Genomic DNA, 72,089 nt, shown 5'->3' with positions numbered 1-72,089 from the left:
TGTTGAAAAAATAAGGTGGAGCCAATTATGATAATAAGATTCTGAATAGTGTAACCTCAAGAGGTTAGCTTAGTTGGCAAAAGGCAAACGTCTTATAATATGAGGTCAAGATTTCAAATCTCCTTGGACCAGGTGAGAAGCCCCGCTATATAATTAAATTATATATAAAAGCTATGCTGAGGACGTCGTCGAAGTGCACTTAAGCTGGTGGGGATGAACATCAGCTCCCCCCCCCCAAAAAAAAAAAAAAAAAAAAAAACAGATTCTGAACAGTGTAGCCAACAATGGTATACATGAGAGATTTACCGTCGTTTGAAGGCTTTATAAGGACAAAGAAAAGTTCATTGGAAATATCAACTAGGTACTGAAGATAAGTTCGGACATCAAGACTTTCACAAAAGAAAGGGTTCATGTAGCAAACAGCTGTAATAACTAATAAGACACAACATAACAATAATTAATAATTCATTCAGCTACCATTTCATAACCCACCTGGAAGAGGGAAAAAAGGAAATGAGAAATCTGTAAATGAAATGGAATAATAATAACAACATACTTGAACTATGGAATTAAGAAACTAATAATGAAGACAAAACCAAATCTCTAAAGAATAAAAATAAAAACAAAACTTTCAACTTCATAAATAGGACAGTTGTGGCAGGATGAAATAAAACAGGAATATAATCTTACAGGATCGAAGACCCAGAGGCATACCTTGAGAGGAGGGTTATCAGGAGCCAAAGCCTCTGCAACAAACTGCGGTCCCAGTGCTGAACCTCCAATTCCGACGCAAAGGATTTGAGTAAAGCGGCCCTCTGGAGACGATGGGGTCTTTATCTGAATGTCAGATTGAATGATTAAGCATATTATCGGATGGAAGCATAATTATCACCACTAAAATGCAGAATTTTTGTCTACAAGAAGAGAAGTATACAATTAAGTAGAACTTGATTACTTTTTAACTAATAAGCCATTTCCATTGATTGAAAACTCAGCTACGAAATATGTAATATCTCGTTTTCTGAACTGCCACTCTTTTTGCTTTGATTGTTTAAGATTGGTGGAGGTCAAGTATTGTATAATCTGTTGAGCACAACTGGTAGAGACTGTGGTCATAATTAACTCAAATTTTCCATTCCCCACCCCGCCCCCGCCTCAAAAATGAAGGCTTTATATGTGTTTATGCTGCTGATTATCAAATAAATGGACTTCAATGGTACAAGCTCCGCAACGTTTTTGTTCCCCCAACTTGGAAATTTAACTCACTTAAACTGGGTGTGATTCTCCCTCACGAGGGTGCCATGGACATTCTATGGAAATTGTCGAGAAGTAATAATAAACAATTTTGAATAAATAGAGGAAGACAAGGAAGATGACCAACCTTACCACCGATGACATCATCGGCGAAACTGCAGATAGCATTCAGCGTGTTCTCAATCTGCGAACCGAGATAGGAATTAGGAGCAATCTGAGAATTGCGAAGCCAATAATGTCCAACCATCCGAGCCTCATCAGGATTGGCAATAGCGCCCTTCTCGAGCTCCTGCATCGCCTTAAAAGCAGCCTGCAACTTCGGCTCCATCTCCTTAAAGAACTCATCCGTAAATCCAATCCGGCTCACATCAAGGAACAATCCCAACTCCTTGTGCTGGTACAGCCATTCAAGATACCGATGCCACAAAGCATTGGCATCCTTCTCTAATCCCTGACTCTGCTTTGTGACGATATCAATATTAGACAAATTTGCAGGGACTTCCCGAGCGACGGATTTGAGCGGCTTTGGGTTCAAATTCCGATCAGAAGATCGAATAACCAGATTCAAACGTTTTGCAGATAACACAGGATCCTTACGAAGTGATCGAAGAGAAGAAGCGAGAAATGCTGAATTGGTAGTTCTTCCTTCAAGGCGTTCGGGCTTGAAAGTTGAAGAAGAGGAAGTACAGACGCCCGAAACGGTCGTCGCCATTGGAAGAGATGCTCTCAGAATGAATTCAACGATGAAAACGAGAGAGAGAAAGCCACAACTGTGTACATCCGTACTTCAGGACTGAAATGGACTGGTGGAGCCAGTGGCTGGCCTATTTATATATGGCTCTCTTCGATCTCTCGACACGTGTAATCTGTCTGTGTTTCAACGGGAATGTTGCCAATAAACAAAACTTCTCAACTGAAGTGACGTGGATTTTCCTTATTAATTTAATTACGACTTACGAGTTACGAGACTACCCTTACAGAATATTCGATTGTCACTGTCCACCTGAAGGCCTACCTCACCTAACCTGATGTGTCGAAACTGAACCGGACGGAAGTTAATGATTTTATCATCGTTCTTCCCCACCCACGTCAACCGGTTCGATCGGTTTTGGTCGAACGTTCTTCCCCACCCACGTCAACCGGTTCGATCGGTTTTGGTCGAACGTCCACCCATTTAAATTCTCATAAATAGAGATGAATGAGGATCAATGACCCTTGAGATAGTGGAAATCCTCTCCATCCAACCTCTTCTTCACTCATACAGCTCTACACTCATATGAGTGTATAACTGCATTGCTTCTGCGTAATATAAACAAACTCTATGCAAATGGGTCATGTTATAAACTCGTTTAAACCTTTGGACCTGAGTAGAGACAAACTCTTTAGTTTAGAGTTTGAATTATATTTCACTTGATTACTTAATAGTTCGTATTTTATTTAACTTTGTTTCCCTGCATATCTCAACTTCCTATTCATGTAATTGATTAAACTTAAATACAATACCCAAGCTAACATGAGTGCTTGAGCATTCAAACCAAATATCAGAATTCTTTCATGGACCACGCAGACCAATGCGTTTAGCTAAGTCTCGGTTCAATGGGTTCATAAGGCACTTCTCAATAGAATAATTGCTGAGAATGGCGCTTCATGGTGATAGCCAACTGTCATGATTGACTTTCAAATGGCTTTTTACTAAGTGTCCGACAAATTATATCTCAAAGAAAAGTGACGTTGCAAGGGCCAAGGGGATTCGACGTATCTTCTCCCAGATGTCAATCAACGCATTAATTTTAATATTGAACGTACTGAGATTCATTAAATGCTCAATGCTTACAAGGAAGTTTCTCATTCGCTTAGGCCTCCCTCTAGTATTGCACCCCTACGTTTTGTCTTCTAAAGTAAGGGGTTGCAATCACATCTACATCTGCATCATTCTGATCACCAGATCCAGCAGTGATAAAGTATAGTTGTCCTGAGGCCTCTTTAGGAAGATTGGGTTCTTAACTTGATGATCAAGGAACCTTCAGTGAGTCATTATACATCTAGAATTAAAAGATCTGAGGGCTACGATGCATCTTCACCACCTCATAGGTATAAACTTTATATATAAGCCAATACTCTACATGAATTAAGGTAAGTTCAGTAACATTAACTCTGGTCATTTACTCTCCTCCAACTACCCAAAAAGACATTCCTTCTTCGCCTTCTTGGAGTATCTACTTTTCTTTACGAGGATTCATATTCACTAGATTCTGACTTAATCATTAGAGGTGGCTCCCCATCTTTAAAGACGGCTCACACTCACTCTTTTTGTTTCTCAGGAATCAAGTTTGATCTTGCAATGAGCCAGTTGGCCCACAATAAGATTTTAAGCAATAGGTCCCACACTCATATAATTGTAGCTGTATGAATGGAAGGACAAACTAGATGAAAATGATTTGAACTCCCCTTGAAAATAATGTTATATGTTATTTTCATATTTCCCTCATCATACATTTAAGAAGTAAGACGGACGTCTAAATAAATACCCAAAAAAAACAAAGCTCCTCAGCGTGTAGGAGGTTGGTGTGATTTATTTAACATTCAATAACCTCTGCATATTATTAAATTTGAGGTAACCGAGTATAAGTGATCCTTCATTGGCCTTAAACAAGCAATGATCACGCTTGGTGATCTTAAACAAGGCTCATGATCAATTGGGTTTTCGGAGCAATCCATTATATTGCATCAGAACACTTGATTATTAATAATGTCAACACCCAACAATTAAATACTGAAGCTTAATTAATAGCAAAGAATCAAATAAAATCTACGATTGAATTAATAATTTTAAAAAATACATGAAATATGTTAATAATTAAACTATAATACTAAGGGATTGTCAATATTTATTCCTACATATTTATATGTTTTTTAGGCACAATTTTAATTTTCAACCATACAATCTTATTTTTTTCTAATAAAAAAAGACACCCTACTTCTAAGTTCTAACAACTTCGAAAGTGATGTGTCAATGAGACCTCAACTAAACCGGATCTTTTTTATGTGGTGCATCTAACGTGGTTGTGCTTGTGGTGTCCACCATTGGATGCACACTACATGAATTCTATTCAATCCCAACCACTCAAAACATGTTTCAATTCATTTAAAAAAACAATAGTTCAGTTTCACCTTAAATTAACTAAATATGCATATGGTATTTTGAACAGCTGGATTCAATGAAATTCATGTGGTGTACATCTAACAATAGGCATCACAAGTATTACTACATCAATGCAGGGTTGGTAGAATGGTAACATCCATACTTCTTAATGGAGAGGTCCTAGGTTCGACCCTTGCGGGCTACTAGCATCCTCCTGAGGGCATAATCAAGGTGCGCGCAAGCTGGCCCCGATGAACCTCAAATTCCAAAAAAAATAAAATATTACCACATCATATATCATTTTTTATTTCTCTTCTGCGGCATTGATTCTAGTATTTTTAGAACTATTTTTTTAAATAAGAGAAAAAATTGTAATAGATTCTGTTTTGTATATGTATTTTTCACTTACTCCCATAACTAAGCCATCTTAATATAGTTTTTGCACGTATTTAGGAAATTGTTTACATCTCCTTAGATACATAAAGTAGGATGTTGAAGTCCAAAAAAAAAAAAAAAAAAAAAAAAAGCAAGCCCAACTAGATACAAACCATTATTATATATATATATTTGGGTAGAAACCATTATTATTGATGACTTAAATTGCATTTAACAAAAGTTCAATTATTAATTTATACATACCCAGAAGGGTTTACTTCTGTGGCAGCTGATAGACATGGACTCCTAATTAGCCATGGCATGGGAAAGGCCATAAGTTTAGAGTAGAAAATGCATAATAATGAACCTTGACTATATACCATGCATTACTTTGGACTTTCTTATTATTATACTTTTGACGACTTTTCTTCCCCTAATGGAATTGGACACGTGTTCAATTCAATGACACATTTGGGATATAAATTGGAATTTTTTCATGCTCATATACCGGTTTTTTCTTTTTTAAGATTTGAGGTTCATTTGGGCCAATTTACAAGTAGCACGATGGAATAGCTTTTTATATAAATTTAAGTATATAATAGAGTTTCATCTCTAATCTTAAAGATATTTAAACTCTTGACTTCATACTATAAGTTGTTAGTGTTTTTTCGATCATTGAATAAGATAAAAAAAACATTTTACCTATAGGTTTATCACAACATTACATCATTGGTAAATGATTTTTACCTTTTTTCTTTAATTGTATTATCATTTTTTAAACAGAAAAATAATTTTATATATTAGAGATGAAAGCATTACATAATATAAGGTGAGACTTTGCCCTTGGTTTTAGCCTCTAGAGGATTTAAACCTTGATCTCCTACTCGAAAGTAATGATTTTTTTCTTTTACCACTTGCCCCCATTGGGTCTGATTGCTCTCTCTCTGGATGTTCTTCACCTCTAAGCATAGACCATCTTTTCAGAAAATATTTAACTTGCAGCTTGCTTGGTTATGCCACCCTCCTTTTTTGTTCTTTCCCCCCTCATGCCTGGAACCTTAACCCCCTTCTCCCCCTTCCCACCAAGCTTTTTGCCCTTGCCAACCTTCTTCAGTCTTGGATAAAAGAGTGTTTGGAGATATTCAGTCTCTCAAAGAAGAAATTCTTGGAGCCGCCTCTTCCTTCGACTCTGATGCTAATAGTGACCCCATTAACTTAAGCCACTTTGCTGGCCAATTTCATTGGATCTGCAAAGCTGAAATTTTTTTCTAATTCCAAAAATCTCATAGTAATTTCATTTTGCATGGTGATTTGAACTCTAGATTTTTTTCACACCACTTGTTAAAGTGTGTAGAGCAAGAACCTAAATAGACCATATCTTGTTACTGTCAGGTGAGATGGTAATCTCCTTTCCTCAGATTGTGGGAGTCATTACTGGTCACTTTCAAAACATTTTCTCTGCTACCAATGCCCTTGATCCCTCCTTCATCTAGGACCTTTTCCTCCTTCCCTGAACTCAGACGATATCTCCTCTTGTTCTATCCCTTCTATCAATGAGGAAGTTTGTAATGCGATCTAGGCTCTCTTGGGCCCCGACAGTTTCCCAACGTTTTTTATAAGCATTTTTGGGATCTTATTAAAATCGAAGTTTTTCAGTTTGTTAATTCTTTTTTTCAAATGGCAGTTTTACCACATGGCTCTAACCATTCTCTTTCATTGATCTAGAAAAAAGAAAATGTCTGCAATGTTTTGGATTTTTGTCCCATTAGTCTTTGTAATATTTCCTATAAAATTATTGCAAAAAATTTGGCTTTTCGTCTTAGAAAGTTCCTTTTGCTTTTCATATCCCCATAGTAGGGGGTGTTTGTGTGGCCGGCCGACAAATTGCATACAATCCATCCATAGCCCATGAGATTTTCATTTTCTCAAAAATAGAAGGAAGGGAAAAACGGGTTTTGCCACCACAAAAATTGATTTGTCTGAAGCCTACGATAAGACGGATTGGCACTTTATTTTCGCTATCTTTCGTTTTCTTGGGTTGGACGAACAATGGAATAATATCATCTTTGGGCTGATTTCCTCTTAAATTGGAAGGTTCCCCTTTTGGCTTTTTGCAACCTCCTCATGGTCTTCGACAAGGATGTCCACTCAGCTCTTACCCTTTTTCGTGTGCTATGGAGGCCCTGTCTCATATCCTTGGTGTCTATTGAGACCTGGATACTTTTGGAGGTATCAAGGTGGTCTAATACACCTGAAATTGCCCACTTTTTTTTTGCAGATGAAGTGTTTATTTTTGTTGTAGAGCGAAGGAAGATGATTTTGATTCAGTTAAGGCTGCTCTAGATCTCTTTTTGGACCTCACAGGGCAATAGATAAATTATCGTATCGGAACATCTTAGTAACCATAGGTATTCCCACTATGGACACAACCAGTAGGTATCTCAGAACCCTCCTATTTCATTCGAGATCTAGGACTAGGGATTTTGATTTTTTTAAATCTAACGAGTTGCATCTATACTCCCAAATTGGAAGGCTAACAACCTTAGTTTTGTAGGAAGGCGAGTGCTAATTCAGCCTGTGTTTGCTTCAACACCCTCGTACTATATGATAGTGTTTCGGATTCCCAAAGAAGAAATCTGCAACAATCTTGATTCTATTGCTAGCAAATTTTGGAACAGAACCACCGAGAAATAGATGAACCTGTCCCTAATCAGTTGGAATAAGAGTTGTTGCCCCCACATCACAAGGAGGCCTTGGATTCCGAAGTGCAGAGGTTCAAAACAAAGCTCTATTGTCTAAGCAAGTATGGAGACTTTTAATTGAGCCTCAGTCTCTGTAGGCCCAAAGTTATCAAAGCCAAATATTTTCCTAAGCTATCTTTTTTTTTAATCCCAAAACACAAAAGCTAAGGGGCTCAAGAGTTTGGAATGCTCTAACGTCGGTCTCCCTTATCCTTAAAGACCATATTAAGAGAATAATTGGCAATGGGAGAGGCACTTTTTTATTAACTGATCCATGGGTTATAGGTGTGAAATCCCCCAAGATCCTAACCTGAAAATTCATATTATAGGTCCAAGAACCTGGATTGCGGGTAGAAGGCGACTGGGGGCCATCTAGGTAGAGACCATTGGATTGGAATTCGAACCAATGGAAGTGAATGGAGATGATGTTAAGTTGGGAGTTCTGTAAGAGTTTGGAAGGAGATCTAACTTGGACGTTGACTGATTTAGTAGATGGATCAAGTGTTCCTTGATGACACATGAGGAAGGTCCCAAAAATCAGGTAAAACCTTTTTGTAGTATAAAATAGGAACTAGGGTAGAGCATGAGCTTTCAAGGCCTTGATTTAGCCTCTGGAACAAAAGTTTCAGATGCTGGTTGATTGACCTGCTCGCCCTAGGTGACCAGCCTGATTTAATGAAAAAGGGCAAATTTGGAATTTTAGTTTTTAAAGCCTTATTTAAGGTGTGTTTGTACTAAAACGTGTCACTATAATCCAAAGTCGTCATAGAACGTTAGAGCTTGCCAGAGAACTTTTTGTGAAGGTGAAGGACATTGTGGAAGTCATCCGAAATAGTTTTCGAATGAAGATTTACTTTCTTGAAGGTTAGTAATCATATTCTTCTTTCTAATTCTCTTCTATGATTGATTTCTCCTACTATCTAGACCTAGTTTGAAGCCTCCTAGTTACTGTATCAACCTAATTCTTCTATCATCTTTACTCTAAAGTGAATCCCCATTCATTTTGTCTTATCTATGAATAGCTGATAACCAATCAGCCTACACAAGCAAGTAGATTAGTTCCCTCATTCTCTTATTGTGCTGGCAGACCTGGGCGAGCGAGGTAGGGTTAGATTAGAGGGAGGGCAAAATTACGTGAGAGAAAGAACCTCTTGGTGGAGTCCCCGGAGGAACAGAATAGCACTACTTAGTGAGACGGAGCGGAGAGCCTTTGGAGAAGACCTAATATAGGATTTGTTAGGTTTTCGTTCCTTTTGCTTTGATTGATTTCTAAACTATGATAAATCATGTTCTAGTATTACTTAATAGTTTTTTAGGTAATTTCGGAATTGTTTAGAACCCAATCTGGAAGCCTTTTGTCAATTTGAGTCAATGTTGTCCATACCATAGGGTGGTTGATTGGCCTGGTCACCTCAGGCGACCAACCCCCTGGTTGATTGCCTTGGTTGCCTCAAGCAACCACCTTGACCAACCACCCCTTGCAATGTTGGTCTTTTGTTTCTCTTTTCGATGTAGGACTTCTAGGGTTATTTCTATCTTTGAACCAACATTTTAATAAGACTTTTTGGGAAGCGTGAACATATTCTTTGACTTACTTTTCAAAGTTACAAATCAATAGCAAGGTGAGGATGTTCACTAACACATAACCATTGTCGCTTTCTTATTTGATATGAAATTTGCATATTGATAAACATGCTACTATTCTAAGGTTTAGGAATGATGTTTATATTCTGAAATTACAGAATACAAATTTATTATTTATGATATTGATGTATAGATTAAACTTGAAGCATTGTGGACTTGAATTGGATTGTGAATTTTGAATATTGCTTAGAACCTTTTGCTTCTTGTGGGAAGTTCTTGTATGTTGTGATTTTGAATTGCGGAATGCTTATTTGGGTGCTCTTGGCTTGGGAGATCAGAGCAGGTGGTATGCAACACTATCCTTTAATGCCCTCAACACTTTTAACAGTTACTGTTTGCCATGACTAGGTGGTCTAAAAGAGTTTGGCTATGTACCTGTCATATCATTACTCTATTGGCAGGGGTATTGATGCTGAGTGACTTGTCACTACAACAAAAACCCCTTATAGTTACAGATAATTAACTACACTTTTTTTAACCGAAGCTATTAGTCTCTTCTAACTACAGTTTTTCTATGTGTAGTAATATTAGATAGTTATTCTGCAACATGTAGCACCTACACTAACAAATATATTTATAGATGTGCTTGTAAAATTATAACTAAAAGTGTAGTAATATAACAACCTTTTACTACGTATTCAAAAGCATTAATATATTACCTTTAATTGCAAAAATATAACTACGTTATCTATTGTAGTAATTTAAAATATTTTTAACTACGATATTCAATACCATAGTAATAAAAAACCTACTACGAACAAAACTAAACTAAAAGTGTAGTTATTGAAACTTATTACTATGGTTAAAGTGTAACAATGTCAACTTTTTTGGCTACTAAAATACAACTATAATTATGTATTGTATATTTAAAATATTTTTAACTACGATATTTAAAACCATAGTAATAAAAAACATTGTACTCAACAAAACTACAACTAAGTGTAGTATATGGAACTTATTACTACGGTTAAAAGTGTAACAATGTCAACTTTTTTGGCTACTAAATAGAGCGCAATTTGGATTGTAGTAATACAATTTATATAATAGCTGTAATATTTAAAAATGTAGTAACAATTTCTTTTTAGTTGCGGAACAACTTGGTTAAAAATGGTAGTAAACATATTCCCTCTAACTTTAGAAATATTATTAGTTATGTATTGTTGTATTTAAGATATTTTAGATTATAGTATTAAACCACAACAATTAAATAAAATAATAATAACTACGAAACAACACTATTAGGAATTCTAATAATATGAGAACATATTGATATGGTAATTAATAATGTAGCAACATTGAGTTTTTTAACTTTATACTAGAATAAAGCTGAGGCTCGAGGGTGGACCCAAGCCCAACGCCCTACCAAGGTCAAGTATTTTGTAATAGACCTGTAAATGGATAGCTAAATTTTGCCATCGAATTCAAATTCATATTCGTTTAAGGGTGTCCGTATTTGAAATTTTCTTACCGGAATATCCATATTCATCCGTTAGCAACCAGTTGATTCAAATAATTGCTTAACGATCGGATAATATTCGGATAATAAATAGTATTAACATTTTTTCTCGAATGGATGATAATCGGATTTGGACCGATAATTAGTAATCGGATATCGATCTTATCTTCGGTGTATTTAGCAATTTTCTCTAAAGGGTTGATAATCGATTGTGTAGATAAAACAAATAAAAGAACAATCACATATCAATATCATGTTTATCGGATCGTTATTATCGAATATTCAATAGTTGGTTTGTTGTGCCTTCTCTAAATTTCGTCGGTTATTCGGTTGGATGGGTTTTGCTAACGGATTCGGATACTTGTATATCAATCCATTTCGATCTATTTTCTAACCCTAACTCGCCCTTCGGTTGACTCTGCGAGCTCGGGGTGGTTAGGGTTGGGCATCGCGGCTTTATTGACACCCCTATTTTCATACATGGAGAGGGTCAGGGAAAATTTTAAATTTTTATAAGGGACGGAGGAATATTATTCAAAACATTGGGTTTTTTTTTTTTTTGGGGGGGGGGGGATGGTCCTCTTCCCCATGTAGCTTCACCCATGGGAGATATAGATTTCTCTTTTCCTAGACCTGTAATGGATGCCGAAATCCGCCTCCGATCGCATTCATATTTGTTTAGGGTTCGTTCCGAAATATCGGTGTCCGTCTGCTAAGCAACCGGATTCGGATTCGGATAATTGCTTATCGGATTGGATAATATCCGGATAGAGTAAATATACAACATTCTTTTTCTCGAAATGGATGATAATCAATTCGAAAATTAGAGTTTATAAGTATTGAGAGTCTCCTTTCTTTCTACATCAACTTATATTTTTTTTGAATTATGGAATTGTATTAAATTAAAATTTTTATAATGACATATGAAAGGAGAAAAACCATGAAACATCAAACGAATTAAACAAAAAAATAAACAATAATTTTCTAGAAACAATGTTTCCCCTAAAATGAAAATATTTGATGATTTAAATTATTTAACAAAAACCCCAAAATATTTAAACTTAAATCTTGCTAGTCGAAAGAAATTATAATAAAGAAACAAAATATATTTATAAGGAAAAATTATTGAAACATAAGGAAAGAAGAAAAACTTGGATTTTATGTAATATTTTGGATTTAAAGTGGTATATTTGGATTCTTCTACCCAATAAAAATGGAAGAAGTTATATTTGGATTCGGTTTCTAACCGATTTTTTTGGGGAGAAATGTTTTCTTTGAAAAGATCAACATTTTCACACCCAAAAACCCACGTTTCTCTCCTACAAAAAAGAAAAAAAAACCCCACGTCCTAGCAAACCCATTCCCTCCTAATATTCCCGCCATCTCTTCTCTTTGTGAATAGAATGGCGCAATGAGACAAGTAAACAATAGTTCGGGAAACATAGGTTTGATGTGGACAGAGGAGCAAGATCGGTCTGAGGTGCTTTCTTTTGATCCCTTTCTGCATTGTTTTTGGTAAATTGATCCTTCTCTACATGTATTAAAATGAAACAATGTGTTCTAGATTTTTTTCGATTATTCTGGCTACCAAGAAAGGTTGGAAATGGGGAGGTCGTGATTGTGACTTCCAAAGGTGAGAGAGTGAGACGAAGAAGAGGAAGAGAATAACCTCTCCTTCCCCCTCCTCTATCTCACAATTTGCACACTTGCCCTCTCCAGTCCCTCTCTCTCTCTCTCTCTCTCTCTCTCTCTCTTTGTCTCTGTCTCCCTTTGTCTCTGTCTCCCTGTCTGTGTCTCTGCTTAAATCCTATCTTCATGCTTGTTCCAAATAGGGGGTTTAATCTGAGGTTTGGGTAAAACCCACAAAAGGAACAGGTTTTTTTTTAATATGTATAAATATAATATTGTTTTCCTGTTTTTACTTTGCCTTTATTATATTCTTTTTTGAGAGAACATGGAGGTGTATGTATAATATGTTCTTAATCCCATTGAATCTCGACAAAATTCACTACATTGCTCACTTTCCAAGACCATTTATTTGCATTTACAAACTTTCTTAAATACGGTGATATTTAAGGTAAAATGGTCACTTTTTTGTTTTGGTTTTTGTTAGTGTTTCATTTCATGGAGTCTCAACCATACAATGTTTTCTATTTCTAATCATTGGTATATGTGTCTGATTGCACCCACTTTTCATTTTCATTTCTTTCATTTGTCATGGTAAGTAGTACCGTGCTTGTTTTTGTATGTGTCTGATTACACCACATACTGCAGGTCGAAGAGGTTTTGCACGAATTCGCCATGAAAAGGTAATATTTGAAAACGCTAACTATAGAACTCTTACATTTTATATATTTATAAATGTTATAGTATCAAATATTTAACTATGATATTTACAATGTTAAAACAGTTGAAAGAAGCTGGAGTACAACTAGACCGTCTTGGTTTGTACATAATCACTCATGAACATGCGGATGGCGTTCAATTGGTGAGATTGCACAAAAAACAATTGTATGTTTTCCTTTATTTTTTATTTATTTTTGAATCAAAATACCGATCACTACTTTTTTGTTTCTAAATAAAATTAAGCATAATAAATATGTATGATATGTATATTTTATATGTTAATTGCGGGAAAAAATCAAGGAAAAGAAAGCAAATTGATGCCTCTCAAGGTAATGGCGAGAGTAATAATTGGGACACCGACATCTTTTCTCAAGTGTTAAAGAAAGATAAACGTGACGCGTTCAAGGGCTATGATTGGGAGCTAGGCTTGCCTCTAAGGAAAGCAAAGAAGATGATCCTGAACAAGTTGCTTTCTGAAAAATAAAGTTAATATGTTAGAAGCTCAAGTCACCAAGATTTTCTCGATTGTTAAGCAATCAAATCCAGTTGTCGGATAGAAGATTTTTCAACCGAGGACGGTAATGTTACTAAATTTTATCAATCTCTAAAGCTTATTCTATTCCTAAATTTTATGATTCTTCTTGTTATTAATTTTGCAAATATTGTATCCCGAGATAGGGGCTTAATCAATTTAATAGTCATGAAGGAAATCACTCTTCTAGGAGCAATGATGCATCTTGTTCTCATGAAGGTAATGTGATACTCTAAGCTATGGGCTTCTTATGAAATTTTGTTATAACATTGTTAATTGTTATTTATTTATTTAATTTTATATTGATTGCGGGATAATTTATTAAGAAGGTGATTCAAGCGTCCCCGTTCCACATAACATAAAGCACGGAGGCTTGGATCGACTAGTTGATTCTAGTGTTTTTTTCAGTACACTTGGAACTTTAGCATAGACCCTTTATCTAAAATTAAGTTTTAATTTGCAATTATTCTAGTTTGAGTCAGTTGGATGACAAGTAACTTTCTTTTATTTTTAATTGATGTGTATGGATTTGGTAATCATGATTCGGAAATATATATTTTGTTCCTATATATGTTGCGAAGAAATGTATATCCAATAGATGACCCGTGAATACATTTGTAGAATAAAATCGTAGCCACATCTTCATTGTGGATGAAATACCTACAAATAAATTTCCACACCTAAAGCATTATAGCGAAACATTCGTAGTTAATATATCGTAGCTATAGATTAGCCACGGAAATATCGTCGCTACAATGTGTATACCAAAAAGTGAGATGCAAAAACATCCGACTAAAAGATATATAGCCACGAAACATCGGCGCTACAATATGTGTAGTTAGAGTTAGCCTGAGAATATCCACAATTATAGTTTTCGTAGCTATAGGGTAGCCGCGGTAACTTATGTAGTTATACTTTCCCGGTAGAAGATTTATAACCATGGAATTATCGTCGTTACTATATGTGTGGTAGAGTTAAATGCGGAAATATCCACGGTTATATTTTTCGTAGCTATAGGGTAGTCGCGGAAACATCCGTAGCTAGATGATATATAACCACAAAAATATCCATCGCTTCAATATGTGTGGCTAGAGTTGGATGTGGAAACATCGAACTAACAATCCGTAGCTATAGATATAGCTACGAAATACCGAACTAAAAACCATAGCTATGGACAACCTTGTACATGCGTATTTTATGTGTAGCTCTCGTTTGCGCGGGCTGTTGCGCGATAATAAACCGCATGTATCCGTGCTATAAGCTATACTACGGTTTCGGTACATTTTACTACGGAAATTCCGCGGTTATGATGCCCTTTTTGGGGGGTGGGGGGGGGTGTGGGGAGGGGGGGGGCCCCGGGGGGGGGGGGGGGGGGGGGGGACACAGCGCCGGGGGGGGGGCCCCGCGGGGGGGGGGGGTGAGATGGGGGGGGGGGGGCGCGGGGGGCCGGGGGGGGGGAGGGCGGGCCGAAACACACGCGCCCCCCCTCTTTTTGGAGGAACCACAAGGGGTTTGGGGGGGCGGTCCGAGTAAGAAACGTTGACCTTAGATATGGAAGATACTGAATCAAGAAGATGAGAAGCATGAGGGGAGGTGTTTGGACTTAGAATGATGTGATTAAGTAGATGACTTGCATTGGGTTAGGTATATGCATACATGCTTCAGTACTCATGCCAATGGTGGTGAGAGAGCGGTGACCTAAACCTCAACCATGGTGATAGTTTGAGATGGTTTCCTTTATCCCTTACCCGGGATCTTAAGATCGGTAACCAACCTGTGAGAGATCAAAGTGACAAGACCTACCCAAAGGAGGCCGGTGTCCTATCTTAATGCGTGTCTACCATATAGAGACTTACATCAGTTAGAGTATAGTAGCATTGTTGCATTTCACTTCATGTTATGTTGCATTATATGATGTATTGATTTAAACTGTGATATTGGTTATATGTTTGTGAACTACTTCCTGAGTTCTTTTGAGCTCACCCTTCTAGAAAATTGTTGTTTTAGATTTTGTTGCAGATCCAGATGTCACAACAATTCAAGAATATGAGACACCGACGATCGGTTTGTACAGTGTACAGGCATTTTGGGGACTATGATTGTGAAGAATGCTCGTCACGACTGTGCGTAACAGAATTAGTGCAACTCATGAATTGATGTATACCATTTTTGATATGGAGATTTTTGAGTTTCGAAATTATATTTTACTTAAAGACGCGTACTTGATGTAACTTTTAGGAATTTTGATTATACTTTTCCCTTTTTAGTAGTTTGATTAAGTTTTGACATCACTTCTGCACTTTGATTTTGTTTTGAGATCCTTTTGAGATCCGTGTTGCTTGATTTATTTCTTAATTAATATATAACATTGATTTATTCTTCCTCTTGATTGGTCTATTGTGTGGAATGGTTTGTGATTGTTTGGAACCTGTTTTATTAGGTTGTGGATCACTCACTCGGATATTTGGGTAAATAGATACTGGCTGGGTGGATGTGACAACAAGTATCCCTGGTTTTTCAATCCCTGAAGGTCTTCAGGTTTGTCAATCTTCAACTCTTGTTTCTTCTTGTATAACAAATTCGGCCTGGGACACTCAGTCGCTAGAAAGATTGCTACCGATGCATTGTGTCACTCAAATTAGTCCGCAGTTGTGCTCTGTGTCTTCTCGCTTTCTTTTCCCCCTCCTTATTTCCTTGATCATATGTTAATTTTATATTCCATTAATAATCTCAACTTCAATTACTGACTAGAAAAATGCAAATTCTAAATTCCAAAATCTTAAAAAAAAATAAAAAAAATAATAAAATTTAGGGATAATTACTGTTGCCCCCTTGTACTTTGATTTTATTACTATTAAAACCCTGTTCTTTACGAAATTACTGTTGCCCCCTTCCTTATAACGGTGTTAAGTAGCCGTTAAGTTTGATTATGTAATGTATACTTTGTCCTTCATTAAAATTAAGAAATCAAAAAACGATACTACTCTATTTATAAAAACCAGATTAAATGTCAATGTTACCCTAACTTCATTTATTTTGAATTAAAAAAATGTTGGTTTCCCACCTTCACTAAACTTATTTATTTTGAATTAAAGAAATGGGCAAAATTCAAATCCGATTGGTTTCCCACCTTCACTAAACTTCATTTATTTTGAATAAAAGAAACGGGCAAAATCCAAACTCGATTTGGTTTCCCACCTTCACTAAACACATTTATTTTGAATTAAAGAAATGGGCAAAAGAAAATCCAGAAGAAGGTTAATGAAGATTCTACCCACTTCATCAAGGTAGAGAAATTAATTTCAGAGACTAATTAAGTTTCAAATGGTAATGGACGTTACACTTATTCCAGAGCTTTATGAACTAAAATATCTTCAATAAAACTCACCTTTACCACCATTGTTGCAGTATATAACTAGTAAAGAAGAAAGAACAGGGGAGGAGAGAAGATTGAGTTAGCTTACCCACATGAATGAGTTGAAACTTTGAGGTCTGATTTCCAACACAATCCTTCCCAAAACAATATTCTCCTCTGTTTTTTTTCTCCTAAAGTAATTCAGCATAAAATGTTAATATTTCAAATGCAGAAATCTTGGCTTCACTGAACTTAGATACTGCAGTAAATTTTCACATCTGATGTTACTTTGCTCCTCTTAGAGTTGTAGGTTGTTGCAGTCCTGCGAGAGATGGAATTGCGAGAGAAGGAATTAACGAAGTAGGTGATATTCACTTTCCAAATTTGAGTTGAACTCTATCTTCCCTCCTCTTCGGTTTCTATTTCAATTTTATTCAATCATTATTTCTTTATTTGGTAATTTTTTTATTTAGAGTAAAACAGATTATGATTATTTTTTTCTCTACGATTAATTAAGGGTACTACTGTAACTTGACAAAAGGGTAAATAAGTAAAGAGATAAGTAAAAGGGTATTTTGGAGTTTTTAAAAATATAGAGATGCCACATCATCGGGAACTAACGGACTTACGGGGGGGACATTAGTAATTGTAGACAAAGTTAAAGGTTGGATTAGTAATTTTGAAAAATACAGGGGATACATTAGTAATAAAATCAAAGTACAGGGGGACAATAGTAATTATCCCTAAAATTTATCTTTCAAACCTTCAACTTTTTAACATAATAAGACAATAAAAATGAAAAGAAATAACGAGTTAAATGATACACTTACAACAACAACAAACAACAAAAACAGCATCAACAACAAAAAACTAAAAAAAATGGTACAAGCACATTACACATCCTAGCTTCAAAGAAACATAACTCTGCAAATATGCTCCCATGCACCCACCCCAGTTATTCATTTCATTGGTTTCTTCTAGCATATATGTCTGTATAGTTATCTAGAAAGCACCATGGCTTTCCCATGGTCTTGTGAAATTTGAAACAACTGGGCAATACCAAGATGCGCCATTAGAAGCCATACGTGAGAGATGAATTCCCCACCTCGTCCAAGTTGGTGAGAATGGATGGGACCTCCACATTGATCTGCACCATAACACAGCATCTCGATCCAAACACTGCTTATAATCTCCCATTTATCCAACACGTCCCCCTCAAAGGATTGCAGGATTTTTGCAAGCCTACAAGCATCGAATAGTATAGATTTGCATTTATCTCCTTTAATTTCAATCGGCAGAATATCTGTGTTCACTTTAATCAACTCCTCACATGCTTTAATCTTCTTGAATTTTGTTTTCGTGACATTCAAAAAATGATCCATTTCTGCACAAGTATCTAGGGAGATGCGCCGGCCATCCGTTCGCGCAACATAAAAGGACACATCTTGAGGAGATACAACATATAATCTGATAAAAATTTGCTTGTTTCACGATGTAATTCTGAGAAAGAAGAAACGGTGTCATCACTCATCACATTGGTAACAGAGATCTGTAGCAATGTGCCATAATAGAATGCTGTGATCAAACTCAATATCACTCAGACTCCATTGAAGCTTATTCCTGAGATGACCATTTCTTTCAAAAATACCTTCACCTCTACTCGTGCAGAAGCTCCTGACATCCTCAATCGTCTCAACTTCTCTTGCACTTCTGTGGCGCTCTTTGAAGATGAATTCTTTTGACTTGAACGGGATTTCCTTTGAGGATTGGTAGAACCAATTCTCAATTAATGTGTCAATCTGGAGCTTTTTCAATACCTTCTTAAAAAATCCAGGTAGAAATCTGGGAGGTCTGGGTCGTTTGTCCTTCACACAAACACTTATGAAGTTATACTGTGCCGCTATGTTAGACCACCTTTTCCTGGAAGCCACTCTTTTCTTCATCCATTTGAATACTTGCCCCAGAATCCTCTGTTTCTGGTGTTTCTGTAGCCAAAGGAATGCCCAGTCAGAGGAAATCAGAATACAAAACGCATAAATCTCCAGAACAAGTGCTCCGATGAACAAAAGGTAAACTATGGATCTGTCCACATGCCGGTAGTGATGGTCGTCACCCATCACGAAGACGACGAACAGGATGATTATGGATGATGAGCTGATGCAACGTAGAACGAGGCCATCACGGGAATAAATCAAGGGAGCTTTTGAGTAAAGTAAATCATATAAGAACCCAAGTTCGGCCTCAATCATTTTGAAAGCTGTTCTTGGTGATTTATTTTGGAAGAATTCTTTGGTTTCCGTCCAGTCATCCGCACTTAGGATGATATCCGCAAAGAGACGCTTGAATTTCTCAAAGAATCGTCTAGCTTCAACCAAGATTTCTTCTTCTGAGAGCTCAGATTCGTCCCCTGCATCTTGTGCAGTACTTGGACTCGTCATTTCCAATGTATAATCTTCAAACCTTCCAATTTTGACTCGGTAACCTTCGGCCTGCTTAGCATCATAATCCGCCATGAAGTTGTAATACTCGGGCCCTGGATCTGCTTTACCAAACATGGAGTCTTTGAAATGTGTCTTGCTTGACATCCTGAGAACGCATGTTCTTTCCCCATAGTTGACAAGTGCGGGGATAAACATGAAAACGGTAAGAATCGAGATTCTGGTATAAGCCCAGGATCTGACCATGACATAAATTGCAATACCAAGTTCTTGCACAAGTCCAAGAAAGTGCCTCTGCCACAATTCGTTGTCTTCTAAGGAATAAGCAGTAATGCTGTCTGGACCACCAAGGTGCAACAGAAGAAATGGTGCCCAGATAGCCGTTATTTCACTGCTTCCGGTCTGGTCTTGACTATGGAAGAGGGCACCAAGGGCAGTGATCGCCACTGCATCTGCACACAGGTAAGATAACCAAAGGATGGTCTGCACCCAACTACTGGCATTGTACTTTCTATGGCTGCCGAAGTAGATGAGGATGACTTGTAATATGAGGCTCAAAACGACTAGAACTCTGACTTCCCATTCGTTCCAGAGCTTCTGAACAGCTTCTGAGAAAACCTCCACAATCCCACTCCTCTTCACTATAACGAGCAAACTAGTAATGTCTGAAACGACCCACACATTTTAGTTGCAGGTGGAATAATACAACAATTGACTGACTTATGATTAATCAATATATTAAGTTCAGATAATCTTTAGTTATATTAATTTTCATTCTCTATTTTAACTATTTAAAAAAGTTAGTATAGAATCAAATGATTTAGCAACTGTAAAAAGAATTGATTTTAAAATGCAAAATAGGAGTCGTAGCTGAATATAGTTTTATAATAACTAGTAATGACGCTGGCGTAATGTGTTATTAAATATGATTTTTTATTTTTAATGTAATTTATGCTTTCAAAATATTTATATTTCTCTTCGAGTTAAATTTTAATTTAATACTTATATTTTTGGGATGCCTAGAAATAAAGAGGTAAATGACATTCCTAAACCACAAAATGAAATGAAAAGTGAAAAAATGAGCATTAATTAATTCAAAATTTTAATTTTACCATTTTATACATCATTTATTACTTAATTCAAAGGTCTAATTGATTGAATATAAAAAAATATTAAAAAAAAATAAAATATAGTCATGCCCCTTGAGTTCATACTTATATAATAATTAATATGATATAGTATTATGATTTCTATAAGGGTAAAAGTGGGGGAGTGGAATCCGTTCAACCATCTTCTCATCTCAATTCTTCTCTTTCACTGTTTAGAATTCTCATTCACGATGAAAAGTTCCCACAAAATTCAAAGGCCTTGGATTTACTTCATTAATTAGAATACGACCTCTATATTTGCTCAAGCAACGATTGCCCTTGAAATGCTTAGATAATTCCAGGATTCCTCATCCTGATTCTTGATTCCCTAGTTACAGAAAACATTCCATTGATTCCTTCCGCCTCATCTTCTTCTTGCTACCAAAACCAAATCGCATCAAAACTTGCCATAGACGAAATGCCTTTGTTTTTTGGGTGAAGAAAAAATCAGTGAAGCTTTTGGGGTCCAGCTGAGGCCCTAATCCTTGAGAAGATTCTGAGTCCTCCAGTTAAGATGCGGAAGAGGTGTGGTAGTAGCAAGGCAAAGGAAGCTAGAAACTGGGTAGCGCGGTTAGCTGAGAATTCGGATCATCACCCCCCGACTCGGGAGCACTCTCCCCGACGGGTTTTCCACCACAAAAAAGGTGGGCCCCACCACTGAAAATGTAAAAAAAAAAAAAAAAACCCCCCCATATATCACCACCCTAGGCCCCCCTTTTTTTGTGGTGGCAAGTTGTCGGGGGAGCACTTTCCGGACAGGTCGCAGATCCGGACTCGTTAGCTGAGAGCCTCTTTCTTTCTTCTAATTCCTTTTTATTATTATTATTATTATTATTATTTTTAGTGAAAAGATTAGAAGTGATGGTAAAATAATAAATAAATAAAATTGTATTTACACTTAAGCCTCGTGTTTTTTTCATGGTGGTTATGCATGTTTTTGTACACGTGGCGTGATCATAGCAGTTGTGGCTGGCAGCTGTTGCTACCATTAATAAAAGTCTATGTACCATTTTCAGTAGCAGGAACCGTACGCAGAGTTGTGAAAAAAGATCGTTAAGATTTGGTGGAAAAAATGAGAAACAATATGATCAAGGGTGGAATCAAGATTTTAAATTGAGGAGGGGCTAAGTGCTAATCTCTTGCACATGGAAAGGAAAGAATGTTAGACGGGAAATTTTAAAAAATGAGGATGGAAAGGGAGGAAATTTGAAAATTTTGGAAAGGCAAAAATGCTAATATTTCACACATGGAAAGAGGACTAAAAAAAAATTTTCAAAAAATTAGGAAAGGCAAGAGAAAGTTTATAAAAATGGAGGCTATAGCCCCCTAGCCATGGGTAGCTCTTATATTCACATCCTTTACAATTCCGGTAGCGGCCCTCCTCCCCCCCAACCCCCACCGCCAATAGGTTTTTCATAAAAAGAAGGTAGGTTTAGTATTAATGTATTATATGCTCAGGATTTTAAGTGATTTGCACATAAATGAATACAAAGAGCTTTTGAACTTAGAACACATAATAGAGAAAAATCTATTATGAATTTTGGGGGGGGGGGGGGGTTTATATTTTTTTAAACAAACAATAAGATTTAAAATGAATACCACTTAAAAAAATGAAAAAGGTTAGGAAGTAAGAATGAGTTTAAATGCTAAAAAGGCCCTAAATGACGATTAAATAACAAAATTATTGCAAGAAAGAGGATAAGACATGCATAGAGACTCCATGGTAATTAAAAAAAAAAAACAGAAAAAGAAAAAGAAAGGATGATCCAATTCTGCAATTGGAAGTTACTTGTGAAAGTGTAATACTCCCTTTAATAGCACAAACTTGGAGCTATAGACGAGAAAATCAATAAAAGCAAGCTGAAGAAAAGACTGATCTCATATCTGAGAAGAAGAACGTGGTGAGTTCAATTAATAGCATTTTCATGTATGGGTGTCGGTGTTCCCCTACATTGCGTGTGGAGTTAAGCCTATAGATCCATTGTTGCCTTTAAGCTTCGATCTCTAAATTGAAAGTAGATAATAGAAAAAATCAATGAGAATACATTCCATCTTCCAACTGTTTAAAAGAAAAGAAAGGAAAAGCTAAGGAGAATAAACCTTTAAAAAAGAAAATGAGTTAAGGATCTATGATCCCTAACATGCCCTGGCAGTAACTCAAAGTCAGATCATTTCGAATCAACAAAGTGACAAACCGATCTTGCAAGATTGGTGCATCCTACATGTGATGCATATAATGGGTGCCGCTAGGACTGCACCAGTTAGATACAAATATCTCAGGGGTTAAAATAAAACACATGCAGATTTAAATAACTTAAGAAACACCATGTACAACAACACTAAACAATTTGATGAGCATTGATCGATCGTCAACGGTGCTTGTTTCGGGTTTCATCTTTGTAAAGCTTGCAACAACAAGAAAAACAACCCATCAGCATATAAAGCTTGGGTTTTTAATTTACATTTGTTAATTAACTACAGGAGAATGGTATATATATTCTTTACATATTCAAGTTCTGATAAAAACACGCCTGTGTTGGAGTCTCTTTCCATTTTGCTCTTGCTAGGAAACTGAAGAGATATTGTAGACACTCTTGGAGCCCATGGCGGGTAGGGTCTTAGCTGATTCATTTCTAGAGGTGGAGGCCTGATTTTAATATTAATAATACGCAGCCATTATTGAATTTAGTTGGCTTCGTGTAAGGGTAATTTGGTCTTTTCGGTTTGGGTTTAGCCAGTTCATTTGAACTGGCTTGGTTCACTTATGTTATATATGTATCTTGTTGGTCTGGTCATTTTATATGTATGCAATTGTATTTTTGAGGGTTTCTGATTCGAGAGAGAGCTCTGGCGATGGCGATGGCGATTCGTCTTTGTTCTTCAGCATTGGAATTTGTTCGACAAAGGGAGAAGAAGATCGATGACTGTTTGAGGATGATTCGGTGCCTATTTTGATTACTCTTGTATGCTTATTTCATCTCTGATTTTGTAAGTGTATTTCAAACCCATAGTAAGATCGGACTCACACCTGAGTCTTGGAGAGTAGGTCTGTTTGGACCGAACTCCGTCATCAAACTCTTGTGCCTTCTTGCTTCAATTGGTAAAATCATTTAGGTCGATCACCACCTGCGATTACACTTCGAGATCTCCCAATTGAGTATTGGCATGAGAAGGCAATCTTATCGATTACCAAACAGCGGGGTGCCTGTGGCTTTGGATAAAGGGATATCAAGCAGGGACGATTTGGCTTCTTTGCACGTATTCCGGTGGGGATGGTATGGCTGTAAGTGCAAAGCGGGTGGGAAAATTCAGATAGAGTGGGAGGAGTCAGACATGGAGACTGTGAATATATAGTTTCTCGAAACAAGTGTTGGAAATATGTTTATAACTTTATGTTTATTATTTTTTATTTTTATTTAAATATATGTTTTGATCATGTCTTTTATCTTATGATTTCTATACTGAAAATTTTAATTCTATATCGGGCAGAAATGAGCTGATTATCTCGTCTATATATAGTAACGACTTATATAAAGATCAAACCTTTTGGGACGTGAACCAAGCCTGAATCCTGGTGTGACACAATCATGGTTATATAGTTATATATTAATTAATATTAATAATTTGGTAATTTTCATATGGACCCCCTGAGGTTTGGTCTATGTCATTTTTAGTCAAAAAAAGTTGAGACTTTGCATATGCCTCCCTTGTACTATAGAAAAAGCCAATTTAAGGACAAATTATCGTTTCTATGACCAATTTGCCCTTATTCTTTTTCTTTTGGGCAAATTTCATTTGGACCCCCTGAGGTTTGATTTATGTCATTTTTAGTCAAAAAAAACTGAGACTTTGCATTTGCCTCCCTTGTACTATAGAAAAGATCAATTTAAGGATAAACTATTACTTTTATGACTAATTTACCCTTATTCTTTTTTTAATTTAATTTTTTAACATATACATCCTACCTTCCATGAAACTCATGACACCCCTTCTAGTCCAAAAATAGGGTTTAAGCTAAGGGGTACTTGAGTGATTTTAACATATAAAGGTATTTAGATCATATTTTAAAATTTATTAGAATTTTAGGATTAAAAGGGGAGTCACGAGTTTCATGGCAGGTAACATGTATATGTAAAAAATTTAAATTAAAAAAAAGGGGCAAATTGGTAATAAAAGTGATAATTTGTCCTTAAATTGACATTTTCTATAGTACATGGGAGACAAATGCAAAGTCTCAGTTTTTTGGACTAAAAATGACATAAACCAAACTTCAGGGGGTCCAAATGAAATTTGCCAAAAAAAAAAAAAGAAAGGGCAAATTGGTCATAGAAACGATCATTTGTCCTTAAATTGACTTTTTCTATAGTACAGGGGAGGCATATGCAAAGTCTCAACTTTTTTTGGACTAAAAATGACATAGACCAAACCTCAGGGGGTCCATATGAAAATTACCCTAATAATTTTATATGACTTGGGACTTAGGTCACATGCTTTAATTTGAAATATCCATTTTGTCATGGGCCCTAACTGAAAAACCACTGCTAGGTAGAAGTGTGGAGATGCCATTAGAGAAATACTTTCCCTTAGGAAGGTCAGTTAGGTTCATTAATGTAGGTAGTTAGACTAAATAGGTATCCTCACAAAGGGAGGTGACTTTACCCTTTCACCCACAGCCTTCGGGGCTCAATATAAACCTATTTTCGAGCTCATTTTTTATATGAACTTTCCCTTCCTCTTTCTCTCCCTGTTGTTATTCTGTTAAACAATGAACATAACCTGATTACACCTTAAGTAACCTTTATAGGGTGTAACATTAAAGATTTGGGCTAATTGATCTCGGGGTGAAGACACAATCGGTACCTGTATTGCACAAATCGGAGTGTCTAGATACCTTAAAAAAAGTTTCTCTGGTACGGGTGAAGACACATTTGGTACCTATATTGCACAAATCGGAGTGTCTAAATGTTTTAAAAGAAAGTTTCTCTAGTACATTTCAGCTCTGACAAATTGTTGTGACTACAACAACCTTTTAAGTTTTAAGTGTTTGTGCAGATTTTTCAACAAATTTCAACAAGAAATCATCTACGAAAATGAGGGAAACTGCCACGTGAAGGCTGCATTGGTGAATGATCAAGCATACTTTGCTTCTGTTGCTTTCTTTGGTGGAAGGATTGCTCCCAAAAGAACCATGGAGTGTACATTTTATTCTTTTCTTGATGAAATGAGTGCTTGAATTACCCCCACCATATCTTTACACGTTTGAGTAGCAAAATCTAAGTTAATTCAATTTAATTTTCTTCTTTTAACTACACGAACAAATAATAATGCCAAGGCATCTCTAGCAGTATGGTCTACTTTAATCCCTTTTTAAGGATAAAGCTTCAACAAGAGCTTGCCGTTGCTTAATTAACTTTATTCTTTAACCGGCTGCAATGCCTCTTTTCACTTGAGAAGCTGACCATATCGGGATGTCATAGCCTCATCCAGCTTCTGTAGAAATGCTACCAAACAGATTGGAGAATCTGCCATCACTTCAAGAGCTGGTTTATCTAGAAATGCCCCAAATTGAAGTCTTCAAATAACGTGATTCATCTGCTCCGTCAGAAGAGGTAGTTAAGAAAACTGGACATGAGAGGCTGCCCTTTGTTGGGGCCAGATATGGATTTTCGATGGCTAAGGCCTGATGTAATGGATGGGATCCACATCCTCTGTAATTCCTTTCCCTACAATTCCTCTGGCCTTGGGTTTGGTGCCATTTGGTAGGGCATTCAAATCAAGTTAGTTCACTCAAGACATTGTCTCTATACTCCACCTAAGGGTGTTCGCATACCAAGGTAAGTCTGAAACCTATACCAAAAGATTTAACATGAACTAGCATATCAACATGTGATGAACTAGAAAGAATGGTGAGAGAAATATTCATAGAACCTGATTTTCCTGGCCATTCTATAAATGTTAGCATCAACTTGTTTAGTTTCCATTAGCATGACGATGTTGGGCCCGCATTTCTCGCAAAGTTTCTGCAGACATTTTTGTGTCAAGAGGGGGGCCAAGCCCTTGACAGTTCCAGCTGAAGAGCTTCGTGGTAATTGGAGAGACTGGTTTAGGGCAGCCTGTCTCACCCCTTGAGAAGAAAAAAGACCCAAAGCATGGTATCTCATGATATCTCATGATAGCACGGAACCTAACCCCTGAACTTCTTGTTGCCTTGCGGGCCAAATCATGAATATGATTTTAGGTTCCCATTCTAACAATACTGTAGCTCTCCTGCTCTTTAATCGCATCTTTTTAAACACACAAGTAACTTGTTCTGTTTTAGATGATAAAGCCCTCTATTTGAGATTAGGAGGTACACTCTCCTAAGTATTTCCTCTGGAGGGTTAATTTCTTCAATCTGTAACCGAGAGAGATGCTTGGAAATTTAGAGATGTTGTCCTAATTATGATGCAATACTACCGTGAGTTCCTATCAAAGGAGGAAGTAGAAGATTTTGCTTAATCAATATTATCTTGGCTAACAATCGGCGAGTTTCTTCTCAGGGTCCAAATAAAAACTACCCAGAAAAATTAAGAAACAAAATTCAACATGGCATTATGTCATATTAGTTTGGTGTATAGTCATGATATCTTTAATGAGAAAATTTATACATAATCTTTTTAATATATTTTGGGTTGGAGAGAAAATTTCTAATTATAGAATATAAAAAACATACAAGCTTTTTTCTTTCTTTATTTTTTTTTTTTTACTTTTTTTTTGGGGAGGGGATCGTCACAAGTTATATTATAATTATTGAATATTTATAACATATAGAATATTTTTATTATAATATATTGAATATTTTTTTTAAAAGATGGAATATTATAAAATTGTGCTTTCCAGGTAAAGAATTTTGTTTGGCAACAAACTTGAGAGGAACATAAGATCTGTATAAAAGTAAATATATTTATTTTGCACCTGTCACTTTTAAGGGGTTAAAGGAGAAACAATTAAGGGCACATAATTAATGACCAAACAATTTCCTGTTTAATCATTTTTATTATCATAATTTCTATCCATTTTTTACGACCATAATGCCCTTAAGTCATTTCTACCAACTGAACAGGGATAACTTTTGTTGCCCTTTAACTCTAACAAGGACAAGATTTTTTCTTTAACTTAATCCCTTCCACTGAAACTTGGATAGCCATTTTTTTTGGGTAAAAACTTGTATAACCAATTAAATCACCCCTTTTTCCATTTTTATTTTCTTTTATTCTTATTGTGCCACATTTCTAGCAAAAACCTAAAGTAGTTTTTTGGCGTTCTAAGGTTTAATTGGTGATTTCTTTTAACTTAGAATTCGGATCACCTCCTTGGTAGAATGATAGGGGATAACACTTTTTAACCATACAAATAGGGGTGGGATCAACTCTGAAAATTAACTTTCAACTAAGTAGGAGGTCTCACAAAAAAATGGTAGAAGCTCAAACGTTTGAATCACATCGGGATCAGGGAGAGCTCCTCCTTATTATTAAATTATATGTAACAGTTACCCATTGCAAGACGATGTACTCAAGGTGACGTGAGTGGACCTCAGTTTCCAAAAAATTAAAAAATTACCCTTTTTTTTTTTCACTAAAATACTAATAGAAATACTAAGATATAACTACTGTTGCCCTTATGAAATTATTAATTGAACCTTAAACTATGTCTAATTTTAATATTGTTCCTTGCGCTTCAAATCATCTGTTGACTTTTTTTTTTTTTGCCAAAATCATCTGTTGACTGATGACATGGTATCTTTTCATTTTTTAAAAATACCCAAACTAAACTTGAGTAGTTATTAATTATTACTTTCACTTTGGTGTTTTTGACCTAATCCACTCATTTACCCACCGTATAGTTTTTATTCATTTATCTTTAGTTAAATTACAAGTGCATCCGAAGTATTAAGCAAGAGAGTGGTATGCATACGATTTTACCCCAATTCCATTGTCTTCTTCCTTATGACGAACTCATGTCATTTTCCTAATGCTCCAAAATTGAACCACGTTAATCCCTTTCATTGAAATCTGGATTACCAATTGTTGGATTTTGTTTTAAAAATATATAATATAATATAAATACTATTTAGATAAGTTTAAAAATCATTAAAACTCTATCTCCCTAGTTTTATTTTAGGACTCTTGTTTCTATAGGGCTTTTCTGAATGTATATTAGGTGATTTAGATCACCATATTTGTTTAGTCTCACAACTGAGGGAGCTAATGATTATATGATTATATAATCATATATAGCTCCTAAGTGGGGTTATGCGGGTAGAGAGCTATGTGTGGATCACGCGCATGCAACGAGCTCGATCAAATCGGGCGTGGTTGCGGTAGTGGTCCATAGACCCTAGTCTAACCAAGCCATAGGGTACTGTAATATTATATAAATAATATTAAGTTGTCTATGATGGACGTGGGTCATGGATCTAGAAAATCCGGTTTTGGGTTTTGTAGTAGGGAGGTGACTGATCATACAGTCACAACTCTCTGCAGGTGACCTTACGTACATATGCAGCCCTCTGAAGGTGTCCATACGGGTCAGTAAATAGATGTTAAGCTCTGAACAAGAATCTATTCCGTTTTTGGTGAATAACAGAAATTCGAAAATCTAGTGTTAGAAAATTCCATTTTTTTGTTTTCTTCTGTATATTACCTTCGGATCTCCTTTGCAAGTAGACTCTGTTGGAATGCTGCCTTCGGATCTAGGAGTTGTTGTATCTTGGAGGTAAGGACGTCAAGGTCAAACCCAACAGCATAAAGGGGGCATTCAAATACCTTAAAGAAAAATACGGTTCGTACACCTCAACTCACCATGTGAAAGTTCGTGCTGTTTTTCCTTTCGCTCATTGTACTACTTTTTCCTTTCGCTTATTGTACTACATTCGGGTAAGTGATTCTGACATAAAGAATACGTTATATATTTATTTCTCCTTGATTCTGTAATTGGTCTGTCTGTACTGTGCCTTTGGTCTTCTGTTTTTAACACCAATTAAATCATTCTTTTCATTTTCGTTTTCTTCCATTCGTATTGTGCCAGATTTCCAGCTGAATCCTAGAGTCAGTTTTGGTGTTCTACAGATTTAACTGGTGGTTTCTTTAACTTAAGAGTCTGGATCAGCTTCTTGTTGGAAAAAATGCTTCTCAACCACACAAATAGGGGTGGGACCACCAATGAAAATTATCTTGCAACTAAATAGGACGGTTTCAAAAGAGACCACCTCTGAAATTATCTTTCAACTAAGTAGGCCGGCAAAAGATACCACCTCTGAAAATTATATATCAACTAAGTAAGACAGTTTCAAAAAAAAAAAAAAAAAAAAAAAAAAGTTTATAGAACTCAAGAGTTTGAATCATTCTGAGGATAGGGGCAAAAGCTACACCTTATTATTAAATTATTTGTAATAATTACCATTGCAGAAAGATGAACTCAAGTGGCCCAAAAAATAATGAAAATTAACTTCAATTTGTTTCTAAAAAATACTAATTAAAATAGGAAGATACAATTTGGCAACTTGTTTTATTTTTCTCCCTTGTAAGGTTTAAAGTCAAACAGCCACAACGTTACTCTTAACACATTCAAGCTTCAGTTCCAAAACTCAACCAAAACCATGGTGCTCCTCTCGTCAGGGAATTGCAAATATCTCCAATTTCCAAAGCAGTATTGCATTCTATTTCAGGGCTCACTTTACTTCTTGCTTTTGGGGGTGAATATTGTCCCTCCTGCAACATCACTGAGCTTCAATTTTTCTAGTTTCAATGGATCAGAATCTCTAGGCATCGTCAAACAGGGAGATGCAATGTTCTCTGATCCATTAATCGACCTCACAATGAATAAACGGGATCAAGCTACTACTAATAGTGTGGGTGGGGTGTTTTATAATACTCCAGTTCAGCTCTGGGACAAGAAGACAGGAAACCAAACCAATTTCACTTCCCATTTCTCCTTCACCTTTGGAGATGCCGAAACAGGCTGCGAAACATGCTTTGGAGATGGGCTTGCTTTCTTCATTGCTCCCAATCATTCCGTAATCAATAAAGAATACGGGGGTAGTGGTATTGGTCTTTTCAATAAGACACCAGATAACAGTACTACTACGCTAACCACTAGTAATTCCTCCATTATTGCAGTGGAGTTCGACACTTATCAGAATACATGGGATCCAGATAGCAATCACATAGGCATCGACATCTCTTCCGTTGTATCTGTAAGTAATACCTCATGTGATTATGATCTCTGGTATCAAATGAGAAATGAAAGTCAACTTTGGGAGGCATGGGTTAGTTATGATTCAAGTTCCCAAAACCTGAGTGTGGTATTGACTTGTGCTAACAAATCTCTTTCTTGTGAGGCCTGTAGCGTCGATTATATTATTGATCTCAGGAAATATCTTCCAGAAAATGTAACAGTTGGGTTCTCTGCAAGCACAGGGTCTTCCTCTGAGCTACATCAGCTCAACTCCTGGGAATTCAGTTCGAGTTTGATGATTGATAATTCCAATAATACTACGAGACCATCTATAATGGCAAAGGGACCCAATAATACGACGTCACCAGCAAAAGAAACTGGAAAAGGAAAAACAAGGATGGAAGTGTTAGTGGGATTGGCCGTGGGCGGAGGTGTTGTTGTTGTTATTACCAGCTTGGGTTTGTTTTTGTTTATTAGGCGAAGAAAGAGTCAAGAAAGCAAAGCAGATGATGATGATGTGATAGTAGAGGTGCCCATGGGACCTAGGGAGTTTAGTTTTTCTGAGTTGGCTCAAGCAACTAGGGACTTCGATGAGGAGCAAAAGCTTGGAGAGGGAGGATTTGGAGGGGTTTACAGAGGCTTCTTGAGTGATCTCAACAAGGATATTGCTGTGAAGAGGATCTCTAAAGGGTCTAAACAGGGGACAAAGGAATACGCATCAGAAGTGAAGATCATTAGTCAATTGCGGCATAGGAAGCTTGTGCAACTTATTGGTTGGTGCCACCAAAAGAAGGAGCTACTTCTTGTGTATGAGTTCCTGCCCAATGGAAGCCTTGATACCCATCTATTTCGAAACAAGGGTTCCTTGATATGGGATTTGAGGTACAAAATAGCTCTTGATTTGGCCTCTGCGATACAATATTTGCATAACTTGTGTGACCAATGCATTCTCCATAGGGATATCAAATCCAGCAATATAATTTTGGATACCCATTTCAATGCTAAACTTGGGGATTTCGGTCTGGCTAGGCTTGTGAAACATGAAGAAGAATACATGCAAGAAACCATCAATGTAGATGGTACTTTAGGTGACAATATTGAAGCCACACAAACCCAAACAACCAACATAGCTGGTACCATGGGATACATGGCTCCTGAATATGTATTTTATGGTAAAGCTACCAAAGAATCTGATATTTATAGCTTTGGCATTGTCCTCTTAGAGATTGCTTGTGGGAGAAAGTCAGTTGAGATTAGAGCCGACCCTAATGAAGTAAGCTTGGTAAATTGGGTTTGGGAGCTCTATGGAACACAAAGACATTTGGAAGCTGTAGACCCAAGTCAAGGTATGGATTTTGACAAGAGAAAAGTGGAGTGCTTGATGATTGTTGGGCTTTGGTGTGCTCACCCAGATTATAAACTCAGACCTTCCATTGAAAAAGCTATTCATGTTCTTCAATTTGATGTTGCATTGCCCATTCTCCCACGTAAGATGCCTGTGCTCAACAATATACCTTCTCTTCTACTCAATATGTCTACATTCTCGATTGTATCATCTCAACCTTCGTCTAGCAGCTGCACCACCAATGCATCCAAGTTAAGCAAGTCATCAGCTGATTCATCTTCTCCTTCTATATCACTCTTGAGTAATCCACGTTAAGTAGCTATCTAGTGGTTGAAGCTCAGAGTATTGCAGCCTCTCCTCTCCCGCTTTGTCCACAACCACTTTTTTTTTTTTTTTGGTTGTCAACCCCGTTTCCAAGGCTTTGCCCCCTAATCCGTTGTTGCCTGTGCGCACGGCTGTGGGTGGTCTCCCAGTGTTTTTTGAATTGTGTATCTTGTTTATGTTTCTTTTTTTGAACCTAGCATATATATCCTTGCATTAGAAGGATACTCTAATAGTTGCAATGTTGTGATCTTCTGGATTCTGTACTATCCCATGTATTGAGTTTCCTTGTGTAGGTATCCCATAATAAATGACATTCTTGATATATATAGCATAACATAATCCTGTGACATTGCATGATCATTAATATGATGTCTCATCGCAACAATATAACATGATTCTTCTACCAATGTCACATTTTTACTTCTTATCCATTTCTTGGTGCAATTGACTCCACTTACGAGTTGGATTCATTACCAAATCATTGTCAATACAAGACCACCTATATCATATTATTATCGACATGGTACTAGACATCGTATGTTGTTGTGATGATCATGCGATACTGTGATATAGCTAGCTTGACCCGATGATAGGGATGATCAATGATGTGAAATAACAATGGTAATAAGGCATATCCATCTATTGGTTGAAGGAAAAAATTTTTATGTTTCATTTGTACTTGCTCTCTATTTACTCTTATTTCACTCTCAAAAGTTTTACCTTCTATTCCCCAAAAAAGGTGAACTTTTACCTTTCTTTTTCCCTGATATTTTAAAATGATCAAACTACCCTTTGTTTTTACCTCTTTAATAAGCTATCTTAATGATTTTTTTACGATTTTTCTTATTTTCTTCTTCCTTTTCTACCTCTTTGTAGAACCAAACGTGGATGTATTACTTAATGCTTGATATTCTTTCTTTTAATTTTTCTTTCTCCATTTTTATTTATAGGAATCCATTAATTGTGATGCGTTTATTTTTCTTCTCCCTCCGTCTTTTATGAGAATCCATTAGACATGATAATAATTTTTCTTTTTTTAAATTGCTCCCTCTTTTATAGGAATCCTTCATGAAAATCTAAATAAAAAGGGATAATTACTATTGCCCCCTTATACTTTGGTTTTATTACTAATCTCTTTGTGAAATTACTATTGCCCCCTCACTTCTAAAGGTGTTAAGTAGCTGTTAACATCAAATATGAAATGTCTATTTTGCCTTTAAAATTAAGAAGTAAAAAATATGGCATTACCCTCATTTATAGAAAATATATTGCATATCAATTATATCCTTAAAATCTTATATTTTAGAATTAATTTTGGATTTGGTTGGACCACATACTTATAATTGTTGAAACTTTTACATTCCACTTAAATTTTTCATAATCACCATGATGGAAGTTTTACAAACAAATTAACATATAAGATCTAATTGATAGAAAATTTGGTAATATACATAATGGTAAGCATATATTAGGTGATTTTCAATTTTCAGCTTTGAATTAAATTTGATATTTCTTAATATTTTAGTTTCTATTTAATTACATCTTTCCTTTATTTGGTGATTTATTTTTATAGAAAAAAATCACATCTTTCCTTTATTTGGTGGTTTTTTTTTTTTTAAAAGAAAAGTGAAATTAAAGTTAATTTTTTCCTATTAAGGGTAGTAATTATAACTTGAAAAAAAGCAAATAAGTAAAAAGATAATTGCATGATTATTTTTGGGATTTTGAAAAAATATATAAATGCCACATCATCAGTAAACTGACGGAGCTTAACGGTAGGGGGCATTAGTAATTGTTGACAAAGTTAAAGGTTGGAATAGTAATTTTAAAAAGTACAGGGGATTAAATAGTAATAAAATCATAGTAAAGGGGGCAACAGTAATTATCCCAAATAAAAAACTTTTAGAAAAGTAGGAAAAAGGGAAAAAAAGAAAAAAAAGAAATTCACCAATCAAATATAACAGATTCTTATTGGAGAAAAGAGAAAAGGAAGAAAAAATTGATCATAAAACAAAAAATTGCATTAATCAACCAAAGGGACTTTTTTATTTTTATTTTTATTTTTTTGCCTTAATTGACTATTCGGTAAATGTAGCCATTTGAAAGAGTATTATGTTAAGGATTCATTGGAAAGAAAAGGGATTTCAACGAGAGAGTTGAAATTATAAATTTGAAAGATAAAATCTTGGACTATAAAATAAAAAAAAATTATTTTTACATATCTACGTTGCGTTTTTAATCCCTAATGTTAGATTGACTTATTAATAGAAGAAAAATATTTAAGGATGGTCACAAGGGTATTTTGGTTATAAAAAGATGATATGTCCTTAATTGTTTTTTTTGTCCTAAGAATAAATTTTGGTTTTTTTAATGCCACAAGAAAAGAAAATGCTAAGTGTAAAACTATAATTTTGATAAGTACGGTTGCTTTTACCTTGATGGGTAAGTTTTATGTATTTATAAATAAACATGGTTGTCGTACAAGATTCGTTTACAATATTCAAATTTGAATTCAAATTTAAAAACTTGAATTCAAATTTAAAAACTTGAATTCAAAAATTGAATTCAAAAATCAAATTCAAACCATAACAGATTCGTTATGGTCTTTCAGAATTGGACCAAACCTCGGTCCAATTGAAAACTACCCCCCTTCCACCAAATTTTCTTTTTCTATTGTTATCCTCTTTTTATAGATTTTGAATAAGGAGTGGGGAAGGGTAGGAGAGAGATAGTAACTTTCTTTATTCAATTGATTATTCAGAAATCAAGCCCATTAATGAGAATGTGAATACGATCCATCTCTTCGATTATGATTTTATTGAGGAGCAGATTTTCACTCTTACAGACATTCTGACTCTTGTTAAGTTTTTGGTAGTTTCTAATACAACAAAATGGTATCTTGATTTTATTGAGTCCTCAAAAATTATAAATCTTAATGAAGGGCTTCTAATAAGGGTAAGGAAATATTGGGACAATCCAGTGGGTCTAGAGAGGAGGTGGAAAATCCTGTTGTGGAAGGTGTTTTGCTCTCAAAGCATGCAGAAACATCTTTAGTTTTGGATAACCTAGTTTCTTCCAAAGCTTGAACAAGACCATCCCCTATCATTATTAGAATAATTGAGCCCTCTATTATACTGGCTACTATAGCTTCACATGTGCTGATTGAGGAGCTACCCAATTTTCATTCAATACAAAGACTTCCTAAAGAAAGGAAAAGGCCTTCATCCCCTTACTTGATCTGTGCAACTGAAAAAAATTAAAATTGGAAGTTGCAGAAAAGAGTAGATGGGAAATTGCAAGAGGATGTTTTAGCCCTAGATGTTTCATATATGGTGCAAATAGGGGTAGGGGTTCTTGGCAGCGATACAAATATCGTCTGAAAACCTTTTACTTATCGTTTGAAAAGGTGTGGTCGGCTGCCATCAACTAGCCGCCAAGTGAGACATGAATCTACTATGGTGGAACTATCAAAGAAGTGGTCATCCCTGACATAGCATTACTTGCAGCATCTCTGCAGGAGGACTAAATCAAGTTTGGTGTTTCCTTTGGAGACTTAGCAACCAAATGATGAGGCAAACAGACTCTCAAGAAGATTGGGTTTTATGGATAGTTTTCTTTTGTCTCTTGAAGGTAGGCCCGATGGAACTACAATTTTTTGGAACGGTAATACATCTCTTTTTTTAATTTCTTCGGACCCTCATATGTCTGATGTAATCATTCATGTAAATTCTTTTGTTGTAGAGTTTCGACTTTTTTTATTTATTTATGGGCCTCCACAGGTAGAGTATAGAAGACAATTTTAGACTAAATTGATTCATCTTAGAAGTACTATAAGTAACTATTGGATTATCATTAGTGATTTTAATGAAACTTTACATCATGTGGATAAGTTTGGAGGTATTCTTAAACCTCAAGTTCAAATGGATAGATTCAGGGAGGCCATAGATAGGTGTCATTTGCATGAGATTCAATGTTCTGGGTCAAAATTTTATTGGTCTAATAAGAGATGGGGCAAAACACTTGTAAAAGGGTGTTTGGATAGAGCATTGGCAAACAATGACCTTTTGCATCTTTTTTGGGTATCTCAAGCCACAGACATGCAATGGTGGGCTCTGATTATGCCTTGGTGGAAATTATTTTACAAGACATCACAATCCCTTGTGGGAAAAGAAAATCATTTGTTGAGACGGAAATAAGGATATTAGATTCCTACCAAGATAATTGGAAGTTCCGACCAATAAGAACCCCAATGAACCTAAAAAAAGGATAAAGGCCCAGCAGAAATTACTTGTTTTTCGAGACCCCGCTATAAGTTCTATCCATATACGTTCTGATCGCTAATTCACCATCTAGAAGTAAACCTGTTAGATTCTATTATGAGATGAAGTGGGAAGATCATCCTAATCTTTTCACACAGATCCAAAGAGAGCGGGATTTTTCTAGAACTAGCTTAGACCTTTTCAAACTCCAGTCAAAAATCAATAATTGTACAAAGGTTCTCAAACATTGCAGTAAGATCGAACACATTTATGTCTGCTACCAAGAAAATTGCTAGGATCTAATTGGACTTAGGGATTTTCCAACAATAGCCCCCTAGTGATTACAGGATGAATTGAGACTTAGACATCAACTAGAAGCTTCCTTAATTGTAGAAGAAAGATCTAGAACTAGTTGATAGAAAGAAGGGGACCAAAATATAAAATTTTTCCATGTTTCCACTGCCCAAAGAAGGCACAAGAACTCTATTCTCAAGCTTAAGGATAGAAATGGTCAGTAGATTAATGAAGAAAGTTTGATAAAATTTGAAATTTGGACTCATTTCTTTTATTTGTATAAATCCTATGATCCCCTTTCCCCTTACGATTTTCTTGAAAGTACCCCACAATGTATTAGCGGCCAGGTAAATGATTCTCTTTGTAGATCCTTCACAAATAAAGAAATAAAAAATGTTTTATTTCAAATAAAGGGCACTAAAACCCCTGACATTGATGATCTCCAAGTTTGATTTTTTTCATAGGAATTGAGAAACCATAGGCAATGACTTGACTCTAGGTATCCAACATTTTTTTTAAGGGTGGTCATATGCTTAGAGGCCTCAATAAGATTGTGATCACTCTGATGCCTAAGAGATCTAACCTTCAAAAAGTTTCTCTTCTGAGACTTATTAGTTTATGTACTGTTCCCAACAAGATAATTGCCAAGTGATTGGCTAATCATTTAAATCCATCTTATGGACCATTGTTAGCCAAACTCAGAGTGATTTTGTCCCAGCAAAGTCCATTTCTGATAATGTGTTTTTGGCCTATGAGTATTTGCATTTTGTGAGAAATCTAGGTTAAGAAAGGGGAATATGGCTCTTAAGCTAGAGCTTTGTAAAGCTTATGATAAGCTATAATGGTCTTTTATTGAGGCATCCCTGAGGAGGTTTGGTTTTGCTAAGAAGTGGATAAGGTAGGTGATGCAATGCTTCACCACTATTGAGTACTAGTTAAAAGGTTAATGGTGACTTGACTGAGAGGATTGTCCCTCAAAAGGGGATTGAGTAAGGTTGCCCCCTGAGTCATTACATCTTCATTATGTACTAGAAAACTTTTAGTCAAAGATTAACTTCTAATATTGGGATTCAAAAATTATCCAGGTTTAGAGTGGCTAGCTAGACAGGTTCCAGAGTTAAATCATTTATTTTTTGTCGATAATTCCACGCTTTTTTCTCCTTCCAATATTCAAAATGCATCATTAATAAATGTTGTATAGTAGGAATACGAATCAATATCAGGACTTCACATCAGTTCAAATTAGTCGAAGTGCTATTCAACTCTCACACTCTAACAAGTACTCAATCTGAGGTAATATCTACTTTGGATATCCAGGAGGTGCAATCACATAGCATCTATTTAGGTCTATCTACCACCTTTTGGTAAGTCAAAATCCTTTACTTTCTTTTTGAATAAACTTAGTGTTAAACTGGCTGGGTTACTGGGTAGAGGGAAAAATATCTTATATAGCCAGGTAAGGAAATTCTTATAGCTCATTAGCTGCATACTTAGCATGTCTTGCTTCTTAATACCTCAAGACTTCTATAATGAGATCCATTAGAAAATCAGACAATTATGGTGGAAGAACAACAAGGGATAAGGAATTAATTGAGTCAATTGGGAAACCTTGTGTAAGAGGAAAGTGGATGGTGGTTTGGGTTTTAGAAATTTAAAATCTTTTTAATAGGGCCTTGCTAGCTAAACAAAGTTGGAGACTCATCACCTATCTTTATACCCTTTGGTCAAGGATTATGTCTACAAAGTATCTTTGAAATCAATATTTTCTTAGGGTAGAGGTAACCTAGGACTTGCTCTTGGGGGTGGAAAAGCATTTTAATTGGAAGAGGTCTACTAATTTTGGGGATTAGGAGGAAAATTGGCAATGGGCAATCCACTTTGATTTATCGATATCCTTGGATTCTTTCTCTTCTTACTGGTGGAATTGTGAGCTCCCCATTGCCAAATGGTCCTACTTTGGTAGGAGAGTTGATTGACTGGAATACAAACACATGAAACAAGAACCTTCTTGACTCCCTCTTCTCACATTTTGAGGTGAATGAAATTTTAATGTTACCCATTCTTTCCCAATCTACCGCAAATGTTTGGTTTTGGATCAAACAAACACAAGGAAAGTTTACAAAGAAGTCAACCTACTTCCTTAGTTTAGCTTTATCTATTGGCACTAGCAACATTGCTTCTCCCTCTTCATCCTTTTCTTGTTGGAAGGAAATTTGGAATATTACAAACCTACAAAAAATAAAACACTTCATATGGAGGCATCTAGTGAAGCTATTGCCACAAGTGAGAATTTATTCCATAGGCAATGTGGCTCTTCCCCTTCATGCTTGTTGTGTACATGCCTCATTTGTGGAATTTGTAATGCATGACATGCCTTTCTGCATAAATTTGTTAGAAGGTTTCTCTCCTTAGAATTGACGTGTCTATATTGTCGGCCTATCCATGCATGACTGGATTAAGTTTATACGTTCAAATATAAACAAACAAATGAATTGAAAACAATGGATATGATTTGGAGCACATTATGTTGTCTTATATGGAAAGCCCGAAATGGATTTTTTTTTAGGGGAAACAATCTTCTTTACAAGGATTAATGAATTGTTTTTTGGCATTCTATAATGAAATGCAATATCTAAATTTGAATCTTTCTCGTGAAGATCTTGGCCTCACAATGACTAGTTCCAACTCACTAAATGTTGACTGCCATTTTTAGGTTTATGTGGATGGTGCTTGGGACAAACAAAGTAAGAAAGGCGGTCGTAGTTGTATTTTTTGGGATTGACATGGAGATTCTTAGCGGCAAATGCACACTTTGGACTTAGCACGTCAACAACTGCAGTGGAATTAGAGGAGATAAGGGATGATATCTTGATGACCCAATTCACATTTCTAAGCTGGTTATTCTCTTAGATTGCAATGGTGCAATTGAGGCCTTCAATGGTTCGGAATCACTCCTTAGATTGGATATGCTACTATATTATTGATAAGGTTATGAAACTTAGGAATCATTTTGAGTTAGTAGCTTTTGATTTTACTAGTAGATCAAACAATAACTATGCAGATTTCATTGCTCATGGGGTTAGAACCTTTAATCTCTTTAGAATTTGGTGGAATTGCCCTTCTTGTTTCATGTTAAGTAGCTCTTTCAACACCTCAGGGACTTTACCTCAGGGACTTATGCTTGGAGAGCTTTATATAAGGACGCGCTACGCGCTTCTCTTGTAACCATTTCATCGAACTCTTACCGAAAAAAAAAAAAGCATTTCATCGAACAGTTGGCGGGCAATTTACGATTAACGGCTAGCAATCCCTGATTGAATTATCTCTCTTCTTCAAGCTCTGAGTACTTCCCTACTATTTCATGGAAGTTACGATCAAGCGTTACCGTCAGTTCTCTTCTTTATCGTCCTCGTCTGCGCTTCCATGGATCTCTCCTCTGCAGTATCTCAAGTCGACCACTCCAAAACCAGATCCTCCAACCCAACCATCTTCAATCCAAGAATTTCAGAGAAAACCCAAGTTCATAACTCATGAAACTGCCATCTCGATGATCAAACGTGAGAAAGACCCGCAACGGGCCTTAGAGATCTTTAACATGGCGGCCACTCAGAGGGGCTTCAATCACAACCACTCGACTTACTCCACTATCGTTCACAAGCTAGCCCAATCCAAGAAATTCAACGCCGTCGATGCAATTCTCCGTCAGATGACTTTCGAGACCTGCAAATTCCATGAAGGTCTGTTCCTTAATCTAATGGCCCATTTCTCCAAATCTTCTCTACACGAAAGGACACTTGAGATGTTCTACGCAATCCAGCCAATTGTTCGTGAAAAGCCCTCACTGAAAGCTATCAGCACTTGTCTCAACCTCCTTGTTGAATCAGATCAGCTTGATTTAGCCCGGAAGTTTCTCTCGTATTCGAAGAAAACGCTTGACTTGAAGCCTAACACCTGCATTTTCAATATCTTGGTTAAGCATCATTGCAAGAAGGGTAACCTCGATTCCGCTTTCGAAGTTGTAGAAGAGATGAGGAAGTCTACCGTATCACACCCAAATTTAATCACGTACTCTACTCTGATGGGTGGTCTCTGTGAAAATGGAAGACTCAAAGATGCAATCGAATTGTTTGAGGAAATGGTGTCCAAAGATAAAATCTTACCCGATGCACTAACCTATAATATCTTGATCAATGGTTTCTGCCGAGGAGGAAAAGTGGATCGAGCTAGAAAGGTAATGGATTTTATGAGTAAGAATGGATGTCAACCAAATCTATTCAATTATTCTGCTCTGATGAATGGATTGTCTAAGGAAGGGAGAATACAAGAGGTTTCAGAGGTTTTCAATGAGATGAGAAGCTCTGGTTCGGAACCTGATGCTATTGGTTATACTACCATAATTAATTGCTTCTGTAGGGCCGGAAGAGTCGAAGAAGCTCTCAAGCTGCTAAAAGAGATGAAGGAAAAGGGATGCAGAACTGATATTGTGACCTTCAATGTGATACTCGGAGGCCTATGCAGAGAAAAGAGGTTTAATGAGGCGCTTGTGATGCTTGAGAGGTTACCCTATCAAGGCGTTTATCTGAACAAAGCGAGTTACAGGATTGTGTTGAATTTCTTATGCAAGGAAAAGGATATGGAAAACACAAACAAGTTGTTGGGTCTCATGCTAGAAAGGGGTTTTTTGCCTCATTTTGCAACTTCAAATGAGCTGCTGATCGGTCTCTGTGAGGCAGGAATGGTGGCAGATGCAACTGCAGCACTGAATGGGTTAGGAGAGAGAGGCTTTAAACCAGAGCTTGCTGTATGGTTTTGCTTGATTGAATCGATCTGTAGAGAAAGGAAACTACTGAGGGCATTCCAACTGCTTGATGACTTGGTTACTCCAGAAACAAGTAGTTGATTCTCAAAAAAAACCCTTTCTTTTTAATATTTATTTCATCAAATTGAGTGGAAAGAGTCCAGTGAGATAACCAACTACCATTGCCAGAAAAAGCGGCTCAATTACAAGAATGAATTGTGGATGCCCTTTTTAGTTCATTCCTGCAACTCTGTTATTCAGCTTCTTCTTTAGGAAGGAGAAATGCATGTTCACATATTTATCTATGCATTTCTTTTGTGACCAGGTCAGTTTCCTGTGCTATAGAGCAGTTCGCACAGATACCTCTTCAATATCAGTCTCCAGACTTGAAGATTAATTTTGTCTTGGAAAGCTAACCAAGTCTGGTAGGTAGCACAACCACAATACTTGAAAGCCTGCATCCGAGCAATGGGAGGAATCTAGTGGCAGGAGGATCAGGGACAACAAATTCAAAGGTAGAAGTCATTCAGATCATACAACCACGATGCCTGTTGGTAACTTTCATTTGGACAAGAAATGGAACAGCTTGTAGATTATACTAGAAGCAATTGGCTTTCTTGAGGATTCACATTTCAAGGACATGGAAGTGGAGACCATTTGGCACTGGTTTACAAAGAAGAGTTTGATGCAATACTCAAGATGCATCTTTCTCTGTTTTCAGATGAGGACCGAATGGTGCTGGGGGGAAGCAAATATAGCATACCAACTCCAAGAAGAGAACTGTGGAAGGAAGATAAGGAGGTTCTATCATTTTCAAGGGGGCACATACGGGAAGACATGCAGCCGGAAAATCGGAGAGCAGTGTGGGAGTGTCCTACACTACCCAAGATTGACTCCTTGTGGGAACAGACAATGCTAGTGTAGCTTTGGCATGGGACTTGTATCAAGGTTACTATTTGTAGGGAGTGTGGATAAGCCAAGGAAGACATTGCTCAGATCCTTCTTTATTGCGAACTGGCAAGGCAGGTATTGTTTGGATATTCAGTCATGAGGTCTTCAATGGTAGAAAGTACTAGTTCTTTGGCCGAATGTTTAGAGGTTGGAAAGAACTCAACAAAGAGGACGGCAAAGAGGCTGAGAAGAACGGAAACCTAATTTCTTATCTGGCCTGGACATTGTGGAAGGCTAGAAATGATCGGGTAAGCAGGAGAAGATGGAGGCTGACAAAATTCTAGAGGCTGCAAGAGCACATATTGATTTCTGGAACTTTGGGCACCCAGTTGGGTTGGGGGGGGGGGGGTTTGTCCCTTTATGCTAAAAGTTACCTCTGCTTCAAGGTCTCTTTTCTAGATATTTGTTTTCCCCCACTAGCATTACTTTGACAGTTTTCTATCCAAGGGAGAAACAAGTCAGTGACACTTACCACTGTATATTTATACTTATTATTTTAGGACTTCTCTTGGGCCTGTAGATCCATTTGACGGATGCTATTTAATTTTATTACATGCCATGCTCTATTTCAGGTAGAATTCACCGGTAGCAAGGATTATGTCTGCTTATTTATATGAGTTTTTTGTGGTATATTTTTACTCCCATCTGGTGTTGTTTAGTTTATAATACCATGGTATCTTAGAGCACTAAAAACTAGTGCCAGTTTCTCAAATACCAAAACGACATCAAAACACATTCTATCAAGATAATTAAAAAAAAAACCCTGTGTGATGTCCTTGAAACACTTCATTACCTACTCCTATTCTGTTGAGTTATTTGCCAGGTATATTTCTTTTGTGATCATACATGCCAATGTGTCTCAACTGTTTGGTTTTAGACAATCTCATCCTTGCTTTTCAGTTAGGAGGTTATCTCATTTGACATCTGCTTGTGAAAAACTATTGCAGTTGGACTCAGAAGATGCATACCCACTACTCCTATATGGAAGTGGTGCTTTGGTTGTGCTGTGGTTAGCTTTAGCTTTGATCGGTGTTGATTTTATTCCTCTGGTAAGATCTCTGTGGCTTTTCATTGGAATGACAATTTTCTGTATCGTTGGTTGGGATTTTTCTTCCCCTGATGAGAAATTCGTCTTCCTTTGTAACACTTTCCAAAGCTGTTGGAAATTGTGCGTCTTGCCTGCATAATCTGGTTCAGTTCTCGCTATCTGATCTTTAAGGTAACATCTTTGTGAATGTCACTTTCAAAAATTTGTTGATGTAATGAGAAAGCTTTACTGATTAGTTTTTTATTGTTTTCCTTTGTGCAAAAAAATAGGGATGAGGTTTTTGCTAGAATTGAAGAGCGGAAGTAGGAGAAGTCTTGGATCAACCAGTAATTGATCTACCTGAAGCTGGATGTTAGTCATCTTTGCATATACTCTTCTGTTGGCTTACTGCATGAGTGAAGTTTAGTTTTTTCCTCTTTTTTTTTGGGGGGTGGGGGTTTAAATAGAAAAGAGTTCTTCATAGTTTATATTGTTACAATAAATAGTTAGCTTTGTAAAAAGGAAAATTGTTTAGTGTCTAACCTTACCGAAATCTTGACTTGGCAACAAGGAGTGCTTTGATTAGTGCTGCATCTGCTTGCGGATCACTTTTCTCTATTAATAGGGAATTTGTAGTGGAGATTTAGGTCATTCATGCTGTGATAGGGCTTGGACACGGTTGTTTTATTTCCCCAACTAGGAGAACTCCCAGTTGGGTCAAATTTGAATGTACTGGTCCTACTGGATAAACATCTCAAAAGAATAAATGAGTAGTTTGATTGGACTGGTCAGGTTGATGCATGAAAAAAAATGAAAACTAAGAAACAATATTCAACATGGCATTATGCCAAATGAATCTGATTAATGGATTTTAAAAACCTTTAATTCTATGCAAATATACAGTTTGCCAGTGTGACTCAGAAATAATTCAAAAGGAATTTTAAGACATAAAATTTCCCTTTTTCTATCTTTTTCTTTTGATGAAAGAGTCTAGTTGACTAGTGATTTTTTTAAAATAGAAACCCATTAAAAAACTCCGCTGATATCACAGTTACATAGGTCCTCTATTTTGTTGTGGTCCATTTGAGATTGTCCTTTGTGAAAGATGCTGTAGGGCTAAATTGGAGGCCCATTGCAGCAGGCTTTTGTTTGTGGGTGAGATTATCTTTATGTCTGGCGTCTGTTGGAGTAGACTGATTATATCTTCCGCCTTGTCATGGGGCCAGACACCCTTGGTTGGTTTAGGGAACAGTTGCACCACCTCCTGATTGTCACTCCATATCAGCTTGACTTGCATGTTGAGACTTTTTGCAAGTTTCAATCCTTATTCTATTCAGTACTACTTTGATTGAATCTTTCCCTTCATCATATCCCATGGTCATTGCATGTACCGAATCCTTGCTCACTAGCCCCTAACACAATGCTGTGCGGTCAGTTCTTGTGGTCTTTACACATGCACAGATCAAGATTGGGTCACTTCCGATTTTATCTACTCCAGCCATTTTACATAAACATGTCTGGTTGGGTATTAACTTGGTCTTTGTTAGCTCATCCTTGTGTAAACCGGGGGGGCTATACCGAGTTACATGTCCATTTTGACAGAAAAGCCATTAGTTTATTAGGTTCTCGTTCAGCCTTATTAAAAAACACCTCATTCCTTAACTTCCCAATGCCATAACAAGTTATCAGTATTCAGTATGTTTGGAAAAAAACCACTGTAGCATAGGCTTATCCAACTGTAATGTATGAAATAACGAATAGCAGAGATTAAGCAAACTAGATTGGTCAAATTGTTCAGTTCGTAAACGTGGGGGCCAGCTACCCAGATTCGCCTGGTCCACTCTCAACCAATAAATAGATGCTGAGTTGATTCTGTTCTATCACCACACAGCACAATAAGGCTGGACTGGTGTCCATCAAGGGAGTGTCTCCTTGACTGGGGTACCCGCATTTACCAATCACCAAAAGAACATTTTGAATTTGGGATGAATATTTATCTTCCATAAAAATTTCCACCAGACATCATATTGAGAAGAAGCAGACATATATCTATTTCTTGGTCAGTTCTTTGAAAGCAAGTTCAGTCAAAAAAGATCCATCAGTGGAAATTTAAGATCTCCAGCAGTCCTGATCAGGGCCAAGGGACACACAGGTTATTTCTTTTGTAATATTCCTAGGGAAAGTCAGTCTGATTTCTTCCATTAGAAGAGGTCTCCTCTCCACCACATCAGCAAGACTGGAGCCTCTTGACTGAAAATGGGGAGTAAACTCGCCAACCGTATGGTCCGGGTTGTGGAAACCCAAGGGTCAAACCAGCAAGAAGAATCCCTGTCGTTTCCACACAAATTTTGCGTAAGCTATTCCACACAAAAGGACCAGTTTTTTTCCCCAACCTTTGGATCAAACAGTGATGTTTTAGGAAAATATTTAGCTTTGAGACAACGAGCCCATATCAATTGGGTTCAATGGGAAGTCTCCAGCCTAATTTGAGGAGCAAAGCTTTTGAATCCTAAACCACTAGTTCTGTTGGGCAGACAACATTTATCCCATGCTATCAGGGTGAGATGTTTACCTGAAGTAGGATGACCTAGTCAGAACCATTGGCAAATAGCATCCCTTTGTCTGCAAACATTCTTAGGAAACCAGTGAGTGTTGCATGTGATAAATAAGCATAGAGTTCAACATAGATTGCATCAAGACTGATGAAGACATCAGTGAGCAGTTTCGAGTTTACCGACGACGCCGACGTAGAGATCATCCCACGACAGCATCTATGTGGATGGACGATGAGAAACACTGCTCATAGGCAGTTTGTCATGTTATTTTTCTTAGTCTTAGTGGGTTGGGTAGTAGTTTACTATTTAAATATTTTGATTTCATTGTTAGTCTTTATGGGCTGGGCCTAGAGTCTGTTTGGGCCCAATTTTGAATTATTTTGAGTTTGGGTTATATATACAACTTAAGTTGGGGTTATTTGGGAATTAAACATGTAGGGTTGTGAGGAATCAATTCTTTTATTTAAACCTTGTATCAAATTCGTTTTTGGCAATTTGAATGAAAAGAAAAGAATTAGAAAAAGCTCACGGCTGCTCTCTCTCTCCCTCTCTCTCTCTCTCTCTCTCTACTGGCGGTGCTGGTTTTCTCTTCTCTCTCCAGGTAAGTTTTCTCTCCTCCTTTCACCTTTATTTCCCACTAGAAAACTTCTCCTTGCTCTCCTCTACAAAGATCTACTCTTTTTTTTTTCTTAAAAAAAAAAAAAAGACCTAGTTTCTTTCTTGGAAATCTTCTTCTTCTTCCCAAACCCACGGTTCTTTTTTTTTTTTTTTTCTTTCTTCCTTCTTTGTTAGTCTAGTTGTCTTCTGTTAGTCTCCTGTCCCTTCTCTTTGTTTCTTTTCTTTCTCTCCCTCTCTCTTATCACCTACTCTCTTTCCTAGGATACGCCATTACTTCAGAATATTATTTTCTCCTTTCCTAGGATTCCCACTTCTTCAAAATATTTTTCTTTCTATTATTTATGTTCCTAGATGCTTTCTAACCCCTGTTTTGCAGCCAAGATCAGCAGGTAACATTATCTCTCCTAAAATACTTCTCAATTATTTGTTTAAAACAAAAACTTCTTAAGACTCCCTTTACATTGTTAATTGTTGAATTCCTTGTTAGAAATCTGATACTGATTAGGATAGTTCTATTTTTTCTTTAAGTTTCTTAATAGTCTTGCATTCAATTTAGTATTATGGTGCCAAGATCCCCATCCCCTTGTTTCCCTATTGATTCTTGTTTAATTGTGCTTACCAGTAAGACTTATCGTGTTTATTTCTCTACTTTAACTGTCTTACATGCATGATAAATCGATTACAAGTGCTTCCAAAAAAAAATTCCTTTCTTTACTATCTGTCAAGAATAGGTGTTAATTCTAAGAGTCTAGTAGCCACTTTGTAGGTCCCCTAGTTTCTAGGGTTTCTCCTACATCAAAGACATTTCGACCAGCAAAGGAAAGGGAGTTTGCTTTCCAGCAAGCTAGTTTATCACACATTTTGTCCAAAGTAAAACTGAAATTCTTCTGGCCTAGGTTTCGGCCAAAGAGGTTTGTTCCTAGATAGACAACATTACACTTCATTCCTTTGGTACCTAGAATCTTAATGATTTTGGTCCCTTGATGGGCAGGTACATTTTTGCTAAGGAAGACCTCACTTTTTTCTAGACTGATCACTTGGCCTATTATTTTAGTAAAGATTTCCAGCACAATTTTAATAACACAACTGGCTCTACAAAAAAAGCAAGGTATCATGAGCAAAAAAGAGGTGAGATTTCAGGGGCACCTCTAGCAATCTTAATTCCTTGGAAGGCATCACCATTTCTAAAACGAGGAAGGAGTCGAGAGAGGACTTCTATGACCAAGAGGAAGAGGTACAGGCTTAGGGAACAGCCTTGTCTGAGGCCTCTAGATGCAGAGAAGTAGGAGAAAGGGATTCCATTGATTTTGATAGAGTAAGTGAGTGTATAGATGAGACATTTAATCAGGTCACACCATTGTTGTCAAAACCTAGGGACGTCAAAAGCCTTAAGATGATCACCCATTCTACTCAGTCATAAGCTTTAGCCATATCCAATTTCAAACCCGGTTTGACTTTGGTTTTGTTCATGAAATGGAAGATTGCTTGGGCAATGATGCTGTTATCAGTAGTTTGTGTATGAAGGACAAAGGCCCCCTAGATTAGGCTTGAGTCTAGCAGCCAAGAGTTCAGCTACAATCTTATAGGATACATTGCACAAGCTAATAGCTAAAATCCAGGCATCGTCTTTCTTAGGGATAAATTAGAGGAGAGTGTGGTTTACCCCAAAGGGAAGAGTGCCGAGAATTGAAGAAATTCTGGACAAACACTACCAAGTCCCAACAATTTTGGAAGAAGACAAACTTGGAAGCCATTAAAGCCTCGATGCTTTGAAAGCACCAATAGAGAATACAAAATTCTTAATTTCATTTGGATCAGGCTTACTGACAGTGCGCGTAATCATTGACAATACTATTAATTGCGGGAAAGAGATCATCTACCAGGGGGCATCAAGGGTGAGGTAGAAGTGTATAGATTACTCATGAGTTGTACAAAACGGTCGGCAATTAATCCAGGTTCAACACACACAAATCTTCATGTATCGAAATACAATCTTTCTTTTGTTACAGCTTGACCTTGGATGCCGATGATAGTATTTGGTATGTTGGTCACCATCCAGAATGTAACTTTTCCTAGATTTTTGGAACCAAAACATCTCTTGGGAGTTGTAAATCCAATGCAACCATGATTTTTTCAGATTATATAATTCCCAATCAAGGCATCTATCAGATTCAATGGCAGACAATTCTCCTTCAAGTCTCTCACAGAGAGTATTAATGTTACCAAATTTGTTGGAGTTCCACATCCTCAAGAACCTAGACAGATTAGCCAGTTTTTCATGCAGAGGTTCTGCTCCTAGGGTACTTCATGTGTTAGTCACATCACTAAAAAAATTCGGGTGGCTATGCCATGTCGCTCGATAGTGAAATATTTCCTGCCACCATCAAAAAAGGGTTAGTATTGATTAGGAAGGGGGGAATAATCAGACCCTATGGCCGGCAATTTGGTCAATTTCAGAATTGGGAAAAGGGCCATGATGTCAGGATTGGTAAAAACTCAATTAAGCTTTTCTTTTGTGAGTGCAGCGGTTTCTTATGATTAGATTGGGTGAACTCAGGGCCTTTGCCTTGAAGTTTAGACAGGATGGAGATTTAAATAAGTTCATTGGATGCTGAAGTTCGGGGAAGGTCTAAATTGGCCATCGCTTTTATCGGTTTGAGAGTACCTCATTAAAATCCCCACAAATGAGGAGAGGTTCGTAGATATTGGATGGTAGAGAGAGTAAGGAGGACCAAAGAAAGTTTTCCGGGCTGGATATTGGGGTGGAGCATGGAGAAAAATACATACAATTGGCGAGTTCCCAAAGTTGAATTGTATTCCAATATAATGTTGGGAGGAGAATAGAATATGAGAAGAAATGGAGGGTCTTGTGAGGACCCCTAGGCCCCCCGGACAACTCTAGTCCCTCCATTGGGCACCTCAAAAACTGACCCAAGGCCTTTAAGAGATCTACTAAGTTTGGATTTTACTTCATTAAGTTCTTTACATTTGGGTTCACATAAGAACAGTACATCAGGACGAAATTTGCTACAAAGTCTTTCCTGATGATTTAAGGTAAACTTTCCTTTGATTCTTCTTACATTTCATGAAAAATTATCTTGATTACCACTACTATCTTCTTAACCAGCAGCAGCCTATCAATCCAACAAGAAGACTCAAAACAAGACACTATCCACTGGCAAACGTGCACAGAACAACAGAAAACAGAGAAAAACACAAGAAAGAAGGTAAACAGACTAGCTTTGATGTGTCACGACCCCAGTTTTCAACAGCTTGGTGGGGCCCACATCATGTACATTCCACTAGGGCACGTGATAGCTCTTCTTCGTTAACACCTCTTTATAATCAATAAAACAAAATGCTAGACAAAACATTCTAAAAAACAAACAACCTGGTTGACAGTTTGACTCATAAACATATATATGTACACAGTCTAAAGTCCTGTTATATTTACATTTGACCTTTCAATAGTGTCTAGATCAATACATACAGTCTCAAAGAAATATATACATTCACCGTCCAGTTATACAATCTAAAGTCCTGTTATATTTACATTTGACCTTTCAACAGTGTCTAGATCAATACATACAGTCTCAAAGAAATATATACATTCACCTTCCAGTTATACAAACATCAAACTTAACAAAATGAATGAGATTACATCTTTAACTTTAAAGGCATTGACAGATGGCAACACCTTGCCTTTATCATGAATCTGAGTACCTGTCAACATTTACAATAATGAGCTTTGCGGCCCAGTAAGCAATAAAGACAACCATGTAAGTAAGTCATGCAGTTCATTATGCATCAATTATCACATCAAAATCATATACCATCATACATTCCAAACTTTCCTTTCTTTTCTTCTTTTCCTTTATCATTTTTCTGTTCCTTTTTCCTTTTCTTTTCCTTTTCCTTTTTCATTAAACTAGACCTAAGCGCTACCTGTAGAGAGAGCACCATCAGTCTAAACCACACAAGTGGCATTAGTCTCAACCACACAAGTGGCATTAGTCTCAACCACACAAGTGGCATCAGTCTCAACCACACAAGTGGCATCAGTCTCAACCACACAAGTGGCATTAGTCAAAACCACACAAGTGGCATCAGTCTCAACCACACAAGTGGCATCAGTCAAAACCACACAAGTGGCATCAGTCTCTTGGCTCAAGGCCAGGTGTTCTCTACAGGAGGCCATCATCGGTCTAGTATATCTTTCCACTTTTCGGTCTCGCTTCATGCCCTCCCATTTGGGTACATAAGTACCAGGACTTACAGAAGCCATTACATTTTATTCCTTTCTTTATTTCTTTTATTTCCTTTCTTTTCTTTTCACTTTTCAGTCTTGCTTCATGCCCTCCCAGGACTTACAGAAGCCGCTTCATGCCCTCCCATTTGGGTACATAAGTACCAGGTCTTACAGAAGCCTTTAACATTTTATTCTTTTACTCTTTCTTAAAATTGCCTTACCATGCTCGCATATTTTCATGAACATTTTTCAATCCAAATCATCATTCAAGCCTTCATCTCAACACAATTCATGCAATTCAATCATTTAAATATGAGAGCATGACAATTCCATATTTGATAAGCATAAGCATCATTCAATCTCATCTGAGCACAGTTTATGACATTTCATCATTTACATATGAGAGCATGATAATTTACATTTAACATGCATAAACATCCTTTCAAATTCATGATGACAGTTCAAGAATACTATTAGCATTCGAAGTCGAGCAGTTCGGTCAAATCATTAGGCTGTCATCCAATCCAGGCATTTTGTTCAATACACAAACATACATATATCATGCACCTTCCATATATTGCATCAATGAATGAATAAAATAGACTTTATGTTATCATGTGCATGTTATATGTCTACTAAAAGGAATCACTCACTTAACATTTACAGGTTGGTCAATATTACTTACCTGTTCCGTGCATGTCCTGACCTTGGTTCCATCATAATCCGCTCTCCCTGCATCTCGATCGATCAACGGCAATTACGAAAACGCAGGAGCCAACAGGGAATTTTTCCCCTTTTTATATTATTTTCTCTCTCCTCTTCCTTTCCTCTCATTTCTCTCTCCTCCCTACGGGCTTCTCCTCTCTTCCCTCTCTTTTCCCTCCACTTTCTCTCCACTCATTCTCTCTCCTCTCCTCTCCTCTCCTTCTCTCTCCTTTCTCCTATTCATCTTCTCTTTCCTTCTGCAACTTCTCTTTCTCTTTCTCTTCTACGGTCTTCCCCTTCTCTCTCTTCTCCTCTCCACTTATTCTCTCTCCTCTCTTCTCCTTAATTCCTCTGCAACTTTTCTATTTCAATTCTATTTCGTTTCTCACCTCTCCTTTTATTCCTCCTCTTTCCTCTTTCCTCTCCTCCTTAAGACGTTTCTGCAAAATCTGAAATCCATTTCTCTTCTCTCTCCTCTGTCTCTTCTTTCTCCTCCTTACTTCTTCTCTCTCTTCTCTTTCCCCTGCACAATTCTCTTCTCCTCTGCCTTTGTCTCTCTCTCTCTGTATTTTTTTTTCTCATTTCTCCCTTTTCACTTCTCCTCTGCTCCTCTAATGGCTTCCGCTTCCTCTCTCTCTCCTCTTTAGTCGGTTCATCCCTCTTAGTCGGTCCTCTTAAGTCGGTTAATATATATTATATATAATATATAATATACATATATATATATATATATATATATATATATATATATAATTATAATTATACATATAGTATATATTTAATTATAGGACTAATGGGCTTTGTTATGGGCTTGTGGGCCCGCTGTAATTTCTTATGCAGGGACCACTTTGAGGTGCTAATCTTAGTACCTCTGGGTTCCGAAAATCATGCCGATCATTTCCTCGTTTTCAATTCAGTCTAATTCCACTGCTGTAGGATCCACGAGGGATGTCTGACCTCAACCCAATATCAATTGGATCCAGCCTCATTTAAGCTATCCTTTAACCATACTCAAATTATTTGATTAAACCATAAAATTAATCATTGGATCCTTTAATAATATTAAAGACTGACACATTCACACACAATAATAAAATAATAATATAAAAGATGCGGGGCATCACATGATGTGCATGGAAAGAATCAGGGAACGCCTATCAGAGACAACAATAAAGACAATGGATAAGTATGAAAACAAAATTAAGGGATTGAAACAAAGTCAAAGATAAAAATCCAAATTTTACGGATGTAATAGAACAAGAAAGCAAACAGGGTAATACCTGAAATTGCAGGAGATTCAAAAAGCCAATTAAAAATAGAGGTAGGGTTTTCCTGGTTTTCCATCAAGGTGGATCCACCTCTTGGCTCTGGTAAAACGCAGTAGGGAAGGGTGTTAAGGATAGTCGGGCCAACCTTGTTGATGACTTGGGAGTCAATGGCTTCTTTCATTTGGCCCAAGAGGCCATCTGGGTCAAGGGAAGAAACAAGCAGAGAGTCCATGAGGGTAAGGAATGAGTCCATAGGGTCCAGAGGTTGTTGCAAGGGCTATCAGGACATTGACACTTGCAGGTGGCGTGGCTCAGGGTCCCAATTAATACTCTCGCCCAAGGCACCCTTCTTGGTCTGATAGCATGTCCTCCATGGCACAAACCGTCCACTTTCGAGTTGCAGCAGTTAACATTATAGATGTTAACAGTTCTTTTCAGCCAGTAGTTCCTTTTCTGCATGGGACTTGCACTTTGAGATGCAGCTGTGATTGGGCTTTTCACCAAATAGGATTTGTTTCCCTTTAGCAGTCAACATATTCTTACCTTTTTTGAGATTCATCAGACAGAGACGAGATGTGGAGGTCTTCAGTTTGATCCTCGAAAAGATTTTTCCTACCACCGTCACCGCTGGCTCCCTCTTCATTACAATCCATTTTAGACGTAGTTGAGTTGAGTGGTCCTCGTTGATCAACACTGCCTTGCTTTTGGGCACCGTCGGATTTCTTTCAATGACTTCTTATTTTTGAAACCTATGAACTTCTCAAGGCATCTGGTTGAGAGGGTTTTAGAGGAGCCTGATAGCAGTGGGGTGGTTTTTGCTTTCCTGTAGTACCTAGCTAGTGGCAAGTCCAGGTTTGTGCTTACATCCTTGAGTGTCTGATACATGCAGAACCAACGTTGTCAAAGCGTCCGCCTAGGCGTGCCTTTTCGCCTTGGTTTTTGTTGTGCTCTATTGCCTAGCATCGCCTCGTTGCCTTGACAGCCATATGCAAAACTCATCAGTGTAGGAAATGCGACTGCATCGAGTGCATAGGATACGGTTCTTGAACAAACATCTCGCTTGGAACGATTCACCCTTTGCATTTTGGATGGAAACTGGCCCAATTTTGAATTATTTTGGGTTTGGGTTATATTTACTACTTAAGTTGGGGTTATTTTGGGAATTAAACATGTAGGGTTGGGAGGGATCAATTTTTTTATTTAAACCTTTTATGGAATTCGTTTTTGGCAAAGAATGAATGAATGAATGCAAAATTAAAAGATTCCTCCCTCTTGTGCGAGTCTCTTTCTTGGCGTGGATTTCTAGTAAGTTCTTTTTCTTCCCCTCTACTACCTTTCCTCTCTTGCATGGATCAGTTCTCTCTTCTTCTTTTCTTTTCTTCTGCATAATTGTTTTCTTCTCTCTTTTCTTTTTTCCTTTCTATCGATTCTATCCCTCTTCTCTCAGTTTTATTTTATTTTCCTTCCTCTTTCCCTACTATTATGTCCGTCAGAATTTTCTTTCTTCTCTGTCGTACCTTCTTTTTATTTTTATTTTTTTATCTTTTCTTTCTCTCCTTCTCTATTATCACCTCTAGTACAATAGTTAAAAGATGTGGTTCTCCATTATAACCCTACTCTCCTTTCCTAGGGTTCACCATTACTTCAAAATATTTTTCCCCCTCTTATTTCTGTTCCTAAATGTTTTCTAACACCTGTTTTGCAGCCAAGACCAGCAGGAAACATTGTCTCTCCCTAAATATTTCTAATTTATTCTTTGGCAGTAGTTTATTTTAAAACAGAACTTCCTAAGACTCCCTCTACATTGTTAATTGCTGAATTCCTTGTTAGAAATCTGATATCGATTAGGACAATTCTATTTTCTTTAAGTTTCTTAATCCCCTTGTGTTCAATTTAGTGTTATGGTGCTAAGATCCCCATTCCCTTGTTTCCATATTTGATTCTTGTTTAGTTGTGCTTATCAGTTAGGCCTTTTCGTGTTTCTTTCTCTACTTTAGCTGTTTTATATGCATGATTAATCAGAATTTTAAGTGCTGCAATTCCTTTTCTTTACTATCTGTCAAGAATAGGTGTTTCATTCGAAGAGTCTAGTAGCCCACTTTGTAGGTCCCCTAGTTTCTAGGGTTTCTCCTACATCAAAAACTTTGCAATCAACTGCCTTTTCTAGGAACATAATTTTCACTCGAGCTATGTCTACAGAGAGACCAGATCCTTGAGGTTCAGTTGAGCATCAACTACTCTTCCCAAACTGGCTGCAGCATCCATGACCTTACTGGCAGCATAGCAATCTTTAGGAATCTCATGGAGTTGTACCCAATTGCCATCAGTCATGCAAGCCCCCCCCCCCCCGGATGCTATTTCTTCGGAAAAGGTTCCAATGCCATGTGGATAATCAGTCGTGGGTGAGCCATCGCATATCCAAATAAGCCTTTATCAATGTTCTTACTAGGAAGGAACCTCAAGACAGAGCCATCAACCACTGTCACGCCATTACCAGAGGCTTTCCGGCCTGCTGCTTCTCTCTTGATGACTTCTTCATATTGTCGTGGGGAGCAAGTGGAGGAGGGCAAGCTTCCAAGAAGGCCAAATGCCATGGTGGGATTGTGGCCATGAGATGAAGTTGACAAGCTTGGATGCGCCATTGAAACAAAGAGAAGGAGAAAGTAAGGAGAGTAAATGAGTTCACCAAAGGATAGGGAAGAAGAAGAAAAGGCAAGAGGCCCAAGATCGATGCAAGAAAAGAAAAGATTGGTACCCCACACGTGGGAAGAGGAGAAAGTAAGAGGTAGAGAAGTCCAAGAAGGGAGCAAGAAATGTCACACATTGAAGATTTAGAAGGCTATTTGGGGAAAAGGATTGGTGAATAGAAAATGACATTTCAGGATCTATAAAAAGGATGATTCCAGAGCGGGAAACTTCCCAGTTTTAAAGATGTTAGGTGGAGAGAGTATAGAGAAAGTCCAGTCATACTCTGAGTAGACATTCCCGACACAAAATGTGGCTGCTGCGGATGGCAAATCCTTGCGATGGATCCTCCTTTGACTTCATACTCAGTGAGCCCTAGGGAGGAGAAAAAGAGAGAGAAGGTTAGGAACTCAAGAAAAAAACTGAAGAGACATAGAAGAAGAGTTAGGGGAGGGGAAGGGTCATCATGACTGCAGTTTTCTTGTGGCCATCAAGTATTGCTCTCTAGTTGATTAGTGGATTGGTGTATGTTTAATGGGGGTTCTATCTCTTTTTTTTTTTTTTTTTTGATAAATGTTATATCTAATCTATTTGTATTGGCATGATCCAAAATACCAAAATGTAGCTTTTACATATTGATCATAGCTTCCTTATATTTTTTTTATAGACATTGGCACCGTGTCACTGTCTGGCAAAAATACCATGTGATTTATTCACCAGCCTGATGGATCTGTGCGCTTGTTCTCATTTTTCAAGGAAGTAGATTCAATTGATTTTTGTGTAACCAAACTCCAGAGAGCTTCCTCTTCCATATATATATATATATATATATATATATATATATATATATATATGTATGTATATATATTTTTGTTGGGGGTGAAGAGTTTTCACATTAACAGCTATAAGGAATCATGTCTTCGGATCCCTTGACTATTTTCAGCATCAAGCCGCTAACCAAACCCATGGCACTTATCTCGTTAGAGTACTTCAACTATTTCATTATCTTTTAGTGCTTACTTTTTTTTTTTGTTCGATCATTCCTCCTGCAAAATCATTCAAGTTTCCAAATTTCAATGCATCAGTGGTGAGTAATGGCACGATTGTGCTCCAGCGAGATGCCACACCCTCTTATCCATCTGTCGGCCTCCCAAAAAGTAATCATCGTTAAAGCCTCACAGATAGTACAGGTTGAGTGATTTATAGTAGTACTGTTCAGCTCTGGGACAAGATTATTGGAAATGCAACCAACTTCACAACCCAGTTCATCTTCACCTTGGGAGAGATTTATGCAGCTGCACAAACTGCTATGGAGATGGTCTTGCTTTCTTCCTTGCTTCCAGGATTTTGTATTCAGCAAGCCTTATTATGGTGGTGGTCTTGGACTTTTCGACACAAGTATGTATTAATAATGCCATCATTGCATTGTAGTTTGAAACTTATATGAATGCTTGGAATCCAAGCAACAATTACATAGGTATCAACATCTATTCCCCTAAATCTGCACTAGCACATGTCTTAATCTTTCTTTCTGGAGAACGATGATAGCTAAATTGTAACTCTTGGGAGGCTTGGGTAGCAATTCAAGCTCCCACAACTTGTGTGGCGTATTGACTTTTGCTAATAAAGCTCTTTCTCGTGGGAACTGTAGTGTCAACTCTATCGTTGATCTCTGTAAAATTCTAGCAGAAGATGTCACTGTTGTATTCTCTTCATCGACCGGGTATAATGCTTAGATATATCAACTCAATTCCTGGGATTTCATTTCAAGTTTGGTGATTGAGAATAATAAGAGATTGGCTGTGAAGAGTACAAATTTAGCAGTAGTTGTGGGACTGACTGTGGCTGGAGGTGTTGTGGCGATTATTACTGTCTTGGGTTTGCTTTGGGTTTGAAGAAAAAAAACAAAAGAGCTGAGCAGGAAACAATGTGATCTTAGATGTGCCCTTGCTGAATTGGCTCTAGCAACTGGAAATTTCAATGAGGAACAAAAGCTTGGAGTGGAAGGATTTGGAGGGGTCTATAAAGGCTTCTTATGTGATCTCAATAAGGATATTGCTGTGAAGAGGATCTCTCAAGGTTCTAAACGGGGAACAAAGGAGTACACATCCGAGGTCAAGATCATTAGTTGCGGTATAGGAAGCTTGGTAACTCATTGGTTGGTGCTACCAAAAGGAAGAGTTACTACTTGCATATGAGTTCATGCCTAATGGAAGTCTTGATTTCTATCTATTTTGAAACAGGGGTTCCTGGACATGGGATTTGAGGTGCAAGATGGCTCTTGACTTTGCCCCTGCATTACAATATTTGCTTGAAGGGTGGGAACAATGCACTGTCCACAGGGATATTAAATCCAGCAATGTATTTCTAGATACCCTTTTCAATGCTAACATGGGGATTTTGGTCTGGCTTGGCTTGTGGAACATGAGGAAGAGTACTTACAAGCAGTCGTCGATGTAGATCGTGATAATAACAGTCTCACATACACAAACAACCAATATAGCTGGTACCATGGGATACATGGCTCCTAAATATACCAAGTAATCTGATATCTATAGCTTTGGCATTATTCTCTTGGAAATTGCTTGTGGGAGAAAGTTAAGATTAGGGCTGACCCTGATGAAGTAAGTTTGGTAGCTTGGGTTTGGGAGCTCTATGGAACTGAAAAACATCTGAAGCTGCTGACCCAATCAAGGTGTGGATTTTGACAAGAGACAAGTAGAATGCTTGATGATTGTTGGGCTGTGGTGTGCTCACTCAGATTACGAACTTAGACCTTCCATTGGAAAAGCTATTCATGTTATTCAACTTGATGCTCCAGTTGCCCATTCTTCCATAGAAGATGCCTAACCCAGTTCATTCAGTATGTCTACATTCTTGATTTCATCATCCCAACCTTCATACAGCAGTGGCAAACTAATTCCTCCAAGTTAGATAGGTCATCATCTGCTTCATCTTCTCCCTCTGTATCCCTCAAGTAATCCACGATAAATAGATATGTAATGTGTATGCCTTCCCCCCCCCCAAAAAAAAAAAAAAAAAAAAAAAAAAAACGAAAGAAAGAAAGAAAGAAAGAAAGAAAGAACAAATAGAGCTCTTTTTAAAAATGTTAATGTACCTTTGGATTGCATATCTTGTTTAATTTGCTATTTTGGAACTTGCAATTTTTTTCACATTTTTTTGTTGAGTAGCTTACTATTGTAAACATATTCTAATATTCTGTATTGAGGAGAGTAGAATAACCAAAACCATTGATTTGTTGAAAATGGTTACTGTTTTCATTGATATATCAATAGAGGATGCGCATCTTTCCTGCTGATAAACGCAACCCAATCCGACCTTGTTGCAACCCTAGATGTAGAACTTGATAGTTTCAATTTGGTTCTGTAACTGTCTTCAAGTTTGCAATCTCTCATCCTCCCTCTAGTAGGTGAACCAATTTGGTAAAGAGTTAAAGACCCTGTAAGTGATGGACAAGCAAGAGTGGTTGGGAATCAAAATCTTCTAATTCCAATTTGAATTCTCTATGAGCAATGCTTCCATGAGGATTGAGAGGAAGAGGGCAACTACAAAACCCACTGCATTTCATTAATGAAGCTGGAGAAAGACACACCACAGTATCATGTAGTTGCACATCATTAATGAATCCTTTCTAAGTTAATTTAGCCAACCTGGAACAACCAGAAGCCTTTGTTCTTTAAAGGAAGGACTGGCAGGAGAGATGAATCAATCCATGATGAGAGTGTCTATTTCTCATATATTTCCATGGTTAGCACTTGTATACGTAGTCCACTTAATATTTTTTCAGTTTCATGGCTCAACAATGATGTCAAAGTGGTAGTTTTACATGTCTCATATAATAAAGGATAAAATGAGCTTTATACGTTAATTCTTGAATTTAAAGGTCAAATGGTCATTTTACACTAACACTTAATAGTCACTTGGTTTGAAATGAGGAAGACAATAGTAATTCTAGAAAGTACAAATTCAATGCTTGATTTCATTATAATAAAGATAGGTGATTAACAAACTCTGTACAACTCGAGCTATTACGACAATTGTACGTAGGGTTAGCAAATTAGTATCGTAGGTAGAACATTGTGCTCTTCTCATACTCCTCTACTATAAATTTAAGAGGGGAGTGTATTTCCAAACAATCTAAATATATATTGAAGGGATGTCAGGAGATCACAATCCTCTACTTGTGATCAGTTGGCAGTCCCATCCAACTAGTAGTTCTTTTTTACAATCGGTAGCACCATGAAAAGAAAATTTGAATATCAATTAAATGTTTCAGTTAACAAAACTTAGAAAACTGAATATCATTTAAATGTTTCAGTTAACAAAACTAACCAAGAGTCTCTCGATGTTCAATTAACAAAACTAGCTAATCCTGAGTTTAAGCTTATAAAACAACTCAAAACAGTGAGTTTTTTTTATACCCCTTGAATATTTTTATATCTCTTAAATCAACCACACTGAAGGAAAAAATCATTATTATTATTATTATTTTTTTGGTGTATGAGGTTCATTCGGGCCAGCTTTTGCACATCTTGATTACATCTTCAGAGGGAGTTTTGTCGTCCGCAAGAGTTGAACCCATGACCTCTCCACTGAGAAGTTTTTATGATTTATTTATATTTTATTGTAAATTTTATGTTCAAATATGATAAAATAATGATGAAACTTACATGGGCTTACATAATATATGTAGCCAAAATATACTAGTTCTCCCCCAAACGATCACGGAAGAAGTGATTCAAATTCATTATTAAAAGTGTTCAATTTTGACTCTGCTCTGGGTTAGTCTGAAGTTCAAAACCATTGACCTGGCTCATGGAAGGACTCAGACTGAGTTGCGATCATTCTATGTTTTAGTTGACTCGGCCAACCATTTCTCCAAGTCATGCACGGAAATTTTATAATCTCTCGTTTACAAATTTTTTTTCTTTTTTCTTCCTGTTTATAATCTCTCAGTTCCATGAAACTTCAAACTAAAATCATGTGTCTCATACTATCAGGGAATTGCCCACTTCATTTATTGGTTTTGGTTGTCAAGATTGTCCCTCTTGCAATATCATGAGCTTCTCTTTTTCTAGTTTCCGTGGATCAGAATCTCATGGCATCGTCACCAAGGAAGATGGAAAGGTCTCTGATCAACTAATCGACCTCAAAGAAAATCGACCCGATCAAGCCCCTACTGATAGCCGTGGACCGTTTTATAATACTCCAGTATCAGACACCGAGAGCTTCCCTTTCTGAAGCGTTTCACTATATCAGCTGCAAGGAATTACAAATCTTTAGTTCCCTTGATAATCTTCAGCTTCAAGCCATCAACCAAAATCATGGTTCTTATCTCATCAGGGAACTGCAACTATCTCCTCTTGCAGTGCTCATTCTGTTTTTTCCTTTTAACCCTCCCTCCTGCAACCTCGTTGAGTTTCAATTTTACCAATTTCAGCAACTCAGTAGTGGTTGATGGCAGCATCGTGCTCCAGGGAAATGCAACACTCTCTGATCCAGTGATCGACCTCACTGTAAATAGACTTGGCGTAGGCCTTACTGATAGCACAGGTGGTGTGATTTATAATACTCCAGTTCAGCTTTGGGATAAGAAGAGTGGAAACTTAACCAACTTCACAACCCATTTCGTCTTCACCTTGGGAGATACTCAAGAAGGCTGCGTAAACTGCTATGGAGATGGGCTTGCTTTCTTCCTTGCTCCCAATAATTCTGTAATCAGCGAGTCTTATCACGGTGGTGGTCTTGGTCTTTTCGACGGAAATGGTAACCCAACCAACAATTCTGTCATTGCGGTGGAGATTGATACTTTCTTGAATCCTGATTGGGACCCCAGCTATAATCACATAGGTATCGACATCTCTTCTGCTAGATCTGTAAACACCACCACATGTTTTAATTTTTCTTTCTGGAGCAAGATGAGAGCTAATCGTATGCCTTGAGAGGCTTGGGTTGATTATGATTCAAGTTCCCACAAATTGAGTGTTGCATTGACTTGTGCTAATAAATCTCTTTCTTGTGGGAACTGTAGTGTCAGCTCCATTGTTGATCTCAGTAAAATTCTACCAGAAAATGTCACTGTTGGATTCTCTTCATCGACAGGGTATAATGCTGAGATACATCAACTCAATTCCTGGGATTTCAGTTCGAGTTTGGTGATTGAGAATATTGCGAAGGTTACAAATGTAGCGATGGTTGTGGGACTGGCTGTGGCCGGAGGTGTTGCAGTGATCAGTACTGTCTTGGGTGTGCTTTGGGTTTGGAGAAATAAACAACAGAGCAAAGCAGAAAATGAAGTCATCTTAGATCTGCCCATGGGACCTAGGGAGTTCACATTTGCTGAATTGGCTAGAGCAACTAGGAACTTTGATGAGGAACAAAAGCTTGGAGAGGGAGGATTTGGAGGGGTCTACAGAGGCTTCTTAAGTGATCTCAATAAGGATATTGCTGTGAAGAGGATCTCTAAGGGGTCTAAACAAGGAACAAAGGAATATGCATCGGAGGTTAAGATCATTAGTCGATTGCGGCATAGAAAGCTTGTGCAACTTATTGGTTGGTGCCACCAGAAGAAAGAGCTACTTCTTGTGTATGAGTTCTTGCCCAATGGAAGCCTGGATTTCCATCTATTCCAAAACAGGGGTTCCTTGGCATGGGATCTGAGGTACAAAATAGCACTTGACTTGGCCTCTGCATTACAGTATTTGCATGAAGAGTGGGAACAATGCATTGTTCACAGGGATATCAAATCTAGCAATGTAATTCTAGATAACTATTTCAATGCTAAACTTGGGGATTTCGGTCTGGCTAGGCTTGTGGAACATGAGGAGCAGTACTCACAAGCAACCATCACTGTAGCTGGTAACATGGGAGACAATAATGCAGCTCCACAAACACAAATGACCAATATAGCTGGTACCATGGGATACATGGCTCCTGAATATTTAAGTAGTGGCAAGGCTACCAAAGAATCTGATATCTACAGCTTTGGCATTGTTCTCTTAGAAATTGCCTGTGGGAGAAGGCCCATTGAGATTAGAGCAGACCCAACTGAAGTGAATTTGGTAGACTGGGTTTGGGAGCTCTATGGAACACAAAAACATCTTGAAGCTGCTGACCCAACTCAAGGTATGGATTTTGATAAGAGACAAGTCGAGCATTTGATGGTTGTTGGCTTATGGTGTGCTCATCCAAACCATAAACTGCGACCTTCCATTAAAAAAGCTATCAATGTTCTCCAATTTGATTCTGCATTGCCCATTCTCCCACGTAAGATGCCTGTGCCCACAAATATGTCTACATTCTCACTTGCATCATCTCAACCTTCATCTAGCAGTGGCACCACCAATTCCTCCAATTAAACTGGTCATAAGTTGATTCATCTTCTCCTGCTATAACACTCTTGAGTAATCCACGTCAAGTAGATATCTAATGTCTGAAGCTCACGGATATTGCAGTCTCTCCCCACTTCATCCACAACCACTCTCTTTCAATATACTTTTGAACTGCATACCTTGTTTATTTTTCTCTTTTGCAACCTAGCGTATCTTTCTATTAGCAAGATTCTCTAATGGTTGTAATATTGCGATTGTATTCTGGATTCTGTACTATTCCCTGTATTAAGTTTCCTTGTGTAGGTATCACCATAATAGATGACATTCTTTTGAATTTATCATATCTGCATCATTCTTTTTTTCAGCTCATGCCATATCATGGGATTGTGCTACACCAATCCCGTGATATAGCATGATCATCATTATGATGTGTTCATTTAGCAATATGACACAATTCCTCTGCCACTATCATATCATTGCTTCTTGTCCTCTTCTTTGTGCAACTGACTCCACTTACAAGCTGGATCCAACACTAAATCATTGTCAATACAAGACCACCTAATATAGTGTTAATCTTGACATGTTACAAGACATCGTGCGTCTTTGTGATCAGGCCATATTGTGATATGGCTAGCATGACTATCGGGTGATAAAAGATATGAAATGGTTATCATAGTAGTAAGGGGTGATCCTTCTATTGACTTAACCCGAAAAAGTCCTCCTACTGATATCCATTTTTTTATAGAAAAAGAATAGGAAGGACAACAATTAGATTTCGAATGCATCAATGTGTAGAGGATCCAAGTTATTGGCTTAGCCTGTTTGGTCCAAATGTAATTTGGACTTTACGATACTACTGCTTTCAGCGCTTCAAGAATTATGGACGTGCTTCTCTTAAAACTCATTTTATTGAACAGTTGGCACACAAATTATGATTAACGGCTTGCAATCCCCATCAAATGAGTTATATCTCTCCTTCAGCTTTAAGTACTTCCCACCTACTTCGTGGAAGTTCCGATCAAGCACCTGTCAGTTCTTTTCTGCATTTTCCTCGTCTTTGCTTCTATGGATCTCTCCTCTGCTATATCTCAAGTCCACCACCCCAAAACCAGACCCTCCAACCCAACCATCTCCAAATCCAAGAATTACAGAGAAAACCCAAGTACCTGGGACTTAGCTTCCGTCTTATTATTATTATTATTTTTTTGAGGGGAGTGTTATTGCGGCAGTTTTTTTGCACCCCATGAGTCTGGGTATGTTAACACATCAAAGTTTGGTTAGCAACTGGTACATTGTTAAGTTCTAATATTGAGCATTACATTTTTTCTTTTGGTCATCATCTTAGCAGTCACAAGGATTGGGGCTCATAGACCTACCAGATGGGGGGGGGGAAGCAGTGAAGAGATGAAGGTTCGAACTCAAGACCGCCTTGACCTTACTATCTCTACATTGGAGGCTGCCATCAGTGTGCCACAAACACATCCACCGCATTATATCGTGTGACCTCAGATGTCTGTCATTGCCTATTTTAAGTGCTTCAAACTCCACCATATTAGATGTTGTCACTCATGATCACAGAAATTTCCTGGCATTTTAGGTCAATATTAACTTTATCTATGCTGATTCATATGATATTTCTTGGGTTTATCTCAACAATTTGAATCCGTCCACTGCTAAAAACAATTAGAGAAACATATGTGATTGTCCAATACTGTGTAGTTAGATAAACTCTCTTTCCTCTTCTAAATGAGTCTGTTAGGTGAGCTTTCACTAGTAATGGGACTGACTATAGCATACACATCTTGACCTGAAATTGCTGTTTCCTGCCATCTGACAGTTCTACAAAGGAAAGAATACAACAGGATGTGTGTAATGATTAGAATGTAATTGTAGGAAAATTTTCCCAATTTCTTAGTATAGCTTTAATGCTTTTTCGTTTTGCCCCCATCTTTTTGCTGGAGTTAGCTGCTCTTTTTCACATGAAGGATCACTTCAACCATTTCAAGAGCTTAATTTTAACATGCAGTGGCCTTGGGATCCACCATTCTGTACTCAAAGTAAAGAAACCAATTTAAATTCATTGTGATGAATCATGGACTATTACTAGGGCCAAGATAATGCTTTTTGATTGGGAGTGCAGGGAGCATTTACATCAACAGACAGGAAAATTGTTTCCGATGAATTGAAACTTTGAAAGTTCATGACTCAATCTTATCATCAACTGCTCGTCCAAGCATTGCCAATGCAAATGGCTTAGGATTCTTAAACTGCATCAAAGCTAAGGTAAGAAGCATCTTAGCTTTTTGATACCAAATGTTCTAGCATATACTCCAGTTATTCTTCTGCATCTTGGTTGGCATGTTCTGAAGCACTTTTGTCTTCAAAGCAGCCTTGTTTTGAAACTTTCTGGAAACATACTCTGGCCTCTTTACTTGTTCAACACTAAATCAATCAAATTTCCATCATTCTATTCTGTGATCCTTCTTGTATGATGATATTAGCAATTCTACCTTAGGTCTTGGTCTTATAAGAGTTAACTAAGCTTTTATTTCAACAAAGAAAAATTCCTGCTTGAACAGACCAAATATTTGCAGTAGCATTTAGCATACAAATGAAAGGAATCTCAACAAAGCCAATTGCTTGTTGTATAATTTACAAGCTGCTCCATTTCTTGTCCAAATGAAAATCACCAACAGGCATTGTGGTTGGGTGATCTGAATAACTTTCTTCCCAATTTCTTGACCCTGATCTTCCTGCCACTAGATTCCTTCCATTAATCAGATGCAGGCTTTCAGGCATTGTGGTTGTGTTACCCTTCAGCCTTGGTTAGCTTTCCAAGACAAAATTAAGCTTCAAGTCTGGAGACAGATATTGAAGAAATCTCCAGGGGAGCTGCTCTATAGCACAGGAAACTAACCCAGTCACGAAAGAAAGGCATGGATAAATATGCGAATGTGAATTTCTTCATCCCAAAGAAGCCCAATGGTGGAGTTGCAGGATGACCTAAAAAGGGCATCCATATTTCATGCTTGTAATTGAGTCGCTTTTTTGCAGTGGCAGTTGATTATCTCATTGGACTCTTTCCACTAAATTTTAGGGGGTAAAAGAAGAAGAAGTGTTTGTTTAAGGTATTAACTTGTTTCTGGAGTAACCAAGTCATCAAGCAGTTAAATGCCACATGTAGTTTCCTTTCTCTACAGATCAATTCAATCAAGCGAACCCACACAGCAAGCTCTGGTTTAAAACCTCTTATTCCTAACCTGTTCAGTGCCTCAGTTGCATCTGCCACCATTCCAGCATCACAGACTGATCAGCAGCTCATTCGAAGTTGCAAAATGAGGCATAAACCCCCTTTCTAGCTTGACACCCAACAACTTGTTTGCGTTTTCCATTTCCTTGCACAAGAAATTAAACCTTTTTTCTCTGCATAGGCCTCCAAGAATCACATCAATGGTCACAATATCAGTTCCGCATCCCTTTTCCTTCATCTCTTTTCCTACAGAAGCAATTGATTATAGTAGTATGGCCAATAGCATCAGGTTCCAAACCAGAGCTTTTCATCTCATTAAAAACCTCTATAACCTCTTGTGTTCTCCCTTCCTTAGACAATCCATGCATCAGAGCAGAGTAATTGAATAGACTTTCGGCTGGATGCATTATTACCCATTAAATCTATTATCTTATTAGCTCGATCCACTTTTCCTCCTCGGCAGAATCCTGATCAAGATATATTATAGGTTAGAGCATCAGGTAAGATTTTATCTTTGGACACTTTTCCTCAAACAATTTGATTGCTTCTTTTAAGTCTTCCAGTTTCACAGAGACCACCCATTACAGTAGAGTACGTGATTAAATTTAGGCTTGATGCTGTAGACTTCCCCATCTCTTCTATAAACTTCAAAAGCCGAATCCTTACCAAAAAAAAAAAAAAAAGAAAGCCGAATCGAGGTTTCCGTTCTTTCGGATTTTGCTTGTGGCACTGCTGCAAGCCGCGTAAGGTGAAGATTAAATCTGGTTTTTTTTTCATTAAATCCTTACCGTAGATATTACCCATGTACAACAAAAATGCTTTTAAGTATTATTCATTTGGTTTACTTATTTTAACCCGACCAGGAAAGTTCATATCAAACCAAACCATCATCTTCTTCCCTGTTTAATTACTCTCGACCAAAATCCAGACTGAAGTCGAAGAGTCATCACCGTACAAACATGTTATTGATCAGTTCCTAAGAATCTGTACGACTACAATAGCTCTTGCTTTCCAAAATACAAAATTTGAATCAGACTTTCAGCAACAGGAGGCAATTCGTCAGATGTTGCAGAGATATGACAGATTTGATCAACCTGGTAATCCATCATCCTGTTTCATGAGGGACTGGGAGGCATCAAATAACTCATTCGAAGAGTCAACAAGAAATCCACTCTTTCAGCACGCCACATTGATCGGATGTAGCACTGGATGTGTTAAATGTATTGTCTTAATTGAATCATTCAATGGATATGTTGGACTCTAGGTTTCCGAGGTTGCAAAACCAAATTGAACTCTAAAAATTTCGACTATTCTCCTGTTTACTATTCATCTAAGAAGGGCTTCTGATTTATTTGCTTTATAAATCTGTAAATAAAATGGTAACAAGCACTTTCCTGCTGAGGTTTCAAGAAGCCCACAATCAGTTGACGATTTAGGCTGAAAGAAAAAGAAGACTCCTTTCTAATAGATATAGCCTTCCCTCTGTAAAGACCAAAGCATCAGTGAGCAGGTGTTGAACGCAATGATGAAACGTCTTATCTAAGTATGACTACAAATCTAAACAAAAACGTTAATTTCTAACACATCATGGAGCATGCTTTTTTCTTTCTCCCAACTCCTCAATCCAATTTTTAATCAGATATGTTGTTTTCACAGAGGAGAAGAAATACTTCATTGCCTATGGTGTAACTGATCCATACATTTTAAAATAAGGAGATTGAAAGAGAAAAAATAAAAATAAATAAAAATAAATAAAAATAAAAAAATGGGGAGAACCTGCAATGTTGGAGAGTTGCAGTAGTTGGGGTGAAAAACAATGGGATTGTACTGTGATGACTCTTCGACTTCAGTCTGAATTTTGGTTGAGAGCAATTAAACAGAGAAGAAGATGATTGTTTGGTTTGGTTCGGTTTGAACCTTCCTGGTCCAGGTTAAAGCAAGTAAACCGAGTGAATGGCACTTAAAAGCATTTTTGTTGCACGTGGGTAATATCTACGATAAGGATTTAATGAAAAAAATCCAGATTTAATCCTCACCTTACGCTGCTTGCAGTGCCAAGCAAAATCCCATTCTTTCAATGATGCTTGACCAAGATATTGAAAATGCAGGTGTTAGGCTTCAAGTCAAGCATCTTCTTCGAATGCGATAGAAGCTTCTGGCTAAATCAAGCTGATTTGGCTCAACAACTAGGTTGAGACAACTGCTAATAGCTTTTAGTGAGGGCTTTTCATGAACAATTGGCTGGATTGCATAGATATCAAGTATTCCTTCATTAATGAATCCTTTCTAAGTTAATTTAGCCAACCTGGAACAACCACAAGCCTTTGTTCTTTAAAGGAAGGGCTGGTAGGAGAGATGAATCAATCCATGATGAGAAGTGTCTCATTCTCATATTTTTCAATGGTTAGCACTTGTATATGTAACCCACTTCATATTTTTTTCAGTTTCATGGCTCAACAATGACGTCAAAGTGGTAGTTTTACGCAAGGATTAGAGTATCGGTATCGAGTATTGCATCGGTCATTTGATTTTAAGAGACGTATCGTCCTGTATCGAGTGTTGTATCGCTCTAGCTAACGTATTTTAGTGTAATTCAATGGAGAAACGTATCGAAATGTATCGTATCGGTTGGATCAAATACGGATACATATCGGCTAGTATCGCACGGTATCGTGGGATACTTTAAACCTTGGTTTTACGTATGTCTCATATAATAAAGGATAAAATGAGCTTTATGCGTTAATCCTTGAATTTAAAGGAGGACAAAATGGTCATTGTACACTAACACTTAATAGCCCCTTTGGATTGAAATGAGGAGGACAATAGTAATTCTATGAAGTACAAATTCAATGCTTGATTCATTATAATAAAGACAGGTGATTAACAAACTCTATACAACTCGAGCTATTACGACAATTATACGTAGGGTTAGCAAATTAGTATCGTACGTCAAGAATTGTGCTCTTCTTACACTCCTCTACTATAATTTTAGAAGGGGAGTGTATTTCCAAACAACCTAAATATACAATGAAGGGATTGCATGAGAGCACAATCCTCTACCCGTGATCAGTTAGCAGTCCTATCTAACTAGTAGTTCTTTTTTACAACTACATACGGTAGCACCATGAAAAGGAAGAGAATATTTATACTCTATAACCAAGACATTACTCAAACTTGAAACTCAGATGGCCATGAACCTCCCTTTCCATCACTGTTTTAATTGATAGTGACTATGGACAATTTGAGATTTGCGTTTGCTGCTCTTGTCGAGACACTGACTGCAGATTACCTTCCCTTTTGTAAGAGATTTTTCATTGGATATCATTTAAATGTTTTAGTTAACAAAACTAACCAAGACAGTCTCGATGTTCAATTAACAATACTTGCTAAAGCTGATTTTAAGTTTACAAAACTAATCAAAACAATGACTGTTTCTTTTTATATCTCGCCTGGATATTTTTATCCCCGAAATTAACCACTCTGAAGGAAAAAATCATTATTTTATCCAAAGGAGAAAAATCACTATTTTTTTTACCCGTTTGGATATTTTCTTCGCCATGTCTATATGGTTAGTTTTTACAGTAAAAATGTCAAAAGGTGAAAAATCATTGTTTTGGTTAATTCTGTAAAATTGAAACTCAATTTAACTAGTTTTATTAATTAAGATATATTATTTTTCCGGGAGAATTAATTGATTGAGTGGCTACTTTTGTGATATAAAACTGAAAATAGCTAATCATAATTTTCTCAAATTTTCTATTACTAGACGAAGAATGTACTACCAACACTACATGCTAATCAAGGTAAGCAAAGTCATCGAATTTTGGCGATATATCACTAAAATTCGGTGATTTCGAGTCTTTGGGTGAAAGCGAACCCAACGATCGAATTCGATCTGGCAGGATATCGCCGATTTCTCGTGATATATCGTGATATATAGAAAAATATCAATATTTTCCTTTTTTTTTTGTTGCGATTTTTATGCTATTTCTTGCCATTTTTAGGCGATTTCTCTCGCGAATCTTTAGGATCAATAGACAATTTTTCCAATTCTATCCCAATGATTCAAGACTCAAAAAGTAATGTGCTAAATGTAATTAGGAGGAGAATCTACATAGTATAATTTCTAGAAATAATTCAAATTAGGAAGACATTTTATAGCAAAATCTTCAATATTAATGTGCAATCTTACCAATTACATTCTATAATTTAGGCCTCAAAAGACAACATGCCAAATGTGATTAGGGAAGAGTATATATATGAAATAATTTATGGAAACAATTTAAATTATGAAAGGATTTTGTAATAAAATCTTCAAAGTGAACAGATAATCATTCCAATTATGTCCGAATGATTTAGGCCTGAGAAGGTATCATGTTAAATGATTTCGCACCTTGATGCTAATCGCATTCTAACTTATCACTTCCCACTCTTTGCTTTTCTGATTCCTGCTACCAATCCTTCAAATTCAGCCACAATAATCTATCAATTTCTGCCACTGCCATTGGTTATCAAGAATAACTTGTTTCTTGCGGAAGCCATGGCCAATAACTTGTTTCTTTTGCTCAGGTGAACCCGAAGTTGAAAATCACTTTTTCCATCTGATCCTTTCGCAGCCAACTGTGTGGAAGAAGGTATCATCAACACATCCAAGACCTCCCCGTTGGGCTTTTAACTGCTCCTAAGTTTTGTTAGTTGGATATCTAGAATTTTAGACATTTATTTTATCAAATTTAATTATAACTATTGAATTTTTTTTTTCTATTTAAGTTATGAAAAATGACTGTTTTTATCATATTTAATAGTTCAAACCTATCCTTTCTTCTACAATTTCTTCTCTATTTTTTTTTTCTTCATGATTTTATAAAGTTTTAAATGATAACAAATCTAATTGTACAATTTTAGCCTATTTGCTTTATTTTAATATATTTTTAATGATAATCTTCTTATTAATTTACTTATGTTTTATTGTAAGTCTTATGTTCGAATATGATAAAATAATGGTGAAACTCATATGGTCCCACACAATGTGTAGCGAAAATATGTTAGTTCTTACGGATTATCGAAGTGGTGATTCAAATTCATTATTCAGCAAGGTGCGAAATATCGCTACAGTTTGCCACTGGCCGAACTAGCTAAATCTCGCAAAAATTTCAGCGAGATTTTGCTCAAATTTGCCAAATTTCGACCCCCATTTTGGGGGTATTTTTCGTCATTTTGAGCCCAAATTTGATGCCTACCCTATTTTGATGACAATATGTGGTAAATTTGAATTATTTCCTGTAAATTCTTCCATTTAAATTCTCCTGCCTAGCCATATTTAACATGTTACCTTCTGAGGCCTAAGTCATTCGGACATAATTGGAATGATTACTCGTTCACTCTGAAGATTCTATCACAAAATCCTTTCATAATTTAGGGCCTATTTGGTTACATGAATCCAGAGATTTCAAATCTTTGGATTCATTAATGCGAGATTTATACCTGTTTGGTTGTGAAAATCTCTAGATTCATGAAATCTAGAGATTCATCTTTTTACACTAAAAACGTGAATCTGTAGATTTATGGGTATCGGGTGAAATCTAGAGATTTCATCCCTACTATAGATATGCTAAACATTCGCACATTCATAAAAATCACAGATGAATCCACAGATTTCATTCCACATATTCGGTTAACCAAACAGTTAATTTTATAAATTATGACTCCATAGATTTGAAATCTCCAGACTCATGTAACCAAACAGGCCCTAAATTGTTTTCA

The 72,089-nt window shown here is 37.0% G+C and overlaps 4 protein-coding genes and 3 pseudogenes across 5 annotated transcripts in view; 4 read left to right on the top strand and 3 right to left on the bottom strand.

The window, feature by feature from the left end:
* The window catches only part of LOC149016141 (glucose-6-phosphate isomerase 1, chloroplastic-like), a 12,549-nt gene extending 10,520 nt beyond the window's left edge, over nucleotides 1–2,029 (bottom strand). Inside the window, 2 exon segments of the mRNA XM_089157260.1 lie at nucleotides 715–837; nucleotides 1,382–2,029. Coding sequence (XP_089013386.1) covers nucleotides 715–837; nucleotides 1,382–1,966 — 708 coding nt within the window. The 5' untranslated portion in view covers nucleotides 1,967–2,029.
* A 16,339-nt stretch (nucleotides 2,030–18,368) lies between these two features.
* LOC149016140 (uncharacterized) lies at nucleotides 18,369–25,960 on the bottom strand. The gene is made up of 2 exons (XM_089156680.1): nucleotides 25,891–25,960; nucleotides 18,369–19,948 (listed from the first exon to the last, which is right to left on the bottom strand). The coding sequence occupies exons 1-2, from the start codon at nucleotides 25,958–25,960 to the stop codon at nucleotides 18,369–18,371; spliced, it is 1,650 nt and encodes a 549-aa protein (XP_089012806.1).
* Nucleotides 25,961–30,052: 4,092 nt separating this feature from the next.
* Nucleotides 30,053–32,326, top strand: LOC149016139 (L-type lectin-domain containing receptor kinase IX.1-like). The gene is made up of 2 exons (XM_089156838.1): nucleotides 30,053–30,962; nucleotides 31,044–32,326. The coding sequence occupies exons 1-2, from the start codon at nucleotides 30,069–30,071 to the stop codon at nucleotides 32,304–32,306; spliced, it is 2,157 nt and encodes a 718-aa protein (XP_089012964.1). The 5' UTR covers nucleotides 30,053–30,068; the 3' UTR covers nucleotides 32,307–32,326.
* Nucleotides 32,327–40,108: 7,782 nt separating this feature from the next.
* On the top strand, nucleotides 40,109–44,095 carry LOC149016138 (Pentatricopeptide repeat (PPR) superfamily protein). The gene is made up of 4 exons (XM_089157259.1): nucleotides 40,109–42,865; nucleotides 43,565–43,666; nucleotides 43,774–43,836; nucleotides 43,935–44,095. The coding sequence occupies exon 1, from the start codon at nucleotides 40,230–40,232 to the stop codon at nucleotides 41,766–41,768; it is 1,539 nt and encodes a 512-aa protein (XP_089013385.1). The 5' UTR covers nucleotides 40,109–40,229; the 3' UTR covers nucleotides 41,769–42,865; nucleotides 43,565–43,666; nucleotides 43,774–43,836; nucleotides 43,935–44,095.
* On the top strand, nucleotides 42,755–58,705 carry LOC149016137 (L-type lectin-domain containing receptor kinase IX.1-like; annotated as a pseudogene). Its single transcript, XR_016173580.1, has 3 exons — nucleotides 42,755–42,865; nucleotides 43,565–43,666; nucleotides 56,944–58,705. The product of XR_016173580.1 is annotated as an L-type lectin-domain containing receptor kinase IX.1-like (transcript).
* Nucleotides 58,706–60,712: 2,007 nt separating this feature from the next.
* Nucleotides 60,713–63,645, top strand: LOC149016136 (L-type lectin-domain containing receptor kinase IX.1 pseudogene; annotated as a pseudogene).
* Nucleotides 63,646–66,207: 2,562 nt separating this feature from the next.
* On the bottom strand, nucleotides 66,208–69,885 carry LOC149016135 (pentatricopeptide repeat-containing protein At3g09650, chloroplastic-like; annotated as a pseudogene).
* Between the last annotated feature and the right edge of the window lie 2,204 nt (nucleotides 69,886–72,089).

Source organism: Hakea prostrata, chromosome 5, assembly GCF_041222555.1.
Source record: "Hakea prostrata isolate BN-2017 chromosome 5, UWA_Hpros_2, whole genome shotgun sequence".
Classification (NCBI taxonomy): domain Eukaryota; kingdom Viridiplantae; phylum Streptophyta; class Magnoliopsida; order Proteales; family Proteaceae; genus Hakea; species Hakea prostrata.
The sequence above is the reverse complement of the archived record's forward strand: the minus strand, read 5'-3'. Positions and strand labels throughout refer to the sequence as shown.

Coding starts and splice junctions, on each gene's coding strand:
- LOC149016138 (XM_089157259.1), top strand. CDS start 40,230: ATGGAAGTTACGATCAAGCGTTACCGTCAGTTCTCTTCTTTATCGTCC.
- LOC149016139 (XM_089156838.1), top strand. CDS start 30,069: ATGGTGCTCCTCTCGTCAGGGAATTGCAAATATCTCCAATTTCCAAAG. Junction 30,963..31,043: donor TGATTGATAATTCCAATAAT/ACTACGAGACCA, acceptor GGAAAAACAAGG/ATGGAAGTGTTAGTGGGATT.
- LOC149016140 (XM_089156680.1), bottom strand. CDS start 25,960: ATGGCAGATTCTCCAATCTGTTTGGTAGCATTTCTACAGAAGCTGGAT. Junction 19,949..25,890: donor GGCTATGACATCCCGATATG/GTCAGCTTCTCA, acceptor GGGTCGTTTCAG/ACATTACTAGTTTGCTCGTT.